Raw genomic sequence first — 72,089 nt, forward strand, 5'->3', positions numbered from 1 at the left:
CCAGCAGGCCCCCATCCCAAAGAACAAGACGGAGTTGCAGGCGTTCCTGGGGCTGCTGAACTTTTATAATATGTTCCTGCCCCACAAAGCCACGGTGGCTGAGCCTCTTCACCGACTCCTCAGCACAAAGACGCCTTGGTCCTGGGGTCATCGGGAGACGGCAGCCTTCAACACGGTCAAGGCTCTCCTTTCATCGGACAGTGTGCTGGTACAGTACAGTGAAGCCAGGCCGCTGGTCCTTGCCTGTGACGCCTCACCTTTTGGCATTGGCGCTGTCCTTAGTCACCGTTTTCCAGACGGAAGAGAAGCACCGCTCGCCTACTTTTCCAGGACACTATCTCCAACGGAACAGAATTACAGCCAGCTTGACAAGGAGGCACTGGCACTTGTGCCTGGAGTGAAGAGGTTCCATGAATACCTCTATGGCAGGACTTTTGACCTCATCACTGACCACAAGCCGCTCCTGGGCCTCCTCGCTGGTGATCGTCCAACTCCACCGGTCCTCTCACCATGCATGCTGCGATGGACTGTTTTCCTGGCTGCCTACCACTACCGGCTCGTCCATCGCCCGGGGAAATCGATGGACCATGCCGACGCCCTCAGCCGTTGCCCTCTTCCAGCGTTTGTGGAAGACCCGGCTCCTGCTTCATCGCTCCTCCTGATTGAGGATCTTCCGGCAGCGCCTGTATCGGCTGCCACTGTGGCCTCCGCATCTGCCCAGGATCGCACCATCAGCCGTGTGCTCAACTGGGTTTGGAGGGGGTGGCCACAAGGGCCTTTTGCATCGGAGTTCCAGCCCTTCGCAAACAGACAACATGAACTTTCAGCTCATCGCGGCTGTCTGCTGTGGGGAGACCGCGTTGTGATTCCCCAAAGACTCAGTCAACGCGTCTTGGAGACTCTGCACGTTGGCCACCCAGGAATTGTCAAAATGAAGGCGTTGGCTCGGTGTTACGTCTGGTGGCCTAACATGGACGATGCCATCACTGCCTGGGTGTCCGCCTGTCAAGCGTGCCAAGAATCAAGGCCTGCACCACTGGCAGCTAAGGGACGCACCTGGGAGACGCCAAAGACACCCTGGTCGAAGGTGCACATCGATCTGGCTGGCCCCTTTCACGGCCGGACCTTTATGGTAGTGGTGGACGCCTATTCCAAATGGCTGGAGGTGGCCCTGATGCCCTCCACCACTACCGAGGCCGTCATCCGGGTGCTGCGAGGCCTGTTTGCGACGCATGGGTGTCCTGATGTCCTTGTCTCCGACAACGGACCACAGTTCACGTCAGGCACTTTTGAGCGGTATCTTTTGGGACTGGGCATCCGCCATGCCCTAACGGCACCTTTTTATCCACCCAGCAACGGGCAAGCGGAGAGAATGGTGCGCTCGGCAAAAGAGGCACTGGCGCGCCTGGACCGGGGAGACTGGCACAAGCGGGTCGCCGAATACTTGTTCGTGCAACACATCACCCCTCATGCAGCCACAGGGCGGAGTCCTGCTGAACTGCTTATGGGCCGCCGCCTCAGGTCACCGCTTGACCGGCTGCACCCGGACTTTGCCGTGGCGGAACCCCCAGGCTCTGCCAACGCGCCACAGTCATTTGTTCCAGGAAACCAGGTCTTTGCCCGGAACTATGTGGGGGACATTCCTTGGGTGCCAGCCACAGTAGTGGGAGTCACTGGACCTCGCTCGTACCAGGTGGCACTCGAAGACGGACGCTTGTGGCGCCGGCACATAGACCAGCTTAGGCGCAGGGTTGGGGACTTGGACACTACCGTGGTGCCCCCAACTGCGCTTGTGGCTCCAGAAGAGACACTTACAGATGGCAAGGCTCCACCTACACCTCCCTCGCAAACTGCCAGCATGGAGCCGAACCAAGCTGCTTCAGAGGGTCTGCCAGACTTACCACAGACTCAGAGCACTCCACTTGCGGAGGCTCCACCCACAGCAGCGGATCCAGGGGATTTGGTTTCAACGCCACCTAGGGTCGCACCACAGCCTCAGCAAGAATTGTGTGGCCCTCCGGACTTGGCTACCAGTCCCCGGCGGTCTGGCAGAGTTTCCAAGCGCCCAACTTATTTAAAGGACTATGTTGTTGGACATGTATCACTGTTGGTCTAAGTATGGGAAATGTAACCGATATGCTTTTGTGCCTAATTGAACCATTACGTGTAGTGCTGTATATAAGGAAACCATTACGATTGTAACTAATGCCTTATCTCGGTGGGGAGGGGTGTTATCTACTGAGGTTCTCACCCTGGGCCAGCAGGGGGATACTGTAGATAGTTTTCACTCAGGTCCACGTCAGTTATTTTAGGCGGGAAACCCTGGGTTGTTGTTGCTACAATGTTGATAGCTGGCTGCCTATAAAAGCAGGCCGGCTGAGCTGTTTGCTGTTCAGTTTCTATTCCAGCTTACAAAATAAAGAGCTGCTTTGGAGAAATCGCTGTGTCGTCTGCTATGTCTACCCACTATTTAACAATAACACATTTTGGTTTACGGAATTTTACTGCAAAAATGTTTGTGTATGTGTAAAGCAGATTACTTGCATAACTGAAGCTAACATAGGATTTATTACTATTTCCCCCCCAAAATTATTATTTCATAATTAATACAGCCCAGACACTGGTGGAGGAAGAGGAGTGCGGGGGGAACGCACTGCCCCCAGCAGCGCGATCCCGGTGGGGTTCCATTGTGGGTGGACGCCCCCCCACTGCGCTGGGCTCCACGCCCCCGGGGCGTGCGCCAGCCCCGCCCCCACCTGCTCTCCACCACTGGGCCCAGAGCATCATAATCCTGAGACCACTCATGGAATCTCAATCCATGTGCACCCACCTCAACGAGGGCACGAGATAGCAAATGACATGGTATTTTGTAAGCAACTTTGAAAGACACAAGCTTCATTCACATCCCCATGCTCTGCTTGAAACATGAAGTGGAACAGTCCATTATTTTAATTTATTGAGAACCAGCTCCTGGTTCTGAGTGCTGCCCACACAATTGGACCACTGTTAACCATTAAAACAAATGTAGCCGTCTTCCAAAATGGGAACTGACATTTTAAGGCATTTGGTTCGGTGCTAATGTGCCATTAGGTAGTTATCCAATAAGTGCATTCATGTCGCTTAACTCGAGCCAGCTGTCTGTGGAGCAGAGGAAACTCTCGAATGCGCTAGCTTTATTTATTTATTTTTTCCTTGCTCATTTTAAAAAGTAAAAACAACACAAAAACAAAGCAGAAACCTATACTGAAATTGCGGGTATTTGCTACTTCCCAAGCAACCGCTTTTCTTAACAGAGCTCTGGACAAGACAGGGCCGTTGTTCTTGATGCAAATCAAAAACCTTTTTGACCCATGCAAATCCAGGCAGGAAGGCTGCAGCCACAGGGGGCTAATGGGGGCTTGAAGCCCCCAAGGGGAAATCAGACCCCCTCCTGGAAAGATCTGGTTTCATTAATGAAGATCCTTCTAAGTCTTTTACTTGTGGAAACTTAAGGGAAAGCATGCAAATGTTCTACTCCAGCTTCCACTGGTCCAGTGACCTCCAGATGGTTTGAACTACAACTCCCATAAGCTTCAGCCAGCACAGCTGTAGGCCATGGAGCCACCATTTGCACTAAGGTATGCAGCTCCCATCATCTAGCCCCATATATTGTGGTTGCTTGAATTATGTTTGGGGCACAAAGCCCAGCCCCCTTGCCAGTGGAGGGGATATACAGCCCCTCTGACTTCTGAACTTTCATCACACATTTTCAAGCTATTGCCTATGGGCATAAGGACTAGAAACTATTTTTAGAAAACAAAAACAGCTGATTTTCAGATGCTGAATGCTGCACCCAACACTAAATCTCATGCTCAGGCTTCTCAACAAGTGGAAGTGGAAGGATCTGGGCATGGGGGACAGGAGGGAGTTGAGTGATAGTTTTGGGGCTTATAGGGCTGCACCCACCCCTCAGTCCCAGGACTCCACTGCTGCCAAGCTACATATTGAAATTATACACCAGAAGTGGGGAAGCTGTGGTCCTCTAGATCAGGGTAGCCCAACTTTTCATCCAAAGTGGGTTGCTAGAGTACTTCGACATGGAACCTGCAGGCCGCACACTGCCTTGTCAAGGAGGGAAGCAAGGTCAAAGTTTGATGCCCCTCCCAGCCCTCATGCTGCCTTCCCAAATCCACCTGAGAGGCACATCAGGCTATGGGAAGGAGGCGTGAGGGCTCTGACAGGGTCCTGGAGCCCTTCCACCTCCTTCCCAAAGCTGGGAAAGTGCTAACTAAGCTTTGAGAAGCAGGTGGGAAGCCTCTGGGACCCTGTCAGAGCCCTCACGCCTCCTTCCCAAAGTCCAGCACCTCATTTACCCCAGGCTTTGATAAGGGCTGGGAGGGATGTAAAATGGTGCCAAGGGCCACTAGAAAAGGCCTCAAGGCCCTGCTGGCTGGGGCTGATGGGAGTCCAACAATATTGGAGGGGGGGGGGAGAGTGCAGGTTCCTCAGGACTGTTTTACATGTCATTTATTTTATCATTAAAATCAACCCATGCATGATCTTTTTATTTTTCATTTTCTTCCCCCTTAGGTTTATAAACTTATTGTTTATAAAAACACCACCACCACTGAAAGCTAATCAGTCAGGGGAGGGGTAGATGAGAAAACCCAGGTACTTCATTTGAATTCTTCCTATAAATATAAATATAAATATAAAATAACAAATGATGAAGCTCCTAGAAAAAATGAAGTGTCCCACTGATGACTGTTTTGAAAACCCCACCCCCTCTGCAAACTCTTTGGTTCTGTGGCTTAAAGTGGGACCCCTTTTCATTTTATTCCAGAGGCTGCCACTCTGCCCTCTTCCAACACAGCCTCTCCTATCTCCCCTGTCAGTGGGGATTCAGTGCTTGTTCCTGTGCCCCGAGGCAGAACATATGCTCCCTTCTAACCCAACTCCAACCAGTCTGTTTGGGGGCGGAATCATTAATAAACATACAACTATCACCTGCCTGTGGAGGAGGGCTAAGCATAAAAAAACATATATATGTATTCCACGCACATCCATTCTGCTGGTGATAGTTTGCAGTGTAAAAACCATCCTAGGGTTTTCATTTATATGTATGTGGTAGGGATGACTGGATCTGTCAATTTCAGTTTCTCCTTTTTCAACTCCTAAGTTCTCCACATTTGCAAGTTTAAAAAAAGCGTGTCCTCGTAATAATCAAGCAGCATTTTAGTTCAGATTTCTTAGTATGTAATTTTGCCTATGCACATTTTTGCAATGCAATTTCCCCTTACATAATACATTATTTAATTCTGTTTTCACAGAACATGCATTTTTATGCACACTTAACCCTGGTATATACAATTTTGTTCACATTTCTAGGCTAGAGAACTGCATCACAACATTCAGAGAAGTATGAATTTCAAAGGATGGCTGTGCTTTGATGCGTTGTCTCAGAAAGTGCGAATTAGGTAGGTTCACTTCTAAATGCAAATGGAATCAAATTTGGGGTCAAGGCCCAGCTCCCCCAAGCTTCAGGTGGCAGGAACAAAGTCAGGGACCTTCAGCACACTTTGGGTCCTCCCCTAAGACGAGGGCTCCATTTGAGCACATGGGCTCCTCTGGGGATCGAGTCCTGACCAGAAACCAGCTAAGACTTTACCGTGCGTGTTGTGCTTTAGGGCAGAGATGGGCAGTTGGCAGATCAGGGCCAGGCCTGTCCCATGTGTTATGGACCACCAGTGTCCACTTTCTGCCCTGTCCTGTTTGGACTGCCTGTTTCCTTGCCTGATGCAGCCTTCAGGCAGGACACATCACTTTACAATGATAGACAGGCAGTAAATTCAAGACAGACGAAAGACATCTCTCTTCGCACAGTTCATAGCTAACCTGCGGATGTAGAGATGGCTACCACTAGCTCAGATGTCTTTAAAACAGAACTAGACAAATTCATGGAGAAAGACTCTCAAGTCTCTGAGAAACTGGACCAGGTTGGACTTTGGTTTGTTCAGGTTTGCTCCTTCTTATGCAAGACACTAAAAATACAAAATGCATATGCATTTTGAATCTCCCTCACTTGGTACCCGACATGGAAGAGATGTACAGGTGAGTAGGTGGCCCAGGGAAGTTAAGGATACCTTAGGGTTCCAACGTCAGCCAGCGTCTTCACAGTCCAGGGTCTCTATCTATAGATATCCTACAGGGGATTTCACAAAGGAAAGGCAGTTCTGATCAGACAGGCAGCCTGCTGTCTACTCATAAGCACATCAAGCCTTATACCAAGTCAGATCATTGATCCATCTTGCCCCTGATTGTCAGTAGCGACTGACAGAAGCTCACCAGGATATCAGACATCACTAGTTCTTACCTGGAGATGCCTGTGACTTTCTGCTTGCCCTTCTCCAATGAAAGGGTTCTGTTTACACATCTCAAATTCCCATGTGGCTCTTAGCTCTCAGGTTGGCTCCACCCTGTCTTTGGCCAAGTGTCTAATAAGGCTCCTGTCACTTTCTATCAGCCATGCTGGTCCTCTGCTGTATGGGCAGAGAGTTCTCAACACTGAAGCCACTGGTACATCTCTCAGTCAAGAGGTGGGATGACTTTGGCTGCACTCAATGCAACCCAAACACCACATAAAAACCCATTGCAGCTAGTCCTAAGAAACGAATTGCCCCAGATTCATAAGGAACTAGGCCTCTGGCCCATTCAGCCCTCTCACTCAGATTGGAAGCAGCTTCCCACACTTTCAGACCGACATCTTTTCTACCTACCTGCTTGCCCCAATAAATACTCCTGGTGGCTGATCTGATACCATGCTTTGGCCAGCCTTCAGGGGGCAGCACTCCATGAAATTGCCAAGACATCCAACTCCCGAACCCAATCCACTCTCTCTTCCCTCTCCATCCTGGTTTTATGTATTGCTAAGGTTGTATTTGTTATACTGATTTAAGCAAACAAAAAAACCCAACAAACTGAAATAAAACTGCAATAAACTAATTTTAAACTGCAACAAAATAATTTTTTGAAATGGGAAGAAAAGTTTTGTAAAACAACTTGAGCCCAAGCAGGATCATAGGAAGCTGCCTTTTAGTGAGTTAAGACAACTCAGCCCACCTACTCCAGTATTGCTTCCAATGACTGGATGTGGCTCTTACCCGCCCTACCTCGAGATTTCACATTTCCCTGGTTTTCCAACATTAATTTGAACCAGCACTGGGGTGGATCTATAAAACAAACCAGTAACTGCTGAAATCTTCAAACACACCATCAGCCCAGTGTAGCAGCTTCTATTATTTTCAGGCTGTTATCCAGCATGTTAAGGGTTAAACAACACCTTTGCCATCCACCTTCCTAGATTTTACACTTCATTGTGATAAAGTCTTCCATGAGCACCACTTCAGGTTGGGGAACTGTATGTTTGAATGCTCCCTCTTAGAAAACTAATGAAGTCATCCCTGCATGCACAAAAGTTAGAACAAAGCCTTTTCCCCTGAAGCTGCTGGTACGTACTATATATAGGAGTAGGAATCTTGTGGCCCTCCAGGTACTTCTAGACTGCAACTCCCATCAGCCCCGGGATAAGGGGTTTGTTTTCTGAACCCCTGGCCTACCTGGCAGCAAGTCAGTACACCAAGCCCAAAGGTCTGGAAACAAGGTTTAGGGTCAATCCAAGTAGGCCAAAGTCCCGCAGTCAGGATGCAGTCAAACCTGAAGCACTGTCCCACAGAGATCCAGGAACACCCAAATCAAGATCCATCAACACGGGCAGTTGAGCAGAAATAGCACCTCAGCTCTGCTTCCCTTTTGTACTTTGCCTGCTGATTGTAGCATCTGGGCTTGATGAGGCAGCTGACCCTCACTTGTTCCTACTCCAGCTGAGAAATCACAGGCATCTCCCAGAGCTAGCGAGCCCCACCTGGCCAGCTAGGGAGTTGGGCTGTGGGCCCTTGCCTGCCTCAGCCTCCTGGAGAACTGCTTTCTATACCTCAAAGCCCACCGTGTTCATGGAGACAGGGGCCTCTCTGGCTCTGGGTCCTGTGCACTGACCATCTTCTCTTCATTCTCCACCCCACCCCAGTGAGAACTTCCTACACCAACCTCTCCTTCCCCATCCCCAGCTAGCCCCCATGTGTCCAAGTGCTGGCTACCATGGCCCTCTTCCCCCTCCCCGTTGTCCTGCCAGTTCATGACCACTTGAGTCCAATACTGACTTAGATGGATCAATGGTCTGATGTGGCGCAAGGCAGATTCTTCTTCCTGTTCTCTGAATATGCATCTAGAAGACAGGAAGATAAAAAAAGGGAGAACCAAGCTCTCAATAAGATCCATTTTGAAAACACTGCAAGCCAGCCTTCCCCAACCTGGGCATCCTCCAGTGGTTTGGGACCTCAGCATGCTGACTGCGGCTGGTGGGAGTTGTAGTCAAAAACCTATGGAGGGCACTAGGTTGGGGAAGGCTGCTGTAAGGGAGCAACTGAGGAGCATTTTTGCCTACAGTGTTTTCAAAAATGATGTTTTAGGAAACCTAAAAAGAATGCCTGTTTTGGCCAAAACTAGTTGAGCATTAATAAAAAGTCCCAATATTCCTTTCTTTGGCATCTTGAGATTGGTCCCCCCCCTGCTTTTGTATTTTGATGCTGCCAATTTTGTGTGTATGAATTTGTATCTGCCTTTTGTGTAACATGGAGCACCATCAATACTTCGGTTTGCACTGGATAAAATAAAGTTTTGGAAAAAAAGTTTTTCAAAAAGCAAGTAAGCAAGCCAAGCCTGTGAACTAACCCCCCCCCCCTCTCTCACACCCCCCCCCCCAGTGAGCCAATACAACCTTCTATAGTGGGTGGAGAAGGGAAACTACCATGGAACCTTGCAAAAGAGCCATTTGAATGGCATGTCTCAATGAAACTCATCTGCTGCCAGGTAAAATCCCCAACCTGTGACTCAAGCCGTGGGCAGACAGCACAGCCAAGACTGGTGATGGGAGGAGGAGATAAAAAGGTAGTATTCACTGAAGAGATATCTTGCCCCTCAATTTGTTGGTTTCGGAGAGAATGAAGAGAGAATTATAACAGAAGATCTTTATTTGTATTTGCAAAAGTGCAGTAAATGAACTCTGGATTTCAAACAAGTAAAAAAACAAACAAAAGCCAAATGGAGGCAGGAAGAGGAAAGTTTGGGCATTCAGGCCTCTGCTGTCAAGAGTGGTATATTAGTCACATCGTGGATGCCATCTTTATCGATGAATCGAGCATTGAATGAAGGCAAGTTCAGGATGAAGCGTTTCTGAAGCTGTGGGAAACAAGAGTTGTGTTTACGTTAAATGTTTTTAGAAAGTCACCTAAATGTTTGCAAGAACTCTCAGCAGCCCAGCACCATCTCATTTCCTCTGCGTGAGCAGCTGGCAATAACAAGCACCCAACTAAGAAATCCAAAAAGTTTGAGCAAAATGTTCCCTGTGAAAGTTTACTCCTATTCTTAGGGAGCTATCATCTATTGCGGGGAGAGGCAGAAGGCAGGCAGAGATCACCATGTGATTTGCAATAGATTGCAAGGGTTTTTGACTTCCAATAATTAAAGCATTAACAAGTAAATAAATAGACATTTTATTACCATAAATTTGTATTTAGGGCCATTAACCCAGAAGGAGGGCGCAATATCACACGCAACGCCCTCACTCTCAAAGAGAAGGGGCAAACAACAGACTTCAGAATAATGGCTCCTGTCCCCATCTTCTCTCCTTTCCCTCAGCCACTCAGGCAAACAACCGGTCTCAAAATTGTCCATTATCAACCCTTACATGAAGGTCACCCGAACGGATTTTTTTTTTGCTGGGGGGGGTTGGGATCCATGCCATTGCTCACCTTACACTTAATCACTTATCTCTTAGCTTCAGTGCTCCTCACCTGTAAAATATGGGTACTAGTTGCCTGCCTTTGTGCATCTCTTACGTCAAGAGCTGCACGTTAGAATCAATGATCTATATAGTAACTCTAACACAGATCTGTCGCTCCTGGAAGGTTGTTCAGAAGGAAATGTGGCCCTCAGGCTGATAAAAGTTTTCTTCCTCTAATTTAAAGTAATGATGATACCATTAAATGTATGAATTGGACAAAGAGCTAAACCTCCCCCAAAAGGGGCAGAAGGATGGGTTATCAATATTAATGGTGGAAGAACCAGAAATTTAAAATGTCAACAATTCTAAACTTTAATACCTAACCATGAAGTAAACTAAGAAGGTTGGGGTGGGGAGAGCAAGGAATACTTATTCTCCACTAACCAATTTCACATCTGGCTGCTCTGTATTTATTTCCCCTTGTGGCAAGAATAATTTTTTTAGTGGAGGAGATGTAGCAGGAGAAGGAAGGAAGGGGGAGAGTTAAATCACTGGCCAAACAAAGGCAACCAAGCATTAGTCTCCTGGGCAAGGCAGGTCACTCACCTCCTCCAGACATTTCTTGAGAACCTCCAATGCTTCTTCACGGGTGATACCTGCAGGAGGAAAAGAGAGCACCACAGACAGCTTTAATTAGCCGCCAAGTCTCCTGGCCTCCTAAAAATCTCTCTGATGAAGTCCGAACAGCTTTTCAGTTGTGCACAAAGGAACGAAAGGCTCTTTCCCAGCTCTGAGAAAACTCGTTCCACATGTATGAAGGATCACCTGTGGCCCAGCTCCCTTGCCCAACGAGCCGTCCAAAATCGATTTGTTCCACCCTAACAGGAAGCCGGGCAGAATCCTGCCTCCCACGGCCAGGGGCTCAGGCGCTGGAAGAGCTGGGCCACCTCAGCCTTCTTGAGCTTATTACCACATTAAATCAGCTCCATCTGTCCACAGCCAGTTGCAAATCACTCAAAGGAGTGTGTGTGCATGTGCGGGGGGGGGGGTCTGGAGGGCTGGGCTTTAAGTGCTATGTTCCCTGTTGGGTACTGATTTTTAACAATGGAAATGGCACGTGTGAGAAGTGCCTCAGCTCTTCTCACACATTAGAAGAAATGGTTTGCCCATGCTTTTGGGTGGGGTAGGAGGGAAAGAGACAGCAAACTGTCAACATGTTAGGCTGGGGGGACATAATTATGCTGCCACCAGTCATGGGGGGTTAGTGGAAGGAGACCCGTTTAAAATGAAATTTTAAGGAAGCAGAGGATCAAAAGGCAGAATGTGCACACTACCTGCTTCTTCAAGGCTGGTCTCCAACCAACAGCTGGTCACAAATATTATTTATTAAATTTGTATCCCACCCTTCTTCCCAAAGGAGCCCAAGGTGGCAAACATCAACATATTAAGACAAGGCAATTTAAAATAAAATAAAAACATATTAAAAAAATCTAAAACATGTAGTGCATCTAAAAACATAAAAATATTAGCAAATATTTTCAAAGTTTGTCAGAATTTCCATTTTGCCCTCTACTAAAGTTTGAATACAAAGCTGGCTCTGCTGTTAGATGAAGTAAGTAATTGTCAGTTGCTGGGAACTGCAGAGGGGAGAGTTGCATTTGCAATCATGTCCCGCTTGCAGGCTTCCCATAAAGGTATCTGGCAGGCCGTTGTGAGGACCAGATTCTGGAGCAGAGAGGCCTTTGGGCTTGATCCCACAGGGCTCTCCTTATCTTCAGATTCAGAACTACAGCATGAATGCAAAATTCTAACTCAAAGTTTTGGAATTAGAGTGCATTAAACTCTCTGCCTTTACAGGCATCGGCTATGTAACAACTGTCCACTCTCACACACATTCTGCGCTACTGCAGGTTAACCACTAGCTAAAAGGCCATTCTCTTTACCACTTCAGATGTTGCAGAGATCAATGACAATGATCTCCAGGGCAATTTGTTGGTTTTCAGCACTGTGCAATTGGGGTTTTTTTGTTTGTTTTAAATGAGAGCTTGATTTTGTTTCCTCCAGCTTGAGGAAAAGCTCAAGCGTACAAATGCTTTAAATGAAATAAATGAATAAAGTCAAATACTAAATACCACTGCACGTCAACCATCAAACACTATCAAATACTAAAATCAAACATCTTAAGATATCAAGTGGAAATAAGAAAATATTCAACATCAAAAGTTGTAGTAAAGAGGTGTTAAGTTGGGGGAGCAAATTAGTATCAGAACCACTCAAATTCTTTTAACTGCCAAGGAGGAGATACTGAAACCCTCATCAAAAGATTGTATGTGTTTGTGCATCTGCACACTCATCACAGAAGTACCTGATATCTGGATTTTAGAAAATCTGAGCTTCTAGCCCTCATGCAGTTTGGAAATGAATACTGGTAGCATCCATAGAAGACTGAAAAGCCAGGGAAGGGGCTAGGAAAGGGTTTTGGCTGTTAGGAAGATCCGACCATTGCATCTCTTCTTGCCTCCTTATCAAGACTGATCCAGAGATTTTTGGTGTTCCAGGCAAATTCAAATTTTGCCACTACCTACCCAAACAAATCTCATTGCATGCCTGATAATCAAGAGTCAACAGAAGATCCATAAAATTTCTGTAACTTAACGATCATACGTTGTTGATGGGGTGATGCTGCAAAGGTGCCCTTGCAACACCAGTGCTGCCACAACTTACTGGGATGGCACTGGGGTGATGGCAAGGTCAGGACTGTGTGGGCACACTGGCAGGAGCACTAGATTGGCTCCTCCAAAGCTCCAGCACTGGGCTGACCTTGCTACTGCCCTGCATCTTCACCGTTAGTGGGAGTAATGCCGGTGCTAGGAGGACAGCTCTGCACTACCACTCTACTGCACCAGCTGCTCCTATCATATTGTGGCCTGATTTTTTTTTTAATACTGCAAACTGCTCTGTGACACCCATATGATGGGTAATATTTCAGCAACAGCAACAGAAACAGAAACAGCAACAACACATCATCTCCCAGATTCTTGGACACCAGAAATCTGAACTCAGGTTACAATCTGCATTTGAGCTATGAGCTGAAAAAGCAAACAAATCTCTCTTTCCTAGGGTGCTTCCCTAGCTAAGGCAGGCTGCCTCATTTGCCTGTACCACCAAGGATGGCCATGCTGCGAGTGATGAGGTTCCTATTATAGTGGGGGGGCATGGGTTAAATCCAGACTAACTTAGTTGTTTCTTACTCCCACTGATATCTGGAGGGACTTCGGTTTGTCATAACTAATTTTTCATATTGACTGTATTGATTATAAAGCTGTTGTCTCCAATGGTATTTCGTGATATGACCAAACAGTGTTTGATTATATGGTACGTAACTTGCTGCATCTTATATTGGGTACACAGTTTTGTGAAAGCTACGCCCTAACAGGCAGCCTAGAAATACAACCATGGGTGGGTATACTACCAACCCCAATAATTTACGATTTTGATGTGCTTACCTGGTCTATAGTAGCGATCAAGGATGCTGAGCGTCAGGAAGGCCCCATAACCGTGGGCTGCAAAGGGAGCTTTAGCCAAAGAGGCCAGGTAATCCATGTAGTAAAGGGCAGGCCCATCTTGCTCATCAAAGCCTGCCAGCAGGAGGTTGACATGATAAGGAGTCTGTAAAAGAAGCAAAAGAAGCTGTTAGAACACAGATCTGGATATCATAGAATGACTTCTCAATATTCTGCATTTTTTCAAAGCACAAAAGAGTGTCACAAAGGGCTAACTATATTGGGACCAAAGTGTGTTTATGATGTTATTCAACTCTCTGCAGTCATCAGACCAAACATTTATGAATGTGCACTAGTCATTGGTTTTAGTTTTTTTAAAACAACAACAATGTATAAGGATGAATACATCAGCTAAGTACGCTGTCAAGAGTAACATCACAGGCAAAAGAGCTGCAAACACCACTGCGTCGTCTTCACAGAATGCAACCATAATATTTTCTTTTGTACGTGATTTAGAAACTAAGGCATTAAGTAATACAAAACTATTAAATCAAATAAAATCAAGGACAAGACCTCCGCCGACAACCACAAACTGCTGTTGAGCTGTCACAGAGAAAGTTTGTGGGCCCCACCCACCACAAATTGTCCAAGTCAGTTCTTAAGTACCGTCTTAAGACGAAATTGGAGCAGTAGACAGAGATATATAAAATAAAAGGAATCAATTTAATTGCTTTAGAATTCAGGAACAGAGCAGGCAAGTAATAATGATTCAGGCTTTTCCTATTCAAACTGTGTTTTTATTCTGGGTTCCACCTTGCGATATATATGAAAGCATGGTTTATAAATATTCAAATAAATAAATAGAGGGAAAGAATGACTGGAATTCACTTCCAATATATCAAATCACAGATTTTGATTGTTCTGTTCTAGTTCCGGTTCCCACTCTGCACACTACGAGATGGATGCTTATAAAAGTATCAGGAAGGAAACCTCCATACAAGCAAAGGAATTTTTTAAAAGAAGAACACGGAAGAATGTCAGAAGGGTTTCCGAGATTGCAAGTTGCTCCCCAGCTCCAGCAACATTGATTTAATTAGCCCATGTTAACACTCCTTATTTACGCCTAAGCATGTTGCACATGCAGAAGCTGGCAAATCAAAGCTACCTCGTAATTGGAGAGTCGGGTTCCGGGCCACAAACGTGGCTTCTAAACACCGACTTCTACCCGAGTCTGTGTCAGATGTCAAAGCATACATACATAAATGATGTGCAAACTAATTAGACCCAGACAGCTGTGCAGCACTTTTCTTGGGAATGCTTTTTCGACACAGGCAACTGCAGAAGACATTTCAAGTCCCTTGCCTTAAAAAGTCATATTCCCTCTTCCCTTACTTTGTTTCTTTTGGGGGGGGGAGCTGTGAGTGTATGCAGGGGAACCACACACCGCAAGAGAGAGATCAGTCACTGAATGTAGTGGCATCACACTCCAAATACAAGCTCAATTTACCCACTGTTAAGGCACAAATACGCCAGTCACTCCTGAATGATGTGCTGGGACACACTAACAACACCTTCAAGAAAACTTAACTTGCTGCTAGGTAAAGTTAGTTGCTACAGACACAAGAAGAGAACTGATGGATGAGGCACATGGCCCATCTAGTCCAGCATCCTGTTCTCATGGGGGTTAACTGGATGCCTGTGGGAAGCCTGCAAGCATGACCTGAGCACAACATTGCCCCCCAGCAACTGGTGTTCAGAGGGAGACTGCCTCAAGCAGTAGATGGAGTGCAATACACAGCAATTATGGCTAGTAGACGCTGATATCCTCCATGAATTTGCCTCATCCTCTTTTAAAACCATCCAAGAACAGGAGGGCAGGGGGCATCTCCAGGTCATAATATGTCATATTACTTGATTGTAGTTCCAACCTTTCTCCTCAAAGGTTCTGTTCAGGTCGCACATAAAGCTCTCTTCTGCGCCAATGGTGCCCAAAGTCTTTTAAAGAGCAAAATCAGCATGCTGTCTTTATAAAATGGGAAGGAAACACACCACTGCATTTACCCAGAAACGAAGTGCAGATAAATGGAAGCAGTTTCATCAAGGATCCAACAAGCACAAAGTACTGAGACATTGAGACAGGGCAACCGGCGACATCTCTGTATGATTTGACACCACAGCCAGGCCTCCCTTTCCTGGGTGTGGAGGAGGAACTGGGGCATAATCTTTGACTCATTTGGTACACACAGTGACCCTGTGAGATGGGCCCAGCCAAGACCACAGCTGTTCCAGCAAGTGTTGTGACAGAGCATGAATTTAAACGTACATTAAATACAGTCGTCACCTATCTATGGGCACCTCGCACAAAACATTCCAAGGCTCACATGGATTTTAGACTCAAGGTAGGCAACCTGTTGTGGATGACAACTCCCATCACCACATCAGCTACCCCTGTTGCAGACCCACCCCCCAATAAAACATTGCCTTTTTTGCTTATTTTCTAAAAGCACAGTTCAGAAAGTTCAGCTTCAGGGAAGGCTGGTTAAGAAGAGTCAAACAAGAGTGCATAAAAAGCAACAACAATGCCAACTTGGAGGAGTGGGATTCTTGCCTCTCTACTGCTGGATTTAAAATAACTGCAGTGATTAGGAAGAGCGTGAAATCCTTCAGAATTTACAGCTGAAGGGAAGAGTGGTGACAACCACACCAAAACGCACGCGCGCACACACAACACAAAATCAGCAATGAGAGGTTGGGGCGGGAGTGGCGGTGTGACATCTGGCGGAAGCCAAAGTCGCCATGGAGGGGAGGGGGACGCAGTGGGCGCGAGGAAGGCATCCTACTAAGCGTGGACAACGAGAGAGGAACTGACAGCCTCTCTTTGGACCCAGGCCAGGCAGTGCCACCTATAATTAAATGTATCATCGTACGGAGCAGCACTTTAACGGGGAAGTGTATAAATGCCTGCCTGCGGGTGGAGGGAGAGAAGCTTTCATTCTGTGCACAAACACAGCAGTCTTTGCATTCCCAGAAGGTGAAGGGGAGGGGGGTGGCAACAAGAGGATCAAGAAACCTTGTTCTATACCATGTAAAATTGCAGCATTATGTCCTAGAGCTCCTTTGGCCCTTGGAAGCACCCTTCTGGTTTGAGGCCAGGAGCCCCACAGCAGCCTGGTGCAGAAAGCTGTGGATTTTGTTTCCCTATGCTCAAAGCAGGAACTGGACTCAGTTGAAGAACCCTGCATTTTGAGGTGAGGTGAGATGAAGTGTTCGCTTTGTGGTGGCCCACTGGTACATGCAAAGGCATCAAGTGACTGCACACGCTGAAGAAGGCAACAGTGTCCTGTGACCAACAGCGGCCAGCCAGGCACCTCCATGTTCTGGGAGCCTCCAGAGGCAAGAGCCTTTCCCTTCAACTTGCCCTCCAGCCAACTGGCATTCGGAGCTACACAGCCTCCAATCTGGAGGTGCAGATAAGCTGTCATGGGACAAGCACAGGGTGAAATGCATCCCTCAGGATTCATGGAGTTGTATCTTATGCTAGAGTAGACCTGCTGAAGCTAAGTGACATTACTAAGTTAGGTCTGTTAATGTCAATGGGTCTCCTCTGCTGCGGAAGACTGATCAAATCCAGTTGAGTTGAGTTTCTCTGCTTGGTTCTTGAGACCCTCTCAGGTTCACACCCCTCAACCATTCTGCTTTGCAACCTCCATTAGTCTCCATTTTCTTGACTGGAAATGGGTCCTTGAAATTTTGATGCCTCTTGCTTGCCTGGATGGACTCCAGGGAGGACAGTGTGAGCTTGTATAGAAACTAGCCTACTGTATAAAATTTATGTTTGTTGCTCCACTCACTTTTGCCTCTGGCCCCCCTTGCCAATGGCAAGGTAAACAGCTGACTGAAAACGGTTCCTTACCCCTGCCATAAACCATCGCTTACTATGCCCAAAGCATAGTGAGCACACTTCACTCCTCTGAGCTTGTAGTGGGAAGAAACAATTGTGGTTTGTTTCACTCCCAACAAACTGATTTGTAGCCAAGGCTTATTCTTGGCTTACTGATCATGGTTAGTCATGAGATGCTAGTTGGGCCATGGTAGGGTAATGAAGTGTAACATGATGCGCACTGCAGCAAAAATTCCCAATTTCACATATATAAACATTGACAGGGTTTAAAGTAGCAACTAATCTGAAAACTGATTTGGAGGTCATGGTGGATAGCTCAACAGAAAATATGAAGTGTCAGTCCTTTAATTTGAATGTCACATTTTTCTTCACTTATAAAAGAGAGCTACATTTGGATCCCTTCCAATTGGGATTCGGGCCTCATCATGGGACTTAAACTGCTTTGGTCGCGCTGGTTGATGATCTCCGGTGGGCTAGGGACAAAGGGGAGAGCTGTTTCTCTCAGTTCTGCTGGATCTCTCAGTGGCTTTTGATACCATCAACCATAACATCCTTCTGGACCATCTAGAGGGGCTGGGAGCTGGGGGCATTATACAGCGGTTCCGCTCCTTCCTCCTGGGCCATGTTCAGAAAGTGGGGGGGGGATGAGTGTTCAGACCCCTGGGCTCTCACTTGTGGGGTGCCTCAGGGTTCTGTCCTCTCCCCCATGCTTTTCAACATCTACATGCAGCCGCTGAGAGAGATCATCAGGGAGTTTGGGTTGGGTGTTCATCAATATGCGGATGATACCCAGCTCTACCTCTCTTTCAAATCAAAGAAGATTTAGATCTCTTTGTATCTCATCATTGACAGACCTACCCTCCACAAATTTGTTTAACCCCCTTTTAAATGTGCAACCACATCCTGTGGCAGTGAATTCTGGACTATAAGGAAGAGCTGTGGAAAACTACCTCCTTTTGCCATGCCAGAACCTTTAAGCCCAGGGTGGGGAACCTTTCACAGCCTGAGGGCCACATTTCCTCCTGGGCAACCTTATGAGGGCCACCCAGTGGTGGGTGGGACCAGAGGCAAAAGTCAGCAGAGTAACAAGTGTAAACGCTATCTTTGTGTAGTAGCCAACACACCCCTCTCTATCCTCCATTTAGAGAAGCAACAGGTGTTATCAGGGTTCAAGGACACATTCCAGCTAGGCAAGAAGAAAGACAGGGTACAATGCAGGGCCAGGGAAAAGTGCAGCCTGGGACAGTTGCAGGCAGCAGACAAAGAGGCCTGGAGGGCTGCATTTGGCCCGAGGTCGGAAGACCCATTCCCTTCCTGCATCTGACCAATTTCACCGGATTGTTGAATGAGAGAGGGTGAAACCATTTTCTGTCCATAGCACACATTGCCTGGTAAGCCTCTCTCATGCCCTTCCTTTTAATCATTTCTCTCATTTTTTTCTTTCAAACTAAAAAAAAAAAAAGCAAAGCCACAAACACTTTGGATTTCCTCGCTGGGAATGCGCTCCAATCTGCCGAACGTTCCCACTCCCTGGCATCAGCTCCAGATTGCTCTCTGTTCTTCTCATTAGAGCAGCAGTTGCCCGCTGTAATTAAAACCACTTCCAAATTTAATGACTTAAGCAGCAACATGACACAGATGCCTTATTATACCAGATAGTTAACACAGTATTCATTTTCCCAGCCAATTTCACTTGCTAATCTAAAACATTGCCACTACCTTGTAATCAAGGTGCTGCAAGGGGGCACGCAGTGGTGCTGTCAGCGCAGGACTTTGGGGCAGATGTCCAGGGGCCCCCACTCAGCAGGAGGGTTCCCCAAATGCAGCAGGGCTGGCTGACCATATTTTGAAGTAATACACATTACGATCTAAAGAGGGGGCCCCCCATAAGACCATTAAGTCCAGGTTTAAGGGTACCTCAAACTTTTCCCAAATGGGTTATCCCAAACACCTGTTTGCCCCATCCAAACCATGGGCAGCCAATGTCATGTTCACAGTGCAGTAACACAACCACAGGACCCAGCAGCACTGTGGGTTGTGTTATAATGGCAGGCTCATCGCAGTGCAGCCTTGGCCAGGTGGTGGTGGTTTTTTTAAATAGGCTCCTACTCCCAAAGCTTAATGTTCTATTCAACAGCTTCATATTATTCAGCAGCAGGAACATGAGAAGCTGCCACATACAGAGTCATATCATTAATCCTAGCTCAGTATTGTCTACATAATAACCCCCCTCACAAACACATTTAAAAAGCTATAGAATGTTAATCAGCCAAAGATCTGGTTGAAGAGGAATGTTTTCGCCTGGCACCCAAAGATTTATAATGAAGCTACCAGACAAACCTCCTCATAGTAGTTGTGTTCTATGTTATAAATCAAGCACTGCTAGTTGTTGTTTATTTCTGTTTTCCAATGTATTTCTTACCAATTAAAAGAATTGGTGTGGCACAAGCAAATTTTTATTCTGAAAGTGTGGCCCAGAGAAAAAAGGTTTGAGAACCACTGGTCTACAATCAAGGGTGGGGAATCTTTGGTCCTCCAGACGTTGCTGGACTACAACTCCCATTATGCTCTCGGGGCTGACAGGCATTGAAATCCAACTTCTGGAGGCCTCCACGTTTCCCCACCCTTCTGCATCTACACTGAAAAACAGCAGTTCTTCAGGGTTTCAGACAGGAGTCTTCCCAGTCGTACCTGATTCTGGGACGCCTGCCGGCAAAGCAGCCGTTTTACCACTGAGCTGCGGCCCCTCCCCATTTCCCAAACTCTGCGTGCAGCATTGCTTCTTGGCAAACTCAACCCTGCAGGGCCAAAATGGCTCCAGGTTTCACAGAACAAAAGCAGCTGTGTTCATATTTTTAAATATTAGTGCGTGTTTTTTAAAGGAGCGATCAACTGAGCCCAACCTAGGAGACAAATTCTAACCCAGCCCCCAAATTTGGTGATTTTATGCCTGCAGGAATTGGAAGCGTAACATGTGCCTCCCCCTCCCCAAGAGGCAAACACTGCTAGGGTTTATACAGCCCCACGTCATCAGAGACCCCATATCTTGTGGGGCCCATCTCTTTCGACTTGTGCACAAAGGGAGAAAATAGGACATTGCCCTTCTGACTGCTGAGCCCTGAGGGCAAACGTTTGTGAGCCCATTTTAAAATGTCTTCTGATTAGAATCACACGATTAGAGAAGGGTCTGGTCAGCAGCAGGAAAAAGGGGGGGAAGGGGAGAACAGGGTGTCATTGATCCATGGCAGCTAGCAGAGCCAGCAACGCCACTGGATGGAATAAGCCTGCCCACCCAGAACACTAGCCACTGCTCTTTCATCCTAGAGAGTCAGGTGTGTGCATACTCTGCGTGTGTGCGCACACTATAACAACGTTTATACAAACCTTTCCCACTGTTGTTTCAGAGAGCTTTTTGGCACACACCGTCACTATATGATTATTTGGCTCAAGAACTGTAGAGATGGAAGGGACCCAGAGGGTCATCTAGTCCAATCCCCTGTAATGCAGGAATCACAACTAGATCATACATGACAGGTAGCCATCCAACCTCCGCTTAAAACCTCTAAGGAAGGAGAGTCCACCACCTCTTGTTTCATTGTTGAACAGCTCTTACTTTCGGAATATTTAGTCGGAATAACCTTTCTTGCAGCAATTTTCTGCTTAGGAGGGCCATATTTGTTTGATTAAAACTGTATTTTATCCATTTGCAACTGCTGTATTATTATTATTATTATCATTATTATTATTACTACTACCCCGCCCATCTGGCTGGGTTTCCCCAGCCACTCTGGGCAGCTCCCAACAGAATTAAAGGCACAATAAACCACCAAACATTAAAAACTTCCCTAAACAGGGTTGCCTTCAGATGTCTTCTAAAAGTCAAAGAGTTGTTTATTTCCTTGACATCTGATGGGAGGGCATTCCACTGGGCAGGTGCTGCTACCGAGAAGGCCCTCTGCGTGTAGAGGTGATAAGATGGAAGCAAGCAAGCAAGCAAGCACTTCCTAAACTACAAGAGGAAATGGCTACAAAAACTGTTTGCCACCCCATACTGAAAGAAGAGAATAAGAAAAGCAACCCAGAAATGAAAGCATGTTCCTCAAAGTGACCAGGAGATGCTCGCTCTGATGCCAAGAGCTGCAGAGTCCCATTGTAAGACTGTTTGCCTTTCATGCAAAAGAAGGGTAGGGAAATAACTCAGAAGGCACAGAGTCACCCCACCCCCATTACCCCCCTGCCCGAAGTGGCACAACCGCGGTGTCAAAGTGCACTGTTTGCTGGAAGGCACTGCCATCTGCAAGAGCGCAACATTTCATCTCCGGTAAATAAACACATCTGCTTCTGCCAGTGTCCTCCCTGCTGTGTGGCCCATCTGGAGCAGGTAAGCTGGGAGGCAAGCGTGGGCACAGAGGGAGAGGAACAGGCAGGATCAGGCCTCAAGGGACCTGGCACGCAGAGGAAGGAGGCAGAGTCCCGCCCTGTCGCATCCTGCTACCCCCTCTTCGCCAAGTGGCATGTTAAATTGCCCTCGTTAGTGAGGATGCTCCAAGCCAGTGTCACCTGGGCCATCTGTTCCAAAGGTCACATGACCTTGCAGAGCAATGCAAGAAGGGAACACTCAGTAACCAGGACAGTTTGGGAAACCCAGTAATTGCGGTGTATGTTTCTTTCTCTCAAGGAGTCCCCTACAGGCTGGTAAGGGAAAACTAGAAATCCATATACAGTGGTACCTTGGTTATAAACTTAATTCGTTCCAGAGGTCCATTCTTAACCTGAACCAACTGTTAACATGAAGCATGCTTTCGCTAATGGGGCCTCTCGCCGCCACGTGATTTCCGTTCTCATACTGGGGCAAAGTTCTCAACCCGAGGTACTACTTCCGGGGTAGTGGAGTTTGTAACCCGAAGTATTTGTAATCTGAGGTACCACTGTATATGTATGTATGTATGTATGTATGTGTGTGTGTGTGTATACGTACATGTACACACACACACACACACACACACAAAAGGGAACTGGCCCAATAAGCATTCCCTATTTTAACCTGCTATACTCAATATCCAAATATGCTATTATTTTGCAACCTGGTTTTCTACATACTGGTGCAGACAATATCACACCACGTCAACCAGGGTTAGCTGCTCATTCAAGAGCCAGGAGATTGCCCAGGATGGTGGGGAAGGATGGGAGAAAGACTAGTCAGTTGACCAGCCAAATACTGTCAAAATAAAGGTCATGCATAAATTCAAGTATTAACCTTGTAAAACTATAACACAGACAGAAAGATCTACATAGAAGTACAACACTGGAAGATTTATACAATGGACAAAAATAGTGATGAAACAATGAAATAAAACACTATTATAAACCATCATATACATCCAGCAATGCTATGTACATTTAAACACACCTCAACAATATTCAAGAGACAGAGTGGCTTTGGGGGCTTTTATTGAGAACCCCCAAAACAACACATCTAATTGAAGGGAGACAGCAGTGAAAGTTGCAGCCATCCCAAGGCCCAGTTCTGACACACTAGTGAAGCCATGGAATGGCAGTCACAAGTGGTCTTTGCATTCACATGCTCCCTTCTCACCACATGCACTCCATTCCCCCCCCCCAGGTTTGAGCAAGCTATCTCAAAACCAAGATGGAGTTCTAACCTGGTTGGCCTAAACTCGAGAAAGTGCATGACCCTGACACAGTGCAGACAGCCAAACCATGGTTTTCCCAGGTGGTATGAGTCAGGCGAGGGTTCAGGGCAGTGCCCAGGAGCCTGGAGTGTTGGGAAGCAAGAAGGCCCCACTGTTTCCTTTGTGAGTAGAGACACAAGAAAAGGCTGCCTCCCGCATAAAAATATCTCACCATAGTCACAATATTATACAGTGGTACCTCTGGTTAAGAACTTAATTTGTTCCGGAGGTCCGTTCTTAACCTGAAGTTGTTCTTAAACTTAGGTACCACTTTAGCTAATGGGGCTTCCCACTGCCGCTGCCGTGCAATTTCTGTTCTTATCCTGAAGTAAAGTTCTTAACCCAAGGTACTATTTCTGGGTTAGCGGAGTCTGTAACCAGAAGTGTTTGTAACCCAAAGCGTTTGTAACCCGAGGTACCACTGTACAACCAATTGAGAAGGTATCCCACCAGGGCCCTAAGAACATAAGAAAAGCCTGCTGGATCATTCAGTGGTCCATCTAGCCCAGCATCCTATTCTCATGAGCAGAACCTGAAATCAAGAACACACAGTCCTCCTGCCGTTTCCAGCAAATGGTATTTAGAGGTGTACACTGAGGAATAACATAGCCGTCTGGGCTAGTAGCTATTGATAGCCTTCTCCTCCACGAATTTTCTAGTCCTCTTTTAAAGCCATCCAAATTGGTGGCCATCATTACCTCACGTGGGAGTGATTTCCATATGAACCGTGTCTTCTGTCTTTCATGAACCTTTCAACGTTCAGCTTCATCGGGAGTCCTTGAGTTCTAGTGGTATGAAAAAATTCTCTGCCTACTTTCTCCATACCATGCATAGTCTTTTCCATCATGTCTTCGTAGCCTTTTCTCTACACTAAAAAGCCCCCAACGCTGCAACCTTTCCTCCATCCCCATCATCATTCTGGTTGTCCTTTTACTGAACCCTTTCCAACTCTACAATATCCTTTTTCAGGTCAGACCAGAATTGTACACAGTATTCCAACTGCATCTGCACCATAGATTGGTATAATGGCATTAGAATAGCAACATGTTTTCTTTTAGAGATGCATCTGGTGCCATTTGATGGCCAGGAAACAGATGAAGGAGATAACAAGCAGAAGCGATTGGAGGAGGGAACTGCGTTCATGTTCCTGTGCTGGAAAAGACAGCTGAGGAAGGAGAACTTTTTTCAGTTTCTTGCAAAAGGACCATGAAAAGCTCAGTAATGGAATTAGGGGGAGAGGGGGAGAGAGAGAATGCGCACATGTGCGCACACAGTTCAGCTTCATATGATATTTACTCAAAGCTTCATGTTCAGTTTTGACAAAAAGCACTTGTTTGGCTCAGCACATCAAACAGCTTTGCTCCATTAATCTTTCTCTCAAAACAATTTAAACAGAATCTGCGCATTTGCATGAGAAGTGAAGTCCTTATCAGTAGGTTGTTTTTTTAAAGGGCTTAATTCCTTTCTGCTGTCTGTGGCTGCTTGAGAGAAAAACAATTCTTCACTCTGGAAACTGAAAAAGTTAACACCACAACCGTTGCAAAGAACTGCCTATCACAAGTCTGTCCAACTTGCAATTCTCAAAGCCAAATGCAGTAAGACTCCTGGAGTTTGCTTCTTAAGTAGGACTGGAGGATGGGCAGGCACTTAGCAGGAGACAATTCATAATTTGTGCGTGTGTGTTACATTTGGCTCACTAGATTACAAATTGTGCAGACCTGGCCTATTAACCAGTATTTTGTTATAGTCTGTCAATCTCTGCAACTCAATCTGGGCCAAGGCTCTTGCTTGTCAGGATGGAAGGTGGAGCCTTGCGTGGGGTGTTTGTACATGTAGAAACTGATTTTGACATGCCTGAACATCGCCTACTGAACGAACAAAGATAAAAGCAACATTTATTGCTCCACCCACTTTTGCCTCTGGCTCTGCCCACCAATGGTATGCGGCCCCCAGGAGTTTGCCTATAAGCCTTATGGTATAATACTTAGTCTGATCCAGCATCTGAGTCCCAAGTTCTGAAAGGAAAGGTTCTGAACATTCATGCCATTCTATAGTTAACACTGAGAACATCCCAGCTAAACCAATAGCATCTGAGTGCTATAAAGCCTCTAGCTGAGGAATGAAATCAAGGGATCTCAGGCACATTGGGCTGTATGTAGCCAATGTTAGTCCTACTTGGAGTAGATCCATTGAAATTAATGGACATGGGTAACTCAGGCCCATTAATTGAAATGGGTCTACTCCGAGTAGGAAATCCCCAACCCACTGAAGTTACATGACTTCTAGTACAGTAAGCCAATTTTACTTCTGAAGATGTCTACTGCACTAAGTCACACACTTCCCCAAAATTCAATTCAGGAAGTCTCAACAATCTTCCTACTAATATATTTTGTCACTAAAAGGCGCTCTCTCTCTCAAGTCTGAGTTCAGACTTCTGTGAAAATGTACTTTCAGATTTGGTGCAATATCTGGAATAAGCACAGGCAAAGGTGTCTGCCTCACTTGTGAGTATCCAGATATCAAGTGGTATCTGGATGGTTACAGTTAGAACAAAATGCTGGAATAAACAGAACACAGTCAGATCCAGCAACAGTGTTCCTACATACTAGTTGACGTTCAAACTGTTACAATTAATATATAAAGCCCTTAACAGCTTAGAACCAGTTTACAGTGGTACCTCGGGTTACAGACGCTTCAGGTTACAGACTCCGCTAACCCAGAAATAGTACCCCGGGTCAAGAACTTTGCTTCAGGATAAGAACAGAAATTGTGCAGAGGAGGCATGGCGGCACGCCCCATTAGCTAAAGTGGTACCTCAGGTTAAGAACGGACCTCTAGAATGAATTAAGTTCTTAACGCGAGGTACCACTGTACTTGCAGATTACCTTACCCCATTTGTGCCCACTAGACCACTGTGATCTGTGGAAGTGGCACTGTTACAGTTCCAGAAAATGCTCACACCGCAATAAGAAATAAATCTTTTATCATGGCAGCACCTACACTTTGGAACTCTCTGCCTTCGCTGTATTCTTTTTGGCACCTGTTCAGGCAAGTCTATACTGACTAGTTGTAGTACACCTACCTTATTTTTTAGCAACAACAATTTTATTTATACCCCACCTATCTGACTGGGTTTTTAGCTACTGTTAATTCTAAAACTCTTTCAGATGTTTTAAAATACCTGTTTTTAACTGTATTTTATCAAGAGTTTTAATATTTCATTTTATATATTTTAAAGTTTTTTTCAAGTGATATATAAATTTTGTTGAATAAATAATGTCCGTGGTAGATGTAATTCTGTTATCTGCATGTTTCTACAGTCACAAATATGGTTTCAGCTCTTGCAAGGCACCTTTTTGTGAAATGCCTTTGCCCCATAGCAAAATGATACCAAAGCCAGTTTGCAGAACACTCAGTTATTAACTGCTTGCTGCTACCCTAACAACAACCATGGTGAAAAAAGCAGCTGTCTGTTTCTAAAGAAGAGGCTGGTCACATGCAATCTCCATTTTTATGTGGTGCGTTCTGCCCTGCAGCACTCAGTCATGAGTAGGCACATGCCTGCAATTTTACTTTTTTTAAAGCAAAGAACAAATGTCATATCAGAAAGACCTGGAGAAGAAATACTGCAATGATAAAGAGCTGCAACAGAAGAAAAAAAGAAAACAGGAATGATTTCTTTGCTTTTCTGTGGAAGCCTGATTAACCTTAATGCTCACTGGCTCACAGCAGGTGTAGAGTAGTAGCTACAAGTCAGGAAGGTCTGAATCATACCCCTGCTATCATCTCACTAGGCAGGCTTAAGATAACCACTGCCTGAACATCGCACCTGCATTATGAGTATACTACTGTCCTACCTTACAGGGCTGTTGTGAAAATGTACAAGGTGGTGATGATGATGATGATGATTAATTTCATTTATGAATTGTGTCCTATACTATTACAATACAACAGTGTAAGAAGGTTGCATATATAAACAGTTTTAAACACTGCATATATAAAACAGTTTAAAACAACATCAGCACACACATAAAATCAATTCAAATGTAATATAGATACAAAGCAGCTGCGTTCAGATGTCACAACAAACTGAGCACAAGGGAAGGAAAGTACAAGTTTCTGTTCATAGTTAGGAACAAATCAAGTTTCCCTTGTTTGGAGCATGGCTTGTTGAGACATTTGGATGTAGCCCACTGCATGTTAAGAGCTTTGACAATTAAACACATTGTATAAATATTAAGTATAATGCAGTTTCATGTAAACTCTGGGGTACAGCCCTTCCTCTATTACGCTTGGCACAGGGTTTCAAATTTAGTTTAGTTTAGTGATGGGGGTCCAAGCAGCCTCCCTTTGGGAAGCTTTCACATATGACACCAAATAAACATTTTGGCACTTGTGTTTGCAAATATGTAGCACGCTGGTCTTCAGCTGGCAGGTTGAGTTGAGGCCTGATCCAAGGTGGGTCACAACAGGACCACTAGCACCATGCATATAAAAGGCAAAGGATTAAGATATGGATCCCCAAATGCATATTTGGTTAAAAAGTGGGTCATAGCACATGAATGAGGAGAAAGGCTATTTTCAGTTAAAATATATCACTCAGTACCGTAACCATTTAAGAACCATTTGAAATGGCACATGCTTTCCCATCCCTGTGAAGCAACACAGACTCAGCAATGCCTGCTACCCGTTCCCAACTGCCACCTTCACTAAAAGGTAAATGCAGCACTCAAAAATTCCTCTTAGGAATTCCTATTAATAGTCATTACAAAAACATCAGGAGAAGTTAGCTGATTTATACACACACACACACATACACACTCACACACACACACACACACTCAAATATCCTGATTCTATTCGCCTTATTCCCTGGTTCATTGCCTGTATGGCAGTGGCATGTTCAGAGCCGTGCTATTAGATTGGCTCCCAACTTTGAACCTGCTTTTCCTAGAGCAACTGTAAGTACTATGTGCCATTGTCTGTAAGGGAAAGTCAACATGCAAGCTCCTGTACATTTGGCAGAGTGGTCCCACTGCATAGCTGACAGGGTGGATTTGATTTAAATCAAATTGATTTAAATCACGATTTAAATCACTAGTCAGTAAGACTTGATTTAAATCTTTTTTTTTTTTTACAGAAAGACTCATTCTTGCTGGTATAATCTTAATATTTACAACCAGATGAAGGTTTCATTTTTTGAATAATAAATTTTCAGAGTAGTTTTTACAGTTATAGCAAAAATTACTGATTTGGTTATACTATTAGAAATACATTGACAGATAATTATGAAATTATTGTGAGGTTTAGTAAATTAACTGTTAATATTTGGACAACTTTTCTGCTGTACTTTATTGGAAGGAGAAAAATTATCATTTCCTTAATAACAATTTAAACAGTTTATTTAACTAAAACAATAACATTACAGCATATGTATCCATGTTTGTTTGCAGAAGGAAAACCCCAAATCTCCTGCTCCCCCCTTCACAACTCTGAACATGGGGCAGGGACTGCTGGTGGAGAGGAGTGCTACCCAACCTTGTTGTAGACGATTCTCCCCCATTCCAGAAGCCCCCATGACCCATCACACACTGAAAGGCCAAGGGGACCTCCTGAACAGAGAGAAAGCACAACTTCTGAAAGCTGCCTTACTTACCCTACTCCGCAGATAGTCAGCCAGATTTCGGCGTGTGAAATTGGCAGCTGCAGTCGGAGACAATTCATACCCTGTTAAGAAAAGGAAATAATCATCTACTATATATTTTGGCAATTTGTTTGCTGTTCATTTGGACACCTCTTGAGATATGACAGAGGCTTTCAGCTGTTTGGATACAAGTGGAAGACATTTTGAATCAAGATGGCAAACTGAACTTTTCAAAACTACACTGATTTTAACCGCTGATTTCAAAGCTGCACTGATATTTTGATTTCTTGGGATTCCTGAGCACCAGGTACAAGGCTGCTAATAAACAGAAGGTGAGTGGAAATTCATTCTAGGAGAATACCTAACATGTGTACAGCAATATCTTCAGCTGGTTTGCAAAGAAAAGAACAACATTTGGCGGGGGGGGGGGGGAATCATTAAACAAATACTACAAGTGGAGCAATGATACTCCAACCTCTTGCAGTCAGGACCAGAAGCCTTCCTCAACAGATGAGTTGGGGCAGAGAATGTCAGCAGCCTTGTCACCTGGGCATCTAATGTTACCTCCTTTCCAGGTCTATGGAGGGAGAGAACAGCTAGAATTGTAGATAGAAGGGACCCAAAGGGCCATCTTGTCCAACCCTCTGCAATGCAGGAACAGCTTGCATGCAGCAACTTCTAGACAGCTGCTGGTTTCAGGTGAAATTGAATTATATAACGGCACATTCTGCTTTTGTGCAATTGTAGTTGATTAGGAGGTCTGTGGTCACACAGATAGAAGTGAAGGAGCATGGGCACCAAGGGTGTATGGAAGATTTATGAGTTAATCCAAGGATGCAGAATTATCTAGTACCACTCTGTTAGGACTCTCCCTCCCCAAACTGTGGGTGGGTGGATAGGAAATCAATATTTTGAATGAATCCTCAAGTAAAAAAACTCCCTCCCCTTAGAAAATGTGTGTATTTATCCTACTCTTTTCTATTCTTGAAGTACTAGTCTCCTAAGGATAGGGAGTTTGCTTGCTCTTTGAATACAGATGGAGGAAATTAACTATGGGATCCCACCCCAAACCTTGACCTTGAAGTAAAACACCCCAGTTATGCTATTGTTCCGGACGTGCAGACTGACTCTTAAGAGTCGAAAAGAACTGCAAGCGTGTAAATTTCCCCCCAAGTTGGCAGAAATGCTCTGTAGACTCTCAGCAGTGTCATTCATGAGAAGTGGGGAAAGAAGACTGCTAGAGTGGCAGATTTGAGACATGGAGGGGAGGGGGCACAGATCCATTCTCTGCAACTGAGCCAACTCAAGGTGCATGCCAAATCTGGGGTGAGAGAGAGTTATCAGCCTGGATCTAACATAATCATAAGTCTTGTGGTTTTGCCTGCAGTGTTTAGAAAGCATACAGCTTACCAATGCAGAATCCTAGACTTCTTTATTCTACACTATACATTCAGTGGCACAGCACCACACAGTACTCACCATTCCTCATCTTGTAGAGCTGGACATTTTTCTGGATATACTCTGCAAACTGGACAGTGTCCCCAGCCTCCCCAACACATAGAAGCAAGATTTTCTCACTCATCTTGAACATCTTGTCATGATCTAAATCAAGAGGATGGAGGAAAAACACACCAGTCAGAAATAAGGACAAGCTACAGTGAAGTGTTTCATTTTGAGAGACAGAGTGAGAGCAAAATGAGCAGAGGGCTATTTTCCCCTGCATGGGCAAAGTTAAAACATTAGTAACTTATTGAATAAACAAGACTTGCACACTTGTGGATTAATTACAGAATCAGATCTGAAGAACTTAAATAAGTTTTTTTTATCTTTAAGCAGCCATCCATCCCAACATTTTCATAATATAAATGTTTACAATTACTAGATCAATCAGTGACAGACAGATGATTAATTCGTTGGCAGCAGTAAAAAAAAACGATAAGGAAAAGAAGTCTGACAGCACTAGTAGAGTTTAGGAAGTGCTGAAAGTCATGGGGAGGGAGAGGGGTAGAAAGTCATGAAAATCATTGAGATGCATTCTCCTCTGGAAATAAAATTTTGGAAAAATAAGTGGTTTTTTTAAAAGAAAATGACTTTACTATTACTACAACCAATCAGAGGAAGAATGCTTTTATATGCCACTAATGGTTCTGCAATCTCATCTTATCCTCAGCCTGCGTTAACTAGATGATAGATAAATGTATTAAATTCATTTCCCAGAAGCCCCTTGTGTCTTTGGGAAAAGCAACATTCTATGTATTTAGGATCCCCTCCACAGAACAGTCTAAATCTCCGTATCAGAACCTCTCCATCATTTGCTGTTTACTGCTGAATAATCTTCCCTGGAGGACATGTTTAAGAGTTTCTGATACGTTCCATCCTTTAACAGGATTAGCAGAGTATTTTGCAGCTGTTAAAATAATTTAAACACACACACACAGACTTCTGCACATGGGAGTTTAGGAACACTAACTGCAGAGATTTTTCCTGGGATCTGAATGGGAAAGCTAACAAAATGCCAAGAGAGTCTTTGTCACCAGTTCTCAAAAGCAAAAGGTGGCAAAGGCTCAATGTGGTGCCCTCCAGATGTGTTGGGCTATAAGCCCCATCAGCCTCAGCCAGTACAGCTGGCCTGATGGGAGCTGTGGTTCAACACATCTGAAGAGTGCCAGGTTGGCGAAGGCTGCTCTGCATAATGCACTAACAAGGAATGTTGCCCATCGGGCTACTGAGGTACAAACAAATCACTCCAGCATTCGAAATTCACTGGGTCCAAGGAGGGTGGATCTCCTGAAAAAACCCTTGACTTCTGAGCATGCTCAGTGGCCATTGAATGCTGGCTGACAGGGTTGGGGTTTTTTTTTAGAATAGGGGTATACAGTAATTGAAAACAAGGGGGAAAGTTTTGTAGTACTTTATATGGGAAGCTGAAATCTTGAAAAGAAGCACTACACAATGCAACATTTGGTGGCAGGTTCCACCTGCAACAATAAACGTAATCTATAGAAGAGTGGGAAACTGCAAAACTCCAGATGTTGCTGGACTTATCACTTATCACCATTGACCATGCTGGCTGGGGCTGATGGGAGTTGACCTAGAGCACTGATATCCAACTTTTGGGCTGAGACTTAGATGTGATGAGTTTTCCAATAAACAATAAATTTAAAAAAAAACACAACCAATTGCCATAAAAGTGTGGTGCTCTGATTGTAAGTAGTATGTTACATTAGTTTTATATGCTATATAGCTCTCAAAAAGTTTTTCCAATAGCTAAATGTAGCTGGAAGCACTGAAATAATGTGGAAAAAACGATAAAGTACATTTAGTACAGTTTAAAATGGTGCATTAAAAAAAATTCAAGACTTTACTTGGAACGGCAACTCAATAGCACACATTCCCCTTACATTATTTAAACTTTGGGAGGAGGGAAGTGAAAGTCCTACAAACTATTAACATATCTATTTTACCACACTTGAATTGCTGCACGTATAAATATTTGTGCTTTGTAGAGATAGTCACTGGACAAATTTAATTATAGCTTGGATTATAGTTAGTATTGTATTCATTCCAGTTGCTCAATTTAACTTGCATCACAGGTTTGAATGAGACAGTGTCCCTCTGCCCAGCCTTGCTGGCCTCCACTCTGCTGCCCTGCTGATGAGAAGCACCACAGTGCACCTGATGAAACAGCTGTAGTCAGTGGACACCCCCAAAATGGCGTGTTTTGGGGGCAGCATAGAAATAGCTGGATCATGAGCTGCTGGGCTTCTTTCTTGCACCAGCCTTGGAGCTGGCACAGTGAAGAGGCATTTTTTATACCCTCTCCCCTTTCAACATGAACACCAGGAGTGTGGATATAGTAGGGGTGGTCCTCCCACTCCATCAAGCCCTGCCACGGCAGGCCAGGCATTTGGACTGCCCTCTCATTTTATGAAACTATGCATTTCTAAATAAAATATACAGGAAAATAAGGCATTAGAATTTTTTCTCCCCTATATCACTAGCTTTAATTGAAGATGATATACAGCAATTTCATCACTTCTGTTTTCTATTTTATTCAGGGCTCGTTTATAGAAAGAGAACAACCAAATGCAAAGGAGGTCATGGCTCCTACGTCTTTTAATAGTTGTGAAGAAGAAGGAATTCTGATAAATGCATGTTTGCTCATCCTCACCATTACAAACTGTTCCCTCAACACTTCTATCCAACAGTTCAAATTAACAGAGCCCACTTAACCCCACTTTGGACATGGACAGCCTATGGGCATTTAAATAAGAAATGGATCTCATGTTGTACAATGCAGTTAAAGTTTGGCGTAAGTGTCAGTAGATTTTTCTGTGCCAAGACAACTCAACTCTGGTGCTCAACAAATATTCTTCAACTCAAAATCCATTCATTTTAAGTGGAAATATAGGAAGCTGCCTTATGCCGAGCTGGACCATTGGGCCATCTGACCCAGCACTGTCTATCAGGAGCTCACTAGGGTATGAGATGGAATCTGCAAACTTCTACACGCAGAGCCCATCCTCTGTCACTGAGTTAAAGCCCTTGCATGTCTTTTGCACAAGCTTATGGCTGGTGGGTGAAAAAGTGGATCCTGGAAGTCCATCCCAATCTAACTGCTAGGAATATAGGAAGCAAGATCAGCCAAGTTGCCTTTCTAGCCCAGTACTGTCTGACAGGAGCTCTCCAAGATAAAGGAACTTTACCATCACCCGCTACATGGACCTTTTAACTGAATATTGAACCTCAGATCTTCCGCATGCAAAGCATGTGCTCTTCCACTGAGCTATGCCCATTCCCATGAAAAAATACAGGAAGAAAGGAAGCTACTTTATACCTAGACCCACAACCACAACTATGACCACTTGTGACTTTCCAGGATTTCCCAGACCCCTCTTGCATGCCCATCTATATTCTACAGAGATGTTTTTGCATCACCCTTCGCCTTAAAGTGAAGATTGCAAAAACCGAACCTGGTACTCCCTGCCATAGCTGTCAACTTTTCCCTTTTCTTGCGAGTTATCTTATTCGGAATAAGGGAATTTCCCTTTAAAAAAGGGAAACGTTGACAGCTATGCTCCATGCACAGAAAGCACGTGCTCTGGTACTGAACTGCACTCCCTCCCCTAAGTTGTGGAATCACCTCCGCACCGAAGTGCGCCTGGGATCTTCATTACACAGCTTTCGAGAAGCCGCACCTCTTCACCTTGAGGTGCCCACCCTATTATTGCAACTATCATCTGTTTCAAACTATTTGCAATGCTGTAGCCCACCTTGGTAAGACAGGAGTGTCTGGCGTGCTTTGGTCCATGGGGTCACGAAGAGTCGGACACGACTAGACGACTAAACAACAAGCCCACCTTGGGGCCTTATGGCGAAAGAAACAGGTTGGAGTGCAGGTCCTGCGTGGAAAGTTAACTACTACTAGGCCAAATCCCACCGATTCCACCAACGGGAATTCGAATGAGACTAACTTAGCCTGGATTCAGTTTCGTTTTCGAAGAAGCGGAGACGCCAGGGATAAATCTCACCAACACTACGCGTGCGAAGCAAGCGCTCGGCCCGCTGACGGCCCCCCGCCCGCTCTGAGGGGCCCCTGCCCTCACTTTTCTCCACCCCACCGCCCGCTTCCCAGGGACTGACCGCGCTTCATCTGGACGACGCTGGAGGCGGCGATGGTGTCAGCGGCCACCAGCACGAAGTCGGGCCCTTGAATGCCGATGAGGTACTCCATCGGGCCCGGCCGGCAGCGACTAAAGCAGGAGTGGGCAACTGAACTTAGGCGGCCGAAGGCAGAGAGCGCGGAACAGTGACACAGCGAGACGGCGGAGAAAGAGCCGGCGCGGCGCAGGGAAATGACGTCTACCGGGTGCTTTTTGAGCTTCTCGCGAGAAACGGGTGCTTCTAGGCATTCAAGACTCTATGGTCCCTGCTCGCTCAGCCTTCTCCCGCTCTCTGACGTGCGCAGATGAGCCCCGCCCACGGAGTCCCCTTCAAGCCCACGTGATGTCTCCCGCCCTCCTTTCCCTTGTTCCGCCTGTCTGCTTTCGCGTTCTAGGGGGAGGCGGCTCAGCGAGCACCTGTCCTGCAAAGCGCTTTCAAAACGGTCCAGATCATTAAAACGCGCTGGTTTTTGCAGATGTCAGAGAAAGCCACCAGGGAGGGAGATCACTTATAAGCATCTCTTTAGTCTTAAGGGCTGAATAGAGCCTCCACGTGCAGGAACAGTATACCGAGGACAAACCGGGTAGGTGGGTGAAGAGGCGTTACCCCGTTTCTCTGCTTTGTGGGCTTCCTAGAGGTATCTTGCTCTGTGGGAAACACGGACTACTAGGTCCAAATACTCAATTATTTTGTTACTAATACTCTTAAATTGCACCTTTTCATTTTTGTTTCTTACAAAGAAACACTGGGAACATAAATGTATGCTGAAGGTGTGGTTTATAAATAATGTAAATAGAATATCACTAGCAAAGCCTTTCCTGTGGTTCTTAAACTGGCTACCATTCCAACAGGTACCTAGTTAGTTCCAGAGGTGGCAAAGAAAGACCAATGCCCATCTTTGATCCCTTTTTGCATCTTCAAGCGTCTCCGTACGTATTTTGGGCATTCCACTTCCATATTCTAGTACAGGGGTCAGCAAACGTTTTCAGCAGGGGGCCGGTCCACTGTCCCTCAGACCTTGTGGGGGGCCAGACTATATTTTTTTGGGGGGGGAATGAACAAATTCCTATGCCCGACAAATAGCCCAGAGATGCATTTTAAATAAAAGGACACATTCTACTCATGTAAAAACACGCTGATTCCCGGACCCTCCGTGGGCCGGATTTAGAAGGTGATTGGGCCGGGTCCGGCCCCCGGGCCTTAGTTTGCCCACCTATGTTCTAGTACTTCTGCCTCCTTTAAAGCTTCCTGGTTTACCTGCTGTCTCTTGGACACCTCTCTTATGAACTGTGATTGACTCACCTTTGGCAAACACACACAAAAACCCACTCAAGGATATCAGAAGAGGGACCAGTGGCTCCCACTTCCCTGTGTGTTTACTTAAGTCGTCTGCTTTCTCCATCTCTATCCTGGAGAGTTTCAGGATTCTCAGAAGTGAGAGTGGTTTCTACCTGTAGCCTAAGCAGATCTGTAGGCAGGAGTCTGCAGTTGCACTAACTACTCACCAGGGTGAGTGAAATTCTGCCCTTTTGGTAGCATGACAAGCCAGCTACTATCTGTCAGCCGAACCTACCCCACAGGGCTGTTGTGAGAATAAGGTATTCTGCTGAACTGAACTTCTGATCTTATGGTTTAGCAGTTGTTGAACTGGTTTAGTTATCAGATTCAGGTAGGTAGCTGTGCTGGTCTGACACAGTCAAAATAAAAATAAAAATAATAAAAAAATTGTCCAGTAGCACCTTATAGACCAACTAAGTTTGTTCTGGTGTAAGCTTTCCTGTGCATGCACCCTTAAGAAGTGTGCATGCACACGAAAGCTTATACCAGAACAAATTTAGTTGGTCTATAAGGTGCTTCTGGTCAATTTTTTATTTTTTTTATTTTTGTTTTGGTTTAGTTGTCATGGCTTGTTTTATTGCATATTTTAATTAACAACTTTGAATTGCCCTAGTGGAATTGCTGTTGTTTATTTTAATTTAATCTGGATTTTACCATTGATTTTATAGTTGCAAACCACTTAGAAGCCATTTTGGCATACAGTGGCATCTCCGGTTAAGTACTTAATTCGTTCCGGAGGTCCATTCTTAACCTGAAACTGTTCTTAACCTGAAGCACCACTTTAGCTAATGGGGCCTCCCACTGCTGCCACGCTGCCGGAGCACGATTTCTGTTCTCATCCTGAAGCAAAGTTCTCAACCTGAGGTACTATTTCTGGGTTAGTGGAGTCTGTAACCTGAAGCGTATGTAACCTGAAGCGTATGTAACCCGAGGTACCACTGTATAGGCAATATATAAATAAATAATAAAGTAGTGGAGGAGATCTGAGCTTCTTGGAGGAAGAGTGGAATATAAATGTAATAAATAAAAATATATAATAAAGAGAATCTGAAAATGCTGTCCTCTGACCTACCCTGATAGCCCCCTTAATTTCTTGTTCCCTCTTCATCCCTTCCCTAGCACCCACTACTCTTATATTGTGTTTTCATCTCAACTGCTTCCGCCCCCCCCCTCCAGGATTATAATAATCCAGGGGTGACAAGCATGGCACCCATAGGGACCCTCTTGAGGTCTTTCCCTGGTGTCCACAAAGTCGCTGTGTACTGCTCCAGCTGTCATGAAGTTGGTTTAGAGTTGAAGGAGGAAGTTGGAAGAATGGCGCTTTTCCCCACTTCCTATTTCAGCTTAATGAGCTTCTCAAGAGTTGAATTAATTATATGGGATACAACTTTTACCCAGGTCCCTTAGAAAAAGTAATACTCTTTCTTCCTGTCTCAGAGAAGGGTAGCTCACCCGGGAGAGGGAAGTGACCAGAGGGGGTGGCACGCCCGCAACAGTCATTCAAAAATCTGAATGTGCCCACAGATCTAAAAAGACTGGTGACCTCTGATATAACCTACCTGCCTTGTGCTACCTGTTAGTGGATTGCACTTGGATTACATATGTTGTGTCTAGGCCTGCAAAATACACCAGGCAAGAGGCAGGCCTGTAGCTTTAAGAACATGCCAGGAGAATGTGTGATGGGGGTGGGAGATGGGGGGCCCACAACAGCAACAAATTGTCTTTAAGAAACTGTATAAATGAGAGTAAGGCGCGTATTCACCATTTTGACTGTTTTCCAATCGCCCACAGCTACACTTGTTAAATTGAGCACCGCATGTGTAAATCAAAACAGGATGTTTTCCTTTACTGAACAATGGCAGAGCCCCATGCCAGTTTTTTAAGCGTGTGGATCCAATTTGGATTTTTAAAATAGGTTTTCCCTGTAGATTGTGAAGCGTAGTGCTCGCTACACACAAAGCCAGGCTGCCTAACTTAGGGGTTTGCATTATTTTATTTCCAAAAGAAGTTAACCAAAACCGGGGGGGGGGGGGGACACTAACCAGCAGCTATCATCCTTGCCGATTTTTATTGTGCCCTAGGGTACAATTAAATGCTAAGGTTGTTATTGAATTGTCTTGACAGATTGAATTTTCAAAAGAGAGGCGAATCAGAAAGAAGGTAGGGAAAACATAGACTGAATTTTCAAAAGGAAGGAAGAAAAATAAAGATTTATACGTACTAAGCCCTGTATGTCAAGAAGCTCAGCCCAAAGCTGATTATGTATTACCAAACAGGACTGGAAAATTCTGAGGCGCCAATTTGATCTGGTGCCATAGGATATTATATTAGTGCACCTGGTAATTTGAACTACAGGCGGTAACTGCTTTGCGACCATTCAACTGATGTGCAACTGCCAACGCACGGGTTGTTTTGGACCTGGAAGAGCATGGAATGGGGCAGAATGGGCTTATGTGTGCTCCACCGGCATGCACGAATGCCTGGAACGGAAATGGGGAGTTGCCTGTATTTTGTCAGCTTTGTGCAAAGCTCAGACCCAGCGCCACACTTCTCCATATTTTGCAATGCTGTTCTCCAGCCAAGTAATGTGTACCAAAATTTCTATTCTAGCGTAAAGTGTGCATAAATACATATATTACTGGAAATAACACACACAATAAGGGAAAAAATGCTTTCAAAAATGTGTATGTTAGGCAAAATTTACCCAACAATGTTGCAGTGAGCCTCTAGAAAAGCAGGGATTAGACTAGATGGTATTTTAGTTCCTTCCTTTGGAAGGTAGTGTGGGGACAGACACATCCATGGCTTTTACGTCGTAACACCCTCCACAGTGGCACCCAATGGGTTAATGGAGCCAGCTTCTTTCCTGGGAATAGTTGCCTTTTGCCTCTCACCAATCATCAGAAATGGTGTTTACTCTCCACCTGAGATGGGGGAATCGATTGATGTGCACAGGTGAAAATGGATTGCAGCCCACTTGTCCAGTAGTGTCAATGGAGGTGATTAGCACTTGTGTCCATTTCCAGCTGATTGATAGCGCAGGTGAGAATCACTGCAAGGTCAGCCAGGACCACATCAGCGTGGTGCCCCCTCGCTTGGCGGAGAGTCCCTGTCAGCTGTCAATATGGACAAGGACATGTTGGAAGTAGACAAGCACTTTGCCTGAATTCAAAGATGCTCGGGACAGTCAGACGTCTGGGCACAGTAAGTTTGGTTCAGAGAAACCAAAGAAAGCACTTCAGCTAATATATAATTAGCTCTGAAATAACTCTGAATAGATGAACTTAAGACTTTTCAGAGTCCTGGTCTACATGTGGAAAAACCTTGAGGCTTTAGTAGGCCATGGGCAGGATTCAGCTGATTCCCACTACCAGACGCCAATGGAAGAGCTACCCATAGCACAATAGGGCTTCTTCTCTCTTCTACCCCTATGTAGCCCCTACAGCTCCTGAAATTGGCCCAGCGGGGTTAGAAGTCCCAGAACAGCATGCTAATGGTGGAACACTTGCCTTGTGTGTTCAGTAGTGTAGCTAAAAAGGCCAATGCAGTTCCAGGGTGCATGCAGCAACAAAAGAACCTAGTACTAGACATCAACCCTGACCAATAGCCATTCTGGCTGTGCCGGATGGGAGTTGAAGTCCCAGCAACATCCGGTGAGCCACAGATTCCCTTCTCCTGCTTAGGATGCGTCTGCTGCTCACTACAGTTCCTCCAAGTCTTGGCTTGTGTTCAGGAGATAGTAGCTCTAGAGCCACAGAGTGATGCAAGGTGACAGGCAGGCAAGCGTGGTTTTGGGGAAATGACCTAATGGGGCAAATTTTACTTCTAGTGGGCCAAAATTAGCTCATGAGCCAAGTTCCTCTGCCCCTGCTTTTGTGGCTGATAATAGAAATGGCTCAGCCAAAGCCTCTTCTGCTGTTCACACTGGGAGAGAAAGGTTTAAAAGCCCTTTGCTGACCTTGGGAGGAAGTAGGTGTAGTCTACATAATACTGGTAGGGAGGTGTGTCTACTGCAGAGATGGGGAGCCTGTGACTCTCCAGATATTGTTGGGACTCCAGCTCCCATCAACAGTAGCCCAGTGGTCAGGGATGATAGGGGTTGTGATCCAGCAATATCTGGATGGCCACATGTTCTTCATCTTTGGCCTTTTTTCTTGTTGATAATCTGTGGTTTAATTTGCACCAAGGCTCTATTGCCTTATTACTAAAAACTGTTTTAAACAGTAGGAGTGTTGGAGCAAACTGGGGTGTGGGGAAATAAACATTTTGATAACATAGCTTCTGGGCAGAGTGCAATTGGATGGGGCTTTCAGTCCTTTATTAAATTAGCAATCTAACACTTTTTTCACTAGAACAGTTACTGTATGAACATTTTCCTATTTATTTAAAAAATACTGCCCCCAAAGTGTATTTGCCCTAATTAAAAGATCATGAAACTGAAAAGGAAATACCAACAAAGTAGCACGATCAGAATGATAATAGGGAAAGTAGGTTGAGTGACAGACAGAGTATTCTGCCCAGGACTTCACTGTACATGTCAAATCCATGATGGCTTCTAGGCTGCCACTACTTTGCAGGAATGAATCAATCATATACCAGCAAATTTATGTTGTGCAGTTAAAGTGGATTTTGGTGCTCTTGTGCAATAAGCGTGCCCTCCCCAACTTTTTTCGGAAAGAAAGTGACAGAAGAATGCACTGGAAAGGTGAATGCAAACAAATCTGAATGTATGCTCAATAAATCTCCGTACGTTTTTTGTGTGAAAAGAAATCAGGATGAATCCCCAATAAGGAGATCATCTGGATGAGCCTCAGGCCCTTTGGAAAATAGTGTAAATATTTTCTACATCTCCAAAGACTGTGCTGCTTCTGTATATTTATTTTAAAAAGCAAGAAAGAAAAGGAGGTGGATTTTCTGTGGTCTGAGAAGAGATAGAAGAGCCACAGAGAAAACATAGGATGTGAAGATGAATGTGTGTAGATGCCCCATGAAAGTGACTGAATGAAGCATAAGAACATATCACAGCTTGCCATATCAGGCCATTGACCCATCTAGTCCAACATCCTGTTCTGACAGTGGCCAACCAGATACCAGTGGGAAATCTGAAGGCAGGACAATAGCAGAAGAGCACTGTCCCTTCCTGCGGTTTCCAGCAAGTGGCATTCAGAAGCATTACTGCCTTTGACAATGGAGGCCAAGCATAGCCATCATGCCTAGTAGCTACTGCTAGCCTTATTCTCCATGAATCTTAAGAGTCATTCAATTTGACAGCTGTCCCGGCCTTCTGTGGGAGTGAGCACCATAGTTCAGCTATGCTCTGTGTAGAAGCAGCTCTAACGGGGAAAAAACATTAGGGTCTGGCTTTGCTCCCAACTTCCAGTGACTTATCCCTAGACCAGAAATGGGGAAGCTGTGGCCCTCAGCTCCCACCTTCCCTGACCATTGACCATGCTGGCTGGAGCTAATGGGAGTTGGAGTTAAACATCAGGTCCCCCACCCCTGCCTTAGACAGGGGAAGGAGATAAACTGGGGAGGAAAAGGAGTTAATGGGATATTTTTAGAACTGGTGGCGGCACACGTCAGTCCATGCGGAAAAAAGAAACACTGTGCTCCACAGGTCATGGGATGCCTGCAATGATGACCCTGAGTGGATGGAAACGCCACGTCTTGAAACAAATCCTATCTGACAGTTTTTACAGTACGTTCGTTCAGAGCAAAAATGCCCTGTCCCCTGTCACCCAGATTGAAATTATTAAGGAAGACAGACATTTCACTGACAACGCTAGCCCCAGGCGAGAAAATATTCCTTCTGTTCCTCTCTGAAGGTCAGAGCTCACATCATGCAAAACACTTAAAAACACACACGCGCGCGCACAATCATGCATGCACTTACACATGCAGGGCCAAAACTTCTTCACTGCAGACAGACTTAGATTTATTTATTTTTTTAAGAAGCAAGGGGTTTATTTCATATTTAGCAAATCATTCTATCTATAGGATTCTATTCCCTGATTTATTTTGGGGGGCTGTTTCCCAACTATATAATGTCCTTTCTTCTTACTTGATGCTTCTCTGTCCATCCGTGTACCTCACCCCACTCATCCATCCATCCATCCAATCCCTTCCCCTCCAACTCGGGATGGGCAAATCTGTCCATTTCAGTTTCTGATTTTCCCAACCTTAAGTTCAGTTCTCTACATTTTCATATCAGCTTGCAGATTTGTTTTTGTTTTTAAGTGCTCTCAGAAATTCATCCACATTTTCGTGTGAATTTCTTTTAATATATACTGTTTGTGGCGGGTATGCAGTTTTGTCTCATATACATATTTTTGCAAAGTGATTCCCTCTAAAATAATGCACGTTTCTATGTTATTTTCACAGATATATGTATTTTTATGGACACTTAAAAATACTCAGAAAAATTAATCCAGCATTTTAGTGTCTTTCTCCTAATATACATATTCATATACAATTTTGTCTAATACAGTCGTACCTCCGCTTACATAGCCTCCACTTACGTAAACTTCGGGATACGTAAGCAGCAAAGCCGGAAGTATATTTCTGGGTTTTTGCTGTGCGTGCATGCGCAGAAGCGGTCCCTCCGGTTGCAGAAACCTCGGGATCCGACCGGAGCTCCGAAACGGATCCCGTCCACAACCAGAGGTACCACTGTAAATACATTTTTTGCACAATGCAAAAACAAGAGAACCAATCTCAAGATGTTGACAAAAGAGTCATGTGCTTTTCGTGAATGCTGTCTCCCAAGCCATTTCCAGATATCCCTCATTCTCCCTTGATATAGTGAGTCATTGGCCTTTCCCCCTTTACCCTTAAAAAATATATATAATTTAAAATTTTGGAATCGCCCACCTGGCCACAAACTGTGGCTTTACTATGGTGGGGAAATGGCAAATTACTGCAGCACTGGAAAGAGAAGTCCAAACTCTCCATCCAACAATGGGCTAAGGAACTACACTGTCCCTTTTTGAACTCGCGGTATTCTGGCAAGATGGCAGGAGGACTCATATCTGGAGATCTGGGCTGCCTTCACAGACACACATGCAATACAATCAATGTAGCAGGTGGTTTTCCTTCATATAACACCACAGCAAGGCATCTTACACCTCCTCCTCACCATGCTTTTCTGTTTCAGCTTGGGAACCACTGGCAAAGTGCAGCGGTGGAGGAGGCCACTCGGGTGCCTGGGGCAGTGCACCCAGGGGCGCAGCGAACTGCCCATAGTGGTGTGGCACACCACAAGGCCTTCAGAGTCTGCCTGCCTTCTTCCACTCAGCCGCCCTACAGCTGGGGGGGAGGCAGTAGGCGGACCATTTGGGCAGCATGAAGCCTGTGCGCGCCCAAGCCACCACGTCTCTCCCAGTGAGTGCCACCCACCATTTTGTCACCCCCCTCGGTGACACCGGGAGCAGCCCACACCCACCACCCACCCCTTCCTCCGCCCTGGCAAAGTGGTGATGAGTACCAGAACTTCCTCCACTTCATGGCAAGGCAAGCTCCCAGTGGGCCCTGCTAGATGTGTTTGTGTAGATGTTGCCTCAGCAAAGGCTTAGAGTCATCTGAAGCATTCAAAAGAATGGCAGGGCTTGCCAGATTTTTACCAAATTTTGCATGGTGGTTCCTGAAATCAATAAGCAGCTTTTTAATGTGTGCATCTCATATTATGTATTTTAGGAAATTGCTTGTTCAAAGAGTCTCCTGGATCAGGCCATCATGTTTTCGCAGTGGTCTATCACATGAGAAGCCCACAAGAAGGAGCTGAGTGTATCAGTGCTCCCCGTCAGGTGTGATTCCCAGCAACTGGCGTTCAGAAGCAGACTGCCTTTCACAGTGGAAGTGAAGCATGGCCACGATGCTTTGAAGCTGAACTAGATGCTGGACATTGATGCTGGACAAGATAACCTTGGTCTGATTGAGTAGGGTTCCTCTTAGGTTCAAGTCCAGTGTTGCCTAGTGTTGTCTGCCAGCAGCTCTCCCGGGTCTCAGACAGGGGTGTCTCCCTGCTGTGTCCTTTCTGTGGGGTGGGGAGAGATGCATGTCCTCAGTTTTAGCTATTGCTCCCATGCAAAACAGGTTACTTCTCACTTAAACAGGCCATTGAGCTTCCATCACACATGTTTAGACCCAAGGAAAGAAAACTCTAGGGACTAGTAACCTTGGAAACAAAGGGGAGTTTTTACTGGGAATCTTTCTGCTGATCATGGATCTTTTCTCCATCTCCTGCTTTAAACTTTCCCTTTCTTTCTTTCTTTCTTTCTTTCTTTCTTTCTTTTTGGAATTTCCATTTCCATTCAGAGGAAAGTTGAAAACTTTCCCCTCCTTTCTTTTTCCCTCTCTTCCACACTTCCTTTACTCCCACTCCTCCACCCCCTAAGTTTAATTCTGAACAGCCGGCTGTGTTCAGCCTGACTGGTTTGTTATGGCTTATAATTTGTGTTAGGATTAATTAACTAATTACCGACAAATGTCCGTTGGCAAGATTCTGCTTCTGCTTGTCAACTTGAAGTATTTAATTATTTTAATCATTTACTTTCATCTTCAGAATTTATGCTCTTCGAAGAGCGTTTCTAGGCATCTTTTAATTATTATTCTAGGGTTTTTTTTTACCCCTCCCTGAGATGGCAGTCCGGGTAGGGGGCTGGGAGCAGAGGCTGATATAATTTCACATTAACTATTTCAGCTAATCAACTTGCTGCAATTTTGGGAAATTGTGTTGGATTTCCAAACCTTTTGATGCATTGAGTTTTATTGTGGGTTTCCCCATTTGTTTTTCTTTTTTGTATTAGCAAATAAAATGGGTGAGCTTAATGGGCAAGGGAGGGTGGGTAGAAATCCAGACTCATTTCAAAGTATCCAAAATATGAAGTCAAATAATAGCCGTTCTTCCATCAATATATTCCACCACAACCATCCAATGATTAGAATGGTGGTGAATGTTGTTTCCTGTAGACTCCATTTTGCAGGGGCACAGAGCATTTTTGCAATCAGCACCAATAACATATTTAAGGTTGGAATCCTAAACTCTAGTGAATATGCCCCATTTAATGCCATGGGAGTTACTTCTACCTTGTGTGTCTCTGTAGGGATGAGGTAGAAATTAAATTCACTGCTCATTTAAAGACAGATCTACATAATTTGCTCTCTCCAAAACAATACGTGAACCGTGACACAGCCATGTTGTGAAATTTGCACATCTCTTAAATTTTCGGTGCAGTTCTCCAACCAAAAACTGTGTACAAATATGTATATTTTATGGTAAATTGTGCATAAAAAACAAACATTAGTGAAAACAACAAAGAAGAGCCATATAAGTCTTGGTCATTTTCATCATATCTCTAACATTAGGGGAGATTGGTTTGGAAAAATGTGCATATTAGGCAAAATTGCATATAAACATGTACATGGTTTTTTGTAAGCTGCTTTGAGGGGTTTTTTATTTTAAAATCAAGCTATGTATAAATTTTATGGACTACGTAAACAAAATAATACTAAGAAAGGTAAAGGGTAAAGGGACCCCTGACCATTAAGTCCAGTCGTGATCGACTCTGGGGTTGCGGTGCTCATCTCGCTTTATTGGCCGAGGGAGCCGGTGTACAGCTTCCGGGTCATGTGGCCAGCATGACTAAGCTGCTGCTGGCGAACCAGAGCAGCGCACGGAAACGCCGTTTACCTTCCCGCTGGTGTGGTACCTATTTATCTACTTGGACTTTGACGTGCTTTTGAACTGCTAGGTTGGCAGGAGCAGGGACAGAGCAACAGGAGCTCACCCCGTCACAGGGATTCAAACCACCAACCTTCTGATCGGCAAGTCCTAGGCTCTTTGGTTTAACCCACAACGCCACCCGCATCCCTAATACTAAGAAAAGGTTGTACTAAAATGCTGATGAATTTCCATTATGACAACCTGCAGATTGATGTGGAAATGTAGAGAACTGAATTTAAGATTGGGAAGCTGAAAAGCTGCAATTGGTACAGATTCACCCATCCCTATTGAAAACTCAGGTTGGCCGACGGTTGCCAGAGGATGGCTCACTATCTGCCGGAGTCTTCTGTTTGAAGGGCTGCCTAGCCCAAGTCCCTAAAATGGTAGAGCAGAAGCGGCCTTGCAGTTGCCCATTCTTGAAAGAAAGATGCATCTACATTAAAGATCTGATTCCTACATTGTGAGTAGGGAGGGATGGATGGACCTCTCTGTTTCTCTCTTTGTCAACCTTAAAATTCAGTTATCCACATTTCTGCAGCGATTTGCAATTTTTTAAAAAACACTCATGAAAATTAATCAACGTCTTAGTGTGAATTTCCCTAAAAAAATTATTTTTGTATGTAGTTGTAATGAATGTACCTAATTTGCAAGCAATTTCCCTTACTATAACACATTTTTGTACATCATTTTCAGCAATATATTCATTGTTATGCATACAACACAGACACATTTTTGTAAACATTGGAGAACTGCATTGTAAAATTGAAAGAAGTGTTGAGTTTTGAAGCAGGGCTGTGTTTCGGTTCTTGTTTGGGAAAGTTTGAATTGAGTAGCTTCACTTTTAAATGCAAACCGAATTGAATTTCTCCCGCATCCCTAATTGTAAGGAATGTAAGGAACAGACTTCCGGACAAGGAAGTAACTCTGGGAATTCACTGGGGAATTAGCCAGCCTCTAGAGAATCTTGCTTAAAGTGCTACTTTACAGAACGTTTTGTGAGAAAACCTACAAAGCCTCTGTTTTCTGTATCCTTTCTTTAAGGCTTACCATTTTCACAAGTTTGGCCATTTGCAGCCAGTGGAATCCTAGCCTGAAGGAAGATGATCTTATAGCACCTGGAGATGAGACATTATTCTCTATGAGGATATGGAAACTCTGCAGCTCCTGTTTATTTTGAACCAGGCACCCCTCCTCTTTTCCCTTATTCTTCGCAAAGTTAAAACTCCTGGATCTGGTTGCAACCGTTTAATTTTGCAGTTTAGGGCTGGTTTCTTAGGAGCATTTATTCATTTATTTTATTACATTCACATCCCACCTTTCTTCCAAGGAACTCCATTGTTCCCCTGCTCCCCAGTTTAGCCTCACAACAACCCTGTGAGGTAGGTTTATGCTGAGACACAATGACTGGCCCAAGGTCATCCAGTGAATTTCATGGCTGAGTTGGGACTTGAACTTCGTCCTCCCAGGTCCTAGTCCAATACTCTAACCACTGCACCACACTGACTTTTCTCATAAGGGCATTGAAACAGATAACTTTTGAACAGCGTGTCAAGAAGCAAGTGAGTATGTTTTTGTGGCCTACAAGAAAAGGGATTTTTCCCACCTATTAGAGATTTTTGTAATTAAGCCGTATATAAACTGTTGAAATAAATGAGTAAATAAAATCGTTTAAATAGCTTTTTTCTGTTGTTTTGACTTGAAAATGAGCTTTTAAAACAGAAATGACATATAACAGTTTTTCAAAAGCTTTCTAGCATCTTTGACAGATATATATCTATTTTTTGTTCACATCACCAAAAACACCACAGCAATGTTATACACCATTGTTAAGTATCTGGGAACTGAAAAGAAATGAAGCATTATTTTTGCTTCTTGACGAAAAATTCCCTAGTTTTTCCTGCCTTATATTATCTGCAAAGGAAGAGACGTGTTGGCTTAGAGAAAAGTCCACCCCTCTTTTTCATTCTCCAAAGTAAGGAGCTAGAAAGAATCTGGCAACAAAAACTCTGTCCCTAACATTCAGAAGCACAAATGAATCCCTCAGATTAAATAGCAGACGAGGCTTCACTATTTAAAAGATTTCTCCGGGGTACGTAACTAGAGAGGAGCTAATTAGGGACAAAGCAGCAGTATTATTACGACTGATCATATCACTCTCGGTGTAATCTGGAGTGATGTCTAAGAAGACCCAGGGAGGCTAGCCTTTTGTAGCAAAAGTTACTCCATATTGCTATCATACTGATACTTGGCAACAACTGAGCAAGCTTTTTCTTGGGTAGAATTTGCCCACGAACCGCAGTTGGTATCCAAAAAGCTACATGTGGGTGTGTCCAGCTGAATGTTCTACTTTTGTTATTTGAATGCTAGATGGTAAAAGCTATGGTTTTCCCAGTAGTGATGTATGGAAGTGAAAGCTGGACCATAAAGAAGGCTGATTGCCGAAGAATTGATGCTTTTGAATTATGGTGCTGGAGGAGACTCTTGAGAGTCCCATGGACTGCAAGAAGATCAAACCTATCCATTCTTAAGGAAATCAGCCCTGAGTGCTCACTGGAAGGACAGACCGTGAAGCTGAGGCTCCAATACTTTGGCCACCTCATGAGAAGAGAAGACTCCCTAGAAAAGACCCTGATGTCGGGAAAGATGGAGGGCACAAGGAGAAGGGGACGACAGAGGACGAGATGGTTGGACAGTGTTCTTGAAGCTACAAACATGAGTTTGACCAAACTGCGGGAGGCAGTGGAAGACAGAAGTGCCTGGCGTGCTCTGGTCCATAGGGTCACGAAGAGTCGGACACAACTAAACGACTAAACAACAACAACAACAAATGTTGACACACAGGCTAAATGCATGACTGACAAGTGCCCAGTTTGTAGGTGTTCCTTCATCTCTCTCCTCTAAATATACTGTGGGGCATAGCTGGATTACCTTTACAGCAAGGTTGGATTATATGGGATTGCCTTCAAAAAGCGTTCAAAAACTTCATCTGGTACAAAATGTGGTGCTTTAACCAGAAAGGACATTGTTTCTGGAGCACACAACTCCTCTTTTACATGAACATCATTGGCTTCTGAGCTCAGTTTGAAGTACCATGGAAGGAATCTAGCTCAGTGGTGGAGCACCTGCTTTGCATGCAAAAGGTTCCAGGTTCAATCCCTGGCATCTCCAGGCAGGGCTGGGAGAGAAGGCCATCTGAACTCCTTGAGAGCTGCTGCCAGTTAGTGCAGACAATACTGGGCTAGATGGACCAAGAGTCTGACTCAGTATAAGGCAGTTTCTCATTCTCCTCTGCTTGTTCTTACCTTTAAAGCCCCCCAAACCTTGGGTCCAAGATGTTTAAAGGATCAGCTTAGCAGCCTTGTAGCTGGCTTTGCTTTGGAATTTTAAGAAACCAAACACTCAAGTGCTGTTTGGAAATCGGTGGTTAAAACCAGTGCAGTTTTGAAAGGTTGAGCCTGCCATCTTCATCTTCATCATCTTCATCATCATTTTATTTGTATGCCGCCTTTCCATAGTTAAAACAATGCTCAAGGCGACTTACAACATGACAAGACTTACATAACTACCAACGTAACAAAAGTCATAAGCAATAAATAATTAAATTCAATAAATGATTCAAAGATAGCATTTGATTGTATCCAAACACAGGCAAAACTCTGCTCTTTGAAATGAAGGATCATGCAACATGTAGTTTCCGTATCCTAAGAGGTGTCCCAATGCATAGCAAACAAACACTTCTAAAATATATAGTTTATATAATAAATGATTTATAAACCACAGGATGAAAAAACTCTGGGATATCCAGCCTCATATAACTTAATTTGCTTAAGTCTAATTCATACAGGAAGGTGTAAATACCATAAAGTGAGCTGTCCTGCCATGCTTTGCTATGTCACACCCCTCACCTTGCAAGAAAATAGGTAATCAAACCTATTGTGCCCAGTACACCTAAGATGCTCTGTGTGTGAAGAGGTTGGACTGGCTTCACCAGCTCAGCCACATGGCTCTCACTAGTCACTCTTGAGTTCCAATACCAATAATTTAGAAACTTTGTAACCACTTTGTAACTAAACTAAGTTTTACTGCCTGTGCAATTTTTCTGACTTATGTATGAGAAAGCACATGAACCTGACCTTTGATGAGTTTGTAAATAAACCAATTTTAACTTGCCAAATGTGGTCTTTTCCCATGCTTGGGGAAGAGGAAAATTTTGGAACTCACTTGGAAGGACATATTTTAAAGGCCTTACAGCTTATATATCCATGCTTTGCTGGCATTTTTTGTGACTTTAAATCTCTGCTGGGGTTCTCTCACCAAAGAGTCCTTGCTCCAAACTCATATCTTGGTATCCAGGAATTCTTATATATATACAGCCTCAAGCAGACTGCTATTCTTCCTTCCACAACTGGCCTTGCCCTCCAGCAAGTCTTGGGGTGAACTATTTGGTGATTAACCCAGGGCATTCTGAAATGCTGGCCTGGACTAAGGAATGGATCTGTCACAAACATTACAGCCCTGCCCCATAAATCTGTATGATTCAGACTCCCTCCTTCATGGTGTTTCCACATTGGCTTAAGGCCTTTTTGTCTCAGCAGCCCTTTGAGCTGTCTGATGTTTATATGCTTTATGCATGGTTCCCAGTATTTGTTACTGGTTTTATCTGCTGCTTCTTTTGCTATTCCACATTTAGCTTTAAAGTGGATGGTTTTAATTTTTTTGATGTTAGCTAATTTAGGCTTCTGAGTGTGCAACTTTAAGAACTTTCTCCCCCTCTTCCCTTTGCATTCCCTTTTCCTTTTGTGTTCTTAGCCTGAGGGCAGGTATTACATTAGAAACAATTCTTGTAAGCTGCTCTGAGAGTCTTTTTGTCTACAGAGCAGGGTGGAAAAGGCTATAAATAAATAATAAATACAATAAACAAAATGTATTCATAAAATAATAAAAGTAAATAACTGGAAAGGTGGGACATAAATGTTCAGCTGTATCAATTACTAGATCTTGGATTTGTCGAAGAGGCACTTTGTGTCATTAAAATTAATCAGCAACTTCTAAGCATTGACAAACATTTCCAAAAGCTGAACATTTGGAAAGGGTTCCAAATTGGAAAAGTCCGATTTGGATTTGGACATTATGTGGAATGTCAGATTTGTGTGGATTTTCATTTCAGTTCTACTGAAGGTGCAGATGGCATTGGATGTGTAAGCAAGCAGAAGCCTGTGTCTTGCCAATCTTATGAAAGTGTGCCTTGATTTGATCTCCCTTCTTGAGTCATTACAGACTCTTGCGCCTTGTGTTTCTTTCGGTGAACAGCTACTTCCCAGTAGCTCACCAAAAGCGACGTGCGTTGCCCTAACAGAGAGATCTAAATGAGATTGGAAAGATCGTCTTAATTAGCTTCGAAATCCTGCTAATTAGAGGCCTCGCTACATTAAAACATTGCTTCAGTGACCAGACCGGGTCACAGCTACAAATGAACCCTGATGAAGAAAAAAGTGCTTTGCTACGGCAAGCAGCTGGATCCAATCCACCTCCAGGGGTTTGTGAAGGGAAAGGATGTTTTAAGTTTGACTTCAGTGTCTCCTGAGGATAACTTGGGACTCCCCCTTGCCAGCACATGTGACATTAGGGCCCCCACAGCCTTTCAGCCTAAGGCCTTCAAGACAAGTTTCATTGCCACCACAACAAGTCATGTCCCCTTAAAGGGAACAGGAAAAGACAGATGTGCTGGAAAGCAAGACTGTGTGTGTGTGTGTGTGTGTGTGTGTGTGTGTAGAAGGCCTAGACTGGACAGATCAACTTGTCCATTTGACAGACAGAACATTCGTCTTAGGCTTCTGTCACTGTGGTAGGGGAGCGTTCCAGTTCATTGCACTGTTTTCATCTTCATCCCATGGGTCTATTCAGGGGACTGCGAGATGGGCATATATTTGTGGGAAAGTAGTAGAGCATAGTACGAATGGACAAACCTATCAGTTCTGGTTTCTCTCAGTTTCTAATTTTTCCAGTCTTAAGTTCACCAAATTTCTGCATCATTCTGCCTTTTTTCTTTCCATTTTTAAAGGCCTCACAAAAATTCATTAGCATGTTAATGTGCATTTCTCATCATAAATTCACTGTATATTTTGGATATATTACTGTATATAAGTTGTTTGTGTGTCCATTTGCCAGTGCTCTTTTTGTAACAGTAGTCACCAGCATGGAATACCATCACTGCTTGTTTTTTTTAACCACTCATGGCAGCTGTTTTGTGCTGGGAACCCTGGTATTTTTACCATGGTATGCATGCCAGCACATCATGTTTTAACAACAACAGCAATCCCAACCCAAACCTATTGCTGTTTGGTGTGCATTTGGACACCTCTATTGGAGATAACTAGACACAAATTTGAATCAAAACAGCCAACTGAGCCTTTCAAAACTACAGTGGTTTCTTAGATTTTCCCAGCAATGCCAGGCACAAGTCTAAAAAGTTAAAAAGTTAAGCAGCTTAAAATCCTTATGAAACGACAGGTAAAATGCAGCTAAAAATTATTTGTACCTGGGCCTAAAGTATGATGCTAAAAGGCTTGTGGAAATAAAAAGGTCTTTAGCAGCTGAATAGATGTTAATATGGGTGTCAGGTAAGCCTGACTAGAAAAGGCATTCCAAAAATAGCAAGTCACCAGAAAAAGTCCTTCTCCTTTAGTAACCGGCTACCTCATCTGTTTAGACTGAACAAGCGTTCAGGGGGAGCCTGAGGAGAGTTCCAAGGGCCACAAAGAGAAGCCTGGAGGGCCACATTTTGGCCCTGAGCCTGAAGTTCCCTACCCTAGTTCCTGGGCACTAACATGGAATCATGGGATGGCCCAGCAGGTCCCTTGGAAAGGCAGCTGGGATGAGCATGCTGGGATTTGCAATCTCCAGCTGAGGGGATGGAGTTGAGTAGAAGAAAAGTGACCCAAGTTACAAAAACATGTGAACTGTACTAGGTATACATCTTTTTTAAAACCATGGCCATCTCCCACCCTAAAAGGGCACTTCATAGTTTGGTTTATCCAAATGCACCTCAATAGGAACATATTTTGCTGCATCCCATTTGTCCATCTGGCCCAGTATTGTTTGCTCTGACTGGCAGCTGCTCTCCAGGACCCAGGCAAAGCGAGGCTGTCCCCACAATCAGGGGCTGCCAACCCTTTTGGGCCAGTCAGCCTTTCTGGAATGTTGAGAAAGTATCGGGGGCACCGGTCACAAAATGGCTGCCAGGAGGTGCATAGCATAAAGCAAATCAGCTGCCATACAGTGTGGTTTAATAGCTGCCACATCTCAACTGTAAAAGAGAAAGTACTGCTAAAATGGTGTGGACATGGTCTCCTGCCCACTCTGCCCAATGTACATTGGCCACTGCTGGTATGGGAGAAGCCAAGCCAGTGGAAACAGGAAGTGAGCAAGAACAGCAAACACTCTCCGATGCATTGTGGGGGTTTTTTTAGAAGAAAGCTCCCAAGAGCTTTCATAGATGCCATAAGAGATACTGGCAGGCACACTGGTGCCCACAGGCACCACATTGGCGACCCCTGCACTACCTGATTGTTTTTACTGGGGTTGAACCTGCGACCTTCTGCAGGCAAGCCATGAACTCTACCCCTGATTGGTGGTCCTGTTCCCCCATTGTTAGATGGGTGCAAAGGATGCAAAAAGATTCCACTCGCTCCCCCTAAAAAAAACCCCAAGCAAATCTATTCTCTTCCTCTTTGAGGTCTTGCTAGGATTGCCCCAGTTCTGCAAAACACGAGATTCACATTGGATCAGAAAGGTGTATAAATGTGGGGCTGCTTTCCGGAGCACTGAGGCTCGCCCTATTGCAGGCTGACAGAATGAACTTCAGTTGACGCCCCTGGCTGTTCCTTTCCAGTTCAGCTGTTCCATTTCAGGCTGCAGAGCCAGTGGAAGGAAGCTAAAAGATCGCTTCACTGACCAGCCAGTACATTAACTGCCCTGTTGCCCTGATCAGATGCGGTTTTACAGACAATGGCCACCGGCTGTTTAGGCAATGTATAAATTAACATAGGCTACACATACTAGGAACATATTTAAATGAGAGGCGAAGGACCCTTTATTTGTCAATCACTTCGCGCTCCGTTCACATTTGCTTATTTCTTCAGAAGCATTTTTTTTGGGGGGGGGTCATTAATACCTCCTGCTGTTTGCCACCACAGAATGAGGAAGGGGAAGACAGGAGGTGTAACTTAAATGATCCAGCATTCATTTTGCCCACTGCTCCTCTCCAATTTAATTAATACAATAATAAACAGATCCCTTGGAATTTGCTTCTCTCTCTCTGCCTTTCGCTCAATCTCATAGTCTGGCTCTGTAACTTATGACCTTCAAGTCAAAACACCTTTATTTCTGCTCGCTTTGTAATAGGCCTAGCACAGAGGGATCCAGAATCTCAACTCTCACATGAGCAGCTTGGAAAACAGGAATCCTATGCAACAGTTTTCCTAGAAGCTCAAAGGGATTACCCACCTCAGTCATTCTTTTACAACAGCGCTGTAAAGTAGGCTGTCATAGCACAGTGGATAAACTGGAGCTGCAACCCCGCCCCCAGTTCAAACATCTCCCCTTCCATGTGGCATTTTGCTGTTGGGAGTTTTGCACTTTAAAATGTGTCTATTTTAGAAGCCTTTTTGTATTTGGGTTGTTGGTGTCAAATTCTGCAAGCCACCTCAAGTATTTTGTAAAGAAAGGCAAGTTCAATAAAACAGAGAAAAGTCACTGAACATGTGTCCCTCAGCGGCAGTCTACAGTGGTACAGTCCAGCAAGACCTGCAGTAGTCAAGCTCTGTCAACAGACTAGGGTCCTCCTGGAGCATACCACTTTAGAACTGAGGGAACCAGTGAGCAAATGACAGAGAGCTAGAGAAGAGCACTGCAGCTTAGGAGGCTGCCTAAGTCCGGAATTTATCTGCAGCCAAAGTAAACAAATAAGCACTAATTTATATCCCACGCTTTTGCAGTTGCATTTCTCTTTGGTACTTTCACTTATATATCCACTATTATGCACATATTCCCTTAATATACGGTATTCATTTTTGTAAACATTTAGTTGGAGAACTGCACTGCAACATTTGTAAATATGTGTGAATTTTGAAGGATGGCTGTTTCATTTCTCATACAATTTGAGCTGTTGTTGTGTTGAAAATGTCAATTTGCTAGATTCAGCTTTAAATGTGAACTGAATCAAATTTCGCTCCCATTCCTACTGGCAACACAGCAACATCTGCAGCGGGTGCTTAAGCAGAGGTTAGGCAGAGACCTGTCAGGGACGTTGCAGATTAGAAGGACACCAAGTCCCATTCCAAAACTAAAAATCGTAATAATCTGTGGTGTGAGGTGGATCCCACATGATTTTATGCCTCATGATTCTAATGCTCATGTAGTTTGGCTCTCGCCAGGAGCAGCGAGTGTGGTGGGGAAGAGCAGTGAAGCTGCTGTTGTTGCAGCCTACCTGGATGTGGATGGATCGGGCAGAGCAGCGATGACATCAGGGCTGCACAGATGTGACGGCAGAGGCAGCCAGGCACTCCCACTGCTGCATTTGAGCATCCCTGACCTCACACCTTCCAGGTAAGATAGATAGATAGATAATACTTTATTCGGCTATAAGCCCACAAGGTAAAACCAATCAATAAATAAAATAGCATTTTACATTCTAAAATATCAACTAAAATATTTCAACGCATAATCTCCTTCACGTTACATACAATCTCTAGATGTACCATATTGTGGCCTTGAATATAAAGATGGTGGATAGAGTTTACTAGATTTTTAATCTTCCAGGTAAGCTGCAGTGACAACGGTATCCAGGGGATGTCTCTGCATCTCTGCCCTGCCACACTGGATGCTACTGGCTCTCACTTCCCCTCAGCGCAATGGGCACAGAGGGGCCTTTGGTAGCTGATGCTTTTGAAGCCCCAGTAAGAGAGATCTAGGGCTACAAATTTCTGCCATCTGTAGAAATCAAACAATGTTTTCCTTGGAAGCACTCAGAAGTGGGGGAAGCACCAAGTTAATGGGACTCATATGTCTTGGTTGTTGTTTTTTTTAAATGCTTCTAAAGCAAGAGTAGCAGATGCAGGACGAAGCAAGAATTGAAGGGGGAAGCCCTGGGAACAGAACAAGATGAGAGTTCCTGCAAGGATGCTTGGTGCCAGACAGTTTGTTTCCAGAAATTTGTTTGTTGTTGTTCTGCTGCTGCTGCTGCTGCTGTTAACATTTGATACCATCATTTTTCTTCATGTCATATTCCTTGAGCACCAGACACTATATTCCTCTAGCCGTCTACCCAAGATTTTGAACTTTATATTTACCGTAATTGCAAAATGACTCAAGCCAGAAAGAATTGAAATAAAACTCTGCACGTATATTCAGCATCTGATTGTTGCTGCTGCTGCTGTTGTTTGCTCTGAAATTCAAATTGGTGAGTGTTAGGGTTGGGTCACTAACAGCAGACTGAAGTAAGCAAGAAGTTGGGAACCAGGGGCTTGTTGGGGAAGCCAGCATTCTAGGCCGAAGGATCAGTCAGGACCGAAGGGCAATCCAGATGGCAGGATGAATGGGGATGATGAAAGTCAGGACCAAAGATTATGTTGGAACCAAAGGCTTGTGCCCCGGGGGAGGTCACTTTGGTGCTGCTATTGCAGCAGTTTGACTTCACCCCTGGAGGTGCACTCCATTGTCTCTCAAGACAGACAGATGCCACAACTTGGGATGCATAGAACTGCATTTCAAAATTCAGAGAAGTATGTTTTGGTTCGCATATTTTTTCAGAACATGCAAGTTAGGTAAGTTTGCCTTTAAATGCCAACTGAATATACTGGTAATTTCTCTCCTATCCCTACTTCCTATCCAGGAAGATTCAGTGGCCAGTCAATCCAGTGCTGGAAGGTTCTCCTCTAAGATGTTCAGTGGTTCACCATATAGGGTAGTTGTTCCTGGCAGCCAAGGATACTTTTGGAAACTATGACACCATAATTCCCTTCCCGCATATGAAAAAAACCTCCAACTCCCAACCTAGTGGGCTGTTGCTGTGCCCAGTGCAACATGATGTGTTCCACCATCATGGATAATAATTGCAACCAATTTCCCTAACATAACGCATTTCATACGCTATTTTCACTAATACATGCATTTTTAGGCACACTTTATCCCAGCACGTGCATTTTTGTACATATTATGTAGCTGGAGAATGGCATAACAAAATTCAGGAAAGTGTGAAGTTCTAAGGATTGCTGCGTTTTGGTTTGCATATTGCTTTGGAAAGTGTGAATTAGGCAAGTATGCCTTTAAATAAGAACCCAATTTTTCTCCCCCGCCCCAATTCCTACTGGAAACCCAAATCCAGGAGCAGAAACCTGTCTCTGCGTCTTCTTAGCTTAACTCTCCACCCATGCTTTTGGGTCCTGCTTGCTTCGCAGCACTGCAGACTGGAGCAGTCAGAAGTACAAGAGCAGAAAAGCCCCTCAGGCAACCTGTGTTCAGTGAGCCTCTCATTGCGAAGAGGTGATTAATGCCCTTCTGCTCATGTGCCTTGCCGTTCTTTTCTCCTCCTTGAGTGCCTTCCTCCATTCCCCTCTGCAAAGTTGGTGCTGCAGGTTTCCTGCAGGTGGGGAGACTCTGGACAGAACTAATTCTTAAAAATAAAAATCAGAGGAGAATGAAGTAAGCAAGAAAAAAGAATGGGTGCCATTACAGCAGAAGGCCAGAGGGCATGTCCCACAGATCCACTTATCGCTTAGTTTGCAGAAAGCAAAGTTGTGGAGGATCATATGAAGAGCCAGGCTAGATCAGGCCGAAAGCCTATCTAGACCAGCATCGTTTCTCACAGAGGCCAACCAAATGTCTCTGGGAAGCTCACAAGCAGAATATAAGCACAACACTCTCACACTCTTGTACCCCGGCAACTGGTATTCAGAAGCATATTGCACAACTGAAGGGGCAGGGTGGTGGAATGCAGCCTCTCCAGACCCTTCAGGGTGCAGGAAAGTAGCAGCAATGGCACACACTGTTTGATGAAACTGCAACTGGACGGCAAGGCTGGAGGGAAACAGGACAAGAGGCTTTTCCCATAGGCATTTTTAGTCCACATTTTCAGTTGAGAGGGAAACTTCAGAACTAACCCCTTGCACAGCGTGAGCTAAACAAACTTGGAAGGTTTACAAAGGAGCAGCAGTTTATAAGGTGTTTTTAATTTGTGTTTTATATATGAAGGGACTTCCTTAGCAAGGCTTTTTATGAGAGGCCTCTCTTGCCCTAAGATGTCGGCTAGAAACCCTGTTGTGCATGCTTTGGCTCTAGGTCCTTAACAAACTAACTAGTGTTTATTATCTAAACAATAATGGTAAAAGCAGAGGGAATTGGTGGGAGGGGGCTCAGGGCAAATTGTCAAATGGCTGGAAGCCTGCTTAAGTGTATATCAATTGCCATCTCCTGGATTGTTGTAAATGCTTTGAGTCCTGTCCCACCCCCCCAAGTCTGCTGACAGCATCCTAAGCATTTTATTCCAAAAGATCCTGATTAATGAGGATATGGACCTTATGTTATGGTGTACTGGTGAGGCGTCTGTCTTTGGCCACAAGAAATAGATGTAAGAGGGCAAACTTTGTAGTTGCTCTTTGTTTTTCTTCCACCCATCTCCTTAAACATAATTCCACCCATCTCCTTAAACATAAATTTAGTAAACATAATTTAGTAAGCCTGGATTGAACTGGTATACAAAGTACACAATAGAAGAAAGCTGGAACTAGTTGTTGCAGAGCAGTTGCTAAAAGGAACAGCTAGCATTTGCTTCTTGCTCATAATATCTGGACGTATGAAAAGTGTGACATGCCTGACATCACATTTCCTAATGTGGGGAGAACAGCTCATCTGAAGCATGGTGATATCTCATTGCGTTTTGTAGGACTAGGTATCACTGGGTTGAAGGGGAGAGGGCAGTAGCAGCCAGTCCAATGTTCCCAGTGCTGTGCCTGCACTGCATCGACCTCCTCACTGCCTCACCCTTCCCCCCCACCTCTCTCAGTTGCCATCAGGGACTTCCAAATCAGTAAGAAAATACACCCCCTGCTACTTTGCCAGCTGCTACTGGGAGAGGGAGATGCCTGGGTCATCGTCCCAAGAGGCCTCATGTATTCAGAGAAGAAACTTCCTGTAGACTTCAGGGATGGGGAACCTGTAGCCTCCTAGATGATGTTGGGACTCCCAGCTCCCATCAGCCGCAGCCAGAATGGCCGATGGTTCAGGATGTTGTAGTGTAACATCTGGAGGGCCACAGGTTCCCCGTCCCCTGTGTTACTGAATCCTCTTAACTGAAGATGCCAGGGGCTGATCAAGATCTCTTCTGCACACATGAAGCATCTGCTCAGCTGTAGACCTAATGTCCTTCCTCTGGAATTAGCCATGGAGGCCAGGGGACCTAAAACGAAAGAGCCATTTTCGTTTCCCTCTTCAACCTGCCTCCACCTGACCAGTTTTTCCACATTTATTTAAAGTTTACAAATGTGCTGAAGAGGAGAGAGAAAGTGGCACATCCCCTTTGTGGAATGGTGTTTAAAATAAAATAAAAAATTTTTTAAAAATCCCCGTTAAGTTCCTGTACATGCTGACAGTTTTACAATTTACATGACAGCTGGCTTGCTCGGAGGAGGGCTCCGTTAATTAAAATAACACAAAGAGGGAGAGAAGCGAAATCGTGTCAGCGGATAATTAATTCGGAGCAGGGCAACCGGGCCGTGTGCTGCTCCTGCGAACAAAACTCGGCAGGAATTCACAGCATTGCAGGGCACAGAGATGTTTACACCTCCTGGAACCACCCTGGCCTCGGGGGCTCTGCATCGTGGCACACTATGCAGTGTTGCCAGAATGCACAGCGAGGTGTTTTCTATGCACGCCTTTCTACGTTGGACGCTGAGCAGGAGGGTGTGATACCTTTGGTTGCTGTCGATATTCAAGTGTACCCTTGGCTGGTCTCCCTTCTCGTGTTGCATCCTTCTTTCAGAAATAGATTAGAGATGACCAAGTGCTTCATTTGCAGGGCCCACTATATTTTAAGAATATAAGAAGAGCCTGCTGGGTCAGGCCAAAGGCCCGTCTCGTCCAGCACCCTGTTCAACCAGTAGCCAGATAGATGCCCCTATGGGAAACCTGCAAGCAGGGCATGAATCAACAGCCTCCCTCCTCACTCTTGCCTTCCTTTACACAAGAACCTCACTGGAACAGACCGATGTGACTTATCTTGTCTGGAATTTTGGTCTCCACATTGACCAGCTATGGATGCTTAAGAACATAACAACAGCCTGGTGGATCAGGCCAAGGTCCCATCTAGTTCAGCATCCTCTTCTCACAGTGGCCAACCAAATGTCTGTGGGAAAGCGGGACATGACTGCAACAGCCCTCTTCCCCAGGTGCGATGTCCAGCAACTGGTATTTAGAGGCATACATCCTCCAACAGTGGAGGTACAACACAGCTATCGTGGTTAGATAGCCTTATCCTCTATGAATTTCCCTAATCTTCTTCTAAAGCCTTTAAGGTGGGGTGGGAATTCTAAAGCCTTTATTGGGGTGGGAATTCTACAGTCTTAACTTCTTTCCAGATAGTGGTCTAGAGGTTGGGTGTGCATTTTGCCACATCGTCCAATCCATTCATTGACTACCTCCAGAATCAGAGTCGATGTGCTGAAGAACATGAGCGGCAGAGTCTTGCTTGCAATGTGTCTTGCTTGCAAGGCTTCCAGCAGGCATCTGTTTGGCCACTGTGAGAACAGGATGCTGCACTAGATGAGCTTTGCTTTGATCCAGAATGGCTCTTCTAAGGTTTAGGTATTTATTTTAAGAAATTAGTAGACTTAAATCAAAAGGTCACAACACAGTAAATAATAAACAATGTTATGTAAATATGTAACATAATATCAGTAAAATACAAAAAACCTCACACCATTTATATAAATACATTTCATCATAATCAACAAAACATAATAGTACATGTTACATGGTAAGCAACGCATAGCCAATCCAGCAATAAAGAACCCAATGATATATGAAGTCCTACTCAGAGTAGACCCATTAAAATGAATGAACCTAACTCAGTCAAATTCATTAACATCAATGGTCTTCTCCTGAGTAGGACTGGCATTGAATATCACCCCCTGGTTTTTTGGCCAGGCTTTGTAATAAATTCGGCATACTAGAACAGTGAGGATTACTCACAGTCAAATAACCTGTGCAGGACTTGAAGGCAACAGTCATCGGCATCCATGGGAATTTTTTATTGTGAGGCATATACTACAAATGAATGAACCTATGTAACAGGCATCAGATATCAAACTCCACTTCTCGTAGATCTGGTGACTAAGGCTGTGTTCATACTATGCCTTTAAATCACATTCAAAGCACATTCTTTCCCTCAAATAAATCTGGCACTGGAGTTTAAGGGTTGCTACGAATTGTAGCTCTGTGCCCAGGATTATTCGAGGGAATGCGATTTAAAGGCATGGTGTATTTGCAGCCTCCTGAGGAACCTGAATTCTAGGCCCCTGTTATTACTCAATGACTAGATCTGTTGTGGGTAGACCTGGCACCCAAACATATTTACTCAACACTGAAACCCTCAGTTCTTTCTCTGGTTCCTTTCATTCCCTCCAGCTCTTAACTAATTGACCTGCTGCTGCAGTCAACTCCAAATCCCCCCACCAACTGCATTTCCCTAAAAACCCCAATACAGAAGGGTAACAACACTTTAGTCTTATGTCCAACACCACTCTAATTCCCACCACTCCCTCCAGCAAAATAGGTGTAGCAGGACTCACGTAACCAGGCTCTTTCAGACAGGGGATGGGGAAATCTGTCCATTTCAGTTTCTCTCAGTTTCTCATTTCTCCAGTCTTAAGTTCAGTTCTCCACATTTCCATTATTGAAGATGAATCAGCATTTTCATACAAACTACTCCTAATAGACACTTTTTTGTATTCAGTTTTGCCTAATATAGACATTCATGCAAAGCAATTTCCCCCCATATTTTTCTACACATTACTTAGGTGGAGAATTCACAAAATTCAGAGAAGTGCAAATTTCAGAGGATGGCTGTGTTTTGGATCTCATGCAGATCAGGTGAGTACACCTTTAAATGTGTATTGAATCTGACTTGCCCCTCCATTCCAACTTTAAGCCGCCGTCACCTTGTTTTTTGTGATAAAAACAGTCTATCCCTAGTGACACCGCACAACCAGAGGCCCTGATAGGAGCCTCTAGTCAATTGCTTTCATTGCTCTCTGGACACTCGATCCTCCACCATCCTCCCTACAGCCAAATAGCTTCCAGGCTGAGGACCAGCTGCAGCAGAGGCTCTTAGGATGCTTATTTATCTCACTGACACAGCTCCCATCATCCCATTGCATGATAAGCTATCCAACAGAAGTCAAAGCAAGGCATGGCACCCTTCTTGCATTACCCCACCCCAGTGTAGTGGGTTTATTTTATGTTGGTCTTGCCAATATATGCATTTTTAGACATGTTTTACCTTAGTATGTGCATTTTTCTATGCATTACTTGGCTGGATAGCTGCACTGCAAAATTCAGAGATGTACGAATCTTGGAGGATGGTGGTGTTTGGGTTCACATGTTGTTTTGCAAATTGTAAATTAGGTCTGTTTGTCTTTAAATGTGAATTAACCGGATTTCTCCCCATCTTTAGGAGGAAGCCAACTGACACTTGGATGTTCCTAAAGTTGAGAAGCGTGAGTCAGATTATTTCTTTTCCATATCAATTTCACATGTCTTCATTCATAATTCTGCCCCATCACTTTTCCACACTTATCTGAATATTATTATTATTATCACCACAAAATTCTGTAAGTTGGCAGTATTATCACCACATCTGTAGATTGGCAGTATTATCACCACAAAAATCTGTAGGTTGGCACAAAAATCAGAAGGCTGGCAGTTCAAATCTCCGAGACAGGGTGAGCTCCTGTTGTTCAGTCCCTGCTCCTGCCAACCTAGCAGTTCAAAAGCACGTCAAAGTGTAAGTAGACAAATAGGTACCGCTCCGATGGGAAGGTAAATGGCATTTCCGTGCGCTGCTCTGGTTCGCCAGAAGCGGCTTAGTCATGCTGACCACAGGACCCGGAAGCTGGTCAAGCACCGGCTCCCTCGGCCAGTAAAGCAAGATGAGCGCTGCAACCCCAGAGTGGTCCACGACTGGACTTAATGGTCAGGGATCCCTTTACCTTTACCTTTACCTGCATTGAGGGTCAAGCTGGAGGATCTGTGAAGGCTGCCTCTTGCCACGTTCACCCCCTTTGCCAGAGCCTGTATACTTCCCCTGTTCTATAAACCCCCACAAATGTAGACCTCATTCCCGTAGTGATATCCAAGCAGGCCCAGATGGGTTTTCGCCAAGCATCAGCAAAGTAAGCTTCCTTCATGTGGGAAGATTGAGCCAAAAGGCCGGGAACCCCTCCAGAGCCCCAGATCTGAGTAAACCGGAGCTGGTGTGCGCCAGGAGCACCAGCTGTGGCATTACCAAGAGACAAAGAGCTGCTCCACGGCAGGACAAATAAACAGGATTTTCTTGGGGCTGAACTAAACCCTATTGCTTGTGACCTCCGGCTGCCAGCTGGAGTGACAGACGAGCCAAGCACACCTCCTGCAGAAGAGCTCAAGAGTCCCATGCTGCCAAGAGAGCTTACCCTTGACACTTTCATCATGGGCCTGAACAGAGGAACACAGGAAGCTGCCTTACACTTAGGCCATTGGCCCACCCGCCTCAATATTGCCTACACTGAATGGCAGCAGCAGCTCTCCAGGGTTTCAGGCAGGAGTTGTTCCCAACCTTACCTGGATGGGTTGGAGGTTAAACCTGGTCCACCAAGACCCTCACCACTTTTCACATGGCCTGGGGGGGGGGGAGTTTAGGAGCCACTGGTGCAGACAATACTGAGCCAGATGGACCAATGAGGCAGCTTCCTATGTTCAAGACCCCCAAAAGTATCCCTTCTTCTGGGTTTCTATCCTGAAATTGGACTTGGACAAGGCAGCCCTCCAAATCGAGGCTGTCCTCTGACAGTCTTTCAAATTATTATTATTATTATTATTATTATTATTATTATTATTATTATTATTATTACCCCACTCTTCTGGTCCTCTGTGACCATCCTATGCAGCACTTGAAGTGAGAAAGAACTTTAAACTGCATTATATTCCAATGAATAAATTAATTTACAGTGCAATCCGATATATCTAAAGGCTTTTATCTAAGTAAGTTCTACTCAGAACAGACACTTAACCTACTTTACAGGATTCCTGGGAGAAAGTATGTGATGTGCTAAAAAGGTGGGGGTTTTTAATGTCTTGAGAGTCAGTGTGATTAGGAATGGGGAGGGAAGTTAAACATGAATCTACTTAAGTCACACTTTTTGAAAGAGTAACAAACTGAAACACGACCATCCTTCAAAATTCTCACTTCTCTGAATTTTACAATGCAGTTCTCCAGCCAAGTAATGTGGACAAAAATGCATATACCAGGCTAAAATGTGCATAAAAATGCATAATTAGTGAAAATTGTGGGGTGGTTTTAATGGGTAGGAGAGGATATAGTAAATACAATTCATCCTTCCAGGAGCCCACATGTGTGGGTTGAACAGAGTTTCAGAATCCTATCCTTGGCAGCAAAATTAAATGCATAGGAATTATGCTGTTAAACCTTGTTTAGAGCAAGTCCAGCTACAAAGTAAACTGGCTTTCGCCTTCTTACACCGCTTAATAAAGAATCAGACAACAACCTGTGTAGTTTAAAAATAAGGTTTTCTTACTTATAATCATGCATTGGTTCATAGCAATAGTAAAAACTATGCAGGCAAGTACATACACGGGTGGCGCTGTGGTCTAAACCACAGAGCCTAGGGCTTGCCGATCAGAAGGTCGGCAGTTCGAATCCCTGTGACGGGATGAGCTCCCGTTGCTTGGTCCCTGCTCCTGTCAACCTAGAAGTTCGAAAGCACATCAAAGTGCAAGTACATAAATAGGTACTGCTCAGGCGGGAAGGTAAATGGCATTTCCGTGCACTGCTCTGGTTCACCAGAAGCGGCTTAGTCATGCTGGCCACATGTCTGCAGACAAACACAGGCTCCCTCAGCCAGTAAAGCGAGATTAGCGCCGCAACCCCAGAGTCGTCCGCGAATGGACCTAACGGTCGGTCAGGGGTACCTTTAGCTTTACCTTTACATATATTTACAGTATAACCAGCTTCAGGCATGTCTGCCTCCAATGCTGGTCAAAGAAGAGAAGAAGAAATACTATATGCTCCTTCTTATCCAGGACAGGAGGGGAAATGACATCACACAGAGCCCTCTCTATGAATTGCATTTCTATGGTCTGAGTTTCTGTCTTTCAGAAATACAGCTCCATGGGCTTTGCTCCATCTCATGCTAACTAGCAGGAATATGCATTTGTTAGGTTTGGCTGCTAATAAAAATGCACTATATAGGGGGAAACACATGTCTATTGGGAGAAATTCACCGATTAATTTTCATGAGGACATTTTTAAAAACTGATTTGGAAGTTTGGAGAGCTGAACTTAAGATGGGAAAAATGAGAAGTGAGTTGTTGGGTCATGAGTTCAAACCCCGTTTAGCCATGAAGCTCAATGAGTGACCTTGGGTCACTCGCTCTTTCTCAGCCTCAACCACCTTGCAGGGGTGTTGTGAGTATATAATGATACCAATAAATGGCAGGCAATGTTATTTAGCTAGGCTTCAACATGGGGATGCCAAGCCTGGAAAGAATGCACCCCGACTCTGTGCTAAGAAATCCTGAATTATAATGAACCGTAAGCAACCCGGGGTAAAGAAAATGATCTGTGCCACACAGAGGAATCATTCAGTCTCCAGAGTGTGCACTGAAGAGGATCTGCACACAGGCACTGTTTCACTGTTCTCACACTCCACCCTCTCTAAACCCAGGAAGCCGATAAATAAATAAATACCCCCCCCACACACACATACACCTTGCTCTTTCTAAGGTTCTTAAAATAACCTCATGCCTCACAGGGGCGGACTGAGATCGCACCCGCAGTCATCACTTGCTTCTCTCGTTCGCTCAGAAATGTTTCATGCCTTGGAAAGTCACACCCAACAGGGACTAGGGAGGCTGGGGGGAAATGATGTGGTGCCATGAGGGGAGGGAAGATGGTAATAAATTAAATAATAGCAGAGAGGAATCCTTTTGTATGTGGGTGGGTGTTGCATGCACACACATTTCCACTTGCATCTGCAAGTACGGTCGCTCCTCTCTCTTGCACAGATATGCAAAACACAACTCTCTCCCTCTCTCTCTGACGCACACGCACAGCACCTACTGATGACACACAATTATGATTCCAATGTGGATCTTAGGCCAATGTAATTATGTTGAATACAGCGACAGTAGCACACTGGCAATCTGGGAGGCAAAAGAGGAGGCGCTTCACAGCAGAGGTACCTATCATTGGACGGGGTTGACGTGAGCATCGCTGGGAAGATGCAGGGGTTGCTATTCGCGGCCCCATGCTGATTCTGCTACTACAGAAGCGTCAAACATACGGTATATGCCATGGATTCTCTTTAAAGGCTTACAATGCAACCAACACCTCTTTTATCACACTCTACAATTTTTTGAAAGATGGTGGCGTTTCACCAATGGCTTACCAGTGTGTGCTGTATGTCAGGGGCTGCCAGTGTGGTGCCCTCCAGATGTGGTTGGACTGCAGCTCCCACCAGCCCCATCCAGCAGTGGCTAGTGGGCGAGGGTGGAGGGAGTTGTAATCCACCAACCTCTGAAGGGCACCAAGGGGGCGACCCCTGCCAAATACTGAGTTGCATCAGCAGTGTCTCCTACAGTTCAGCAAGATAGGCATCAGGGAGCATAGCAATGAAGCACAACATTGAATTCCCAGCTGCAACCCATTTTAGGATGGAATTGTGATCCGGGGAAGGCCAAACCCAACCACTCATTCTCCCCATCATGGCTATGCCCCCTACCTCATGGTTCATGCTTGAGAATTTGTTTGACCAACATAAGGCTGGGCTTCTCCATGGGAGCAAGAACCCAGACAGAAAAAAAAAATTGGGGAGGAGGTGACATAGTAGCCAGATCAGGAGGAGGAAGTGGGCTAGCCTGCAAAGCCCTGCATGCCATAGCTGTCAACTTACAGATTTGAAAATAAGGGACCAGCAGCCAAAATAAGGGACCTGCAGCCTTACCTCTTCCAGACATTCCAGTCCTCCTGCAGTCTGGTCAAACTCATGCTGGTAGCTCCGAGAACACTGTCCAACCAACTTTGTAACCAGAGGTTCAACTGACTAGAATCTGAATCACATGCACCACAAGGCCTATGCAGCCTCAACTTAAGATGGCTCCCCAGCCTGGCTTTGCACTGCAAAGTTTGCAGCAGCACGTGCAACAAAATGGCGTCCAGCATTCAAAAACCCCCTCAGCTTGCATTAGCTAGCCCCACACAAGGCATGCAAGCTCCACCCCCAGTCGTTCTTAGACTTCTTATTGGGTGAGCAACGCAGCCAAGCAACACAGTTGGAGCCTCCCTTCTCCCTGGCCAGCAGGGCGGGAGGGAGAGGAGCTGCTTCCTTTGAAATTTAAGGGACATCATTTAAGGGACAATTAAGGGACATCCATCAATAAGGGACAGCGGCAGGACATGGCCCTGGAATAAGGGACTGTCCCTTCAAATAAGGGACACTTAACAGCTATACTGCATGCATTCCTCACACATGCCCCTGCTAGGGGAAACTGTGCATATATATATATATGGTTTATTTTTTTTGCAATATGCCGTGTGTTTTGGCCACAAATCCCTTTGTCAGGGGCTTATTTCCTTGTTTCTTAATGAACTTAATGGATTCTTAATCAAACCATTTGCCCTAACAGTCTTTAAAAACAGAAAGCTTCTGTTTTCCTTGGCATCTGTGTGATATATTTCTCTCTCTTCTTTTTTTTGGTATGCTATCCTTGCTTCATGTTTTGGGTGTGTTTTTCTCTTTGGTGTATGTTTGGGAGTGTCTGGATTGGAGGAGATCTGTGTGATAGCTGCAGGGGGGAATTTTTATTCAGTTCATCTTTAAAGACAAATCTACCTAAACAAAGAAATTTTAATTATTTTTGCTTATACTTTAAATAAATACAATAGGAGAACTGAAACCAAACCATCTTTCAAAATTTGCACTCCCCTGGATTTTGCAATACAGTTCTCCTGCCAAGTAATGTGGACAAAAAAACAAATACTAGGGGGGGGGGGAAATCAATATATTAGTGAATATTACATATAACAATGCATTATATTAGGGAAATCTGCATATTAGGAGAAATCTTCACTAAAATGCTGGTGATTTTTTATATGGACTTTTTGTTGTTTAAGAAATTGCAAACTGATGGGGAAATGTGGAGAATTGAACTTGAGTTTGGGAAAAAGAGAAATGGAGAAAAACTGAAATTGTCAGATTCACCTGTTAGTGACACCCTAGAAATGCCCCCCCCCCATTTCACAGTATGGGCAGCCGTTGATTTAAATGCTATCACCCTAGATCACACAGCTGTTTTGAGCCTTGTATGGCATAGCTGCATATTCCTTCATTGCAAGGGGTTGGACTAGATGATCCTCAGGGTCCCTTCCAACTCCACAGTTCTATGATTCTAGGGACGCTGGTGGCGCTGTGGGTTAAACCACAGAGCCTAGGACTTGCCGATCAGAAGGTCGGTGGTTCAAATCCCCGCGACGGGGTGCTTTTGACACGCCTAGCCATTTCAATGGCTAGAACTAGTGAGCTGGACAGAAATGCAGACACATTTGAGGAAAGGCAGCCTGCTGTCTGGAATGCAAGGAGCGTGGTGCCCTGCTCATCACTACCACTCTCAAAATAGCAAATCTGTAGTTAGTGCCACCAATTCTTTGTAGTGTTCCTAACATCCAAATATTATTTGCGAAAAGGTACAGTGATACTTAAACTGTCTTCCCTGGTGCACTTTCAGGTGTTCTCTGAGACCACAATGACAATAGTCAAAAAGAAGACGAGATGGAAGAGCTGGGGGTGGCTTTGAAATTTATCCCAAGTGCTGAAGAGGAAAGCCACTTACCAATTTGCATTTTAGCCAAAGAAGACAGCTTGCCTCTTTAACAATGTGTAAGTCGCTGCAATTGAAACATCAAAGGAGCCCTTAGCTTGGGTGCAAGGGTTACTTCCAAGTTTGCAGGTCATTTTTACGGATCACAGACATAATGGATGAGAGGAACACTTGAGTTTCCACTTAGAACAGTGTCATGGCCATAAGTAATGGCCTGTAAAGGAGAAGCAAATCAGGATAGTGGTCCTCAGTGAAACAGACCCTTAGTACAAGACAGACTTCTCTTTCGCATTCTGCATACAAATATCTGGAAATCCAGCCCATCAGTGTTTCCACTTGTGTCAACTGCACAATTCTCATCCATTCTCCTCACCAGTCTTTTTATGTGTGCTGATCAGGCTTGCTTAGAGAGGGAAAGGGAGAAAGGAGGGGTGGGAGGAGGCAGGAAAAAGATAAGTTAAAAAAAGGGAAAAAAACCAGAGAGAGAGAGAGAGACGGAGAAAGAAAAAAGGAGGAAAGCAAAGAGAAAAAGAAGCCCAGGGCAGCAAACCAGCTGAGGTGTCAAAGACAAAGATTTAATGAATGCGCCTGCGGTTTTACCTGAACAGATTATCACAAGCTAGAAGGAAAATACCAAGAAAATGGGAAAAAAGCAAGGATCATTTTTCAGACTGGCAGTTCCCCTTGCAGACATCTTTTAACAAGAAAAAAATAAATAAAATAAAATAAAGAGGAGCCTGCCTTTTTCTTTCCCACCCCTCTTTTTAAAGGGCCAGCATCATTATTCAGGTGACAGCAGCAGCAATAAGAAAGACTGGGGCTTGCCCAAATGAGCAGTCCCGATTACAAGGCAATGGCAGGAGGGATGTGATTGGCCGGCATTTTTCTTCTCAGAACTATGATTTATCCCAGACCTAAGTATTATGGGCATTATTTTTTTGCTCATCTATGCAACAGTGTCTTGGTCACTCTGCCCACATACCCTGGGGTTAACTGAACAAGCTCTTTTGGTATTCTGATTATCAGGGGTATTGTGGGAAATTATAATGGTGGGTAGCCCCAGCAGCCAGGTGCCGTTTAGAGAGAAAGAGAAAAGGGAGCCTGGGACACACATCAGTCCTACATTGGGTCCTGCCACTTCTGATATTTCTTACAGCCCTCTGTTCCATGACTATAGAGGGAAAGGATAATCTTAACATACAGTCCTATAAGGAGAAGTTAGAAGAAAGTGCCATGCCCACGACTAAGCCACTGAGCCATGCCAGCAGTAGATCTGACTGTGCCTGGCAGTTCTTTTACTTTATGAGAAGTCCAATAGCATCCGCAGAGCATGCACATAAACACACATGACTCCCACACATGTTCACACATTCACTATGCATGTTTTCTCTTTTTTTAAAATAATATTTATTGCTTTTAAAGATTACAGAAAAAGAAGAAAGAAGAAAAGAGAAAATTTAAAGACAAATGAAGAAAGAAAAAACAAAACAAAAAAATGAAAAAACACCACAATACAATACAGTATACAAATAATATAAACCCCAACCCAATCCCATTAAGCTAAACACATAAATAAATCTAAACAAAACAGTTTAAAATACATCTCTCCTTTTCCATATTCTATCCTTCATTTCCTTATTTCCTCGACTTCCTCACATCTCCCTTTTTGTATTCCCATTCTTCTAATTATTTCAGCAAATCCTTTCCATCTTTCTCTATTTTTTATCGTCTTGTAAATAACATATTTTTAACCTTATTTCCCTTTAAGACTAAATTACTTATCTATTCTTAACTTCTTCTAACATTTCTACTAAATCCATATAATAACATTCCACGATTTTTCTAACAGTCATTAATTTTGCAAAATTTCTAAATATAAGCTTTAGCTTCCCAATCTTCCTCCACCCTCTCCTCTCCCTGGTTTCGGATTCTGCCAGTCCTTTCCGTCAAATCCATATATTCCATATATTCCATCAACCTGGAGATCTTATGTCCGAGGCTCTTAATTCTTTTCCAAGTCCCTTCTGCGGATCTTCTTCATATTCTTTGATGCTCAGGAGCAAATCTTGGGAAAACTCCAACCAAACAGAACTTTTGTTCCTTCTGAACAGCTCAGCCAAATTTCCATACTTGAAACTAAGGTCCATAGGGTATTTCAGGACGTATTTCAGGATTCCTCCAAGTCCATAGGCCCCCACAGCTTCAAGCTCCTCCAGGCCCCAACCCATGTCCCAGATGTCAGTTAATCCCTGGATGAAGGGGTCTTTCCAACTTTCGTTCTTCGGTCCAAGCCAGGGTCCCATCCTCAAGCTCTGGTTTTTGCTAAAATCAATCATGCAGGGCCTCCATTTGTAATCCTCGATTTGCCTCTGTAGAACTGAGGATCCTTCTTGAATTACTTTAAGTTTCACAACGGCATCTTTCTCCTTTTCCTCCACCATTTGTCTTGCCAAGATATTTTCCTGTACCAAGTCCATGTTGTTGTTTGCTTTTTGTTTTTGTTTTTAAAGATATTTATTGAGTTTTTCCACCTTTAGACATTAAAAAATCAAAAACAAAAAACAAAAAAGTTAAAAACACATAAAGTTTACAATCCTTATTTTCAATAACATATTTCCCTGACTTCCCCACACCTCCCCTTCTTATATTCCAATTCAAATTGTTAATTCAACAAGTTCTTGTCCCCAATTTTTGACCTTTTTATATTTAATTCATTTTTTTAAAAAAAACAATTTTAACTTATAAACATCAGTATTTAAACATCAGTGCTCATTCTTAAAACTTTTTTCTAAAGTCGACCCAAATTCCCTTCCACGAATTCCCCAATTTTCATACTAATAACAAAACAAAATAAAAAAAACAGATTATTATTCTGCACCCTTTGGATTCCCAAACCCCACCCCACCCTTTCCCGGTTTCAATCCCCAACAAATGTCCATCAGTCTTAGTCTACTATCAGCCTGGAGACCTCACGTCCGAGGCTCTTAATTCTCTCTCAATTCCTCTCTGCCGGTTTTTTTGGTAGTCCTTAATATTAAACACCAGATCTCGGAGAAGCTCTGTCCCGATAGGGTCCATATTTCTTCCAGCCAGACCTCCATACTTAAAAGTGGAGCCTGAATCTTGTTTCTTACTCCTTTTAAGTCCAAATGTCCCAAAAGCTCCAACTTTCACCTTAATCAAATTTGTAATCCATAGGTCTTCAGATCTCCACATAAGGAGATCTCTCCATTCTTTAATCTTCAATTCAAAACAGATTTTCATCATCCAGTACTTATTTTCCTTTGTAGCCATCATGTCAGGCCTCTGGCTCTCCTTCGTCATCTGCAACATTACATCTCCTCCTTCCTTTTCCTCAGAAACAACATATATCTCTTTCTCCACACTCTCAAATCTTTCAAGTTTCTCTTCTTGTCCAGCTGCATGGACTTCATGAGTCAAGTCCTTATCAAATTCAATGGATTTGTTTACTGTTAAGTCCAGAGTTGCAACATTTGTAGCCAAAACATCAATTTGGCCTTGTAACTTTCCCAAGAGAAGAAACACTCTGTCCAATTTAGCTTGAATTTTTCCTCCTTCAGCCATTCTTGTAATGTCCCAAAATCCCCTCTAGAGGGATTTTGGTTACTTTATCTTCCTTCCAGTTCAAATCCAAAAATCAAG

The 72,089-nt window shown here is 44.4% G+C and overlaps 1 protein-coding gene across 1 annotated transcript; it reads right to left on the reverse strand.

Moving 5' to 3' along the window:
• Nucleotides 1–9,047: 9,047 nt before the first annotated feature.
• On the reverse strand, nt 9,048–34,406 carry PSMB2 (proteasome 20S subunit beta 2). The gene is made up of 6 exons (XM_053398844.1): nt 34,202–34,406; nt 30,038–30,160; nt 28,571–28,641; nt 13,324–13,486; nt 10,424–10,473; nt 9,048–9,273 (listed from the first exon to the last, which is right to left on the reverse strand). The coding sequence occupies exons 1-6, from the start codon at nt 34,290–34,292 to the stop codon at nt 9,166–9,168; spliced, it is 606 nt and encodes a 201-aa protein (XP_053254819.1). The 5' UTR covers nt 34,293–34,406; the 3' UTR covers nt 9,048–9,165.
• Nucleotides 34,407–72,089: the final 37,683 nt, after the last annotated feature.

This window comes from Podarcis raffonei, chromosome 8, assembly GCF_027172205.1.
Source record: "Podarcis raffonei isolate rPodRaf1 chromosome 8, rPodRaf1.pri, whole genome shotgun sequence".
In the NCBI taxonomy this organism is placed as follows: Eukaryota; Metazoa; Chordata; class Lepidosauria; order Squamata; family Lacertidae; genus Podarcis; species Podarcis raffonei.

Bases quoted from the DNA above. Each gene is read 5' to 3' on its own strand.
- PSMB2 (XM_053398844.1), bottom strand. From the start codon at position 34,292: ATGGAGTACCTCATCGGCATTCAAGGGCCCGACTTCGTGCTGGTGGCC. The intron at 13,487-28,570 runs GTAAGTAAGGCA...CTTCTTTTACAG, and splicing joins CTGACTATCTGCGGAGTAGG to ACTCCTTATCATGTCAACCT. The intron at 9,274-10,423 runs GTGAGTGACCTG...TGTTTCCCACAG, and splicing joins TCAAGAAATGTCTGGAGGAG to CTTCAGAAACGCTTCATCCT.